The sequence below is a fragment of the Macaca mulatta genome, chromosome 8 (genome assembly GCF_049350105.2).
Source record: "Macaca mulatta isolate MMU2019108-1 chromosome 8, T2T-MMU8v2.0, whole genome shotgun sequence".
NCBI lineage: Eukaryota > Metazoa > Chordata > Mammalia > Primates > Cercopithecidae > Macaca > Macaca mulatta.
The window spans coordinates 119,182,590-119,254,678 of record NC_133413.1 but is presented as its reverse complement, the minus strand read 5'-3'; the positions used below and the strand labels follow the sequence as shown (position 1 = coordinate 119,254,678).

Genomic DNA, 72,089 nt, shown 5'->3' with positions numbered 1-72,089 from the left:
AACAAAGCAGAACTGAAGGAGACAGAGACATGAAAAACCCTTCAAAAAATCAGTGAATTGGTTTTTTGAAAAGATTAACAAAATAGATAGACCCCCTAGCCAGACTAATAAGGAAGGAAAGAGAGAAGAATCAAATAGACACAATAAAAAATGATAAATTGGAGCTCACCACTGATCCCACAGAAATACAAACCACCATCAGAGAATACTATAAACACCTCTATGCAAATAAACTAGATAATCTAGAAGAAATGGATAAATTCCTGGACACACACATCCTCCCAAGACTAAACCAGGAAGAGTCCAATCCCTGAATAGATGAGTTCTGAAATTGAGGCAGGAATTAATAGACTACCAACCAAAAAAAAGCCCAGGATTAGAAGGATTCACAGCCTAATTCTACCAGAGGTATAAAGAGGGGCTGGTGCCATTCCTTCTGAAACTATTCCAAACAATAGAAAAAAGGGACTCCTGCCTGACTCATTTTATGAAGCCAGCATCATCCTGACACCAAAACCTGACAGAGCCCCAACAAAAAAAAGAAAACTTCAGGCCAATATTCCTGGTGAACATTGATGTGAAAATCCTCAAAAAAATATTGGCAAACCGAATCCAGCAGCACATTAAAAAGCTTATCCACCATGACAAAATCAGCTTCATCCCTGGGATGCAAGACTGCTTCAACATACACAAATCAATAAATATAATCCATCACATAAAGAGAACCAATGACAAAAACCGCATGATTATCTCAATAGATGCAGAAAAGGACTTAGATAAAATTCAACATACCTTCATGCTAAAAACACTCAACAAACTAGGTATTGATGGAACACATCTCAAAATAATAAGAGCTATTTATGACAAACCCACAGCCAATATCATACTGAATGGGCAAAAGCTGGAAGCATTCCCTTTGAAAACCAGCACAAGACAAGGATGCCCTCTCTCACCACTCCTATTCAACATAGTATTGGAAGTTCTGGCCAGGGCAATCAGGTGACAGAAAGAAATAAAGCATATTCGAATAGGAAGAGAGGAAGTCAAATTATCTCTGTTTGCAGATGATATGATTGTATATTTAGAAAACCCCATCGTCTCAGGCCCAAATCTTCTTAAGCTGATAAGCAATTTCATCAAAGTCTCAGGATACGAAATTGCTAAAAAGAGAATAAAATACCTAGGAACACAACTTGCAAGGGATGTGAAGGACCTCTTCAAGGAGAACTACAAACCACTGCTCAAGGAAATAAGACAGGACACAAACAAATGGAAAAACATTCCATGCTCATGAATAGAAAGAATCAATATCGTGAAAATGGCCATACTGCCCAAAGTAATTTATAGATTCAATGCTATTCCAATCAAGCTACCTTTGACTGTCTTCACAGAATTAGAAAAAACTACTTTAAATTTCACATGGAACCAAAAAGGCCATATAGCTAAGACAATCCTAAGCAAAAAGAACAAAGCTGGAGGCATCACACTACTTGACTTCAAGCTATACTACAAGGCTACAATAACCAAAACAGCATGGTACTGGTACCAAAACAGATATACAGACCACTGGAACAAAACAGAGACCTCAGAAATAACACCACACATCTACAACCATCTGATATTTGACAAACCTGACAAAAACAAGCAATGAGGAATGGATTCCCTATTTAATAAATAGTGTTGGGAAAACTGGCTAGCCATATGCAAAAAAACTGAAATTGGATCCCTTCCTTATACCTTATACAAAAATTAATGCAAGATAGATTAAAGATTTAGATGTTAAGACCTAAAACCATAAAAACCCTAGAAGAAAACCTAGGCAATACCATTCAGGACATAGGCATAGGCAAAGACTTCATGACTAAAACACAAAAAACAATTGCAACAAAAGCCAAAATTGACAAATGGGATCTAATTAAACTAAAGAGCTTCTGCACAGCTAAAGAATCTATCATCAGAGTGAACAGGCAACCTACAGAATGGGAGAAAAATTTTGCAATGTATCCATCTGACAAAGTGCTAATATCCAGAATCTACAAAGAACTTAAACAGACGTACAAGAAAAAAAAAAAAACCATCAAAAAGTGGGCAAAGGATATGAACAGACACTTTTCGAAAGAAGACATTTATGCAGCCATCAAACATACGAAAAAAAAGCTCATCATCACTGGTCATTAGAGAAATGCAAATCCAAACCACAATGAGATACCATCTCATGCCAGTTAGAATTGTGATCATTAAAAAGTTAGGAAAAAACAGATATTGGAGAGAATGTGGAAAATCAGGAACAGTTTTACACTGTTGGTGGGAGTGTAAATTAGTTCAACCATTGTGGAAGACAGTGTGGTGATTCCTCAAGGATGTAGAACCAGAAATAGCATTTGACCCTGCAATCCCATTAGTGAGTATATACCCAAAGGATTATAAATCATTCTACTATAAAGACACATGCACACATATGTTTATTGCAGCACTATTCACAATAGCAAAGACTTGGAACCAATCCAAATGCCCATCAATGATAGACTGGATAAGGAAAATGTAACACATATACATAATGGAATACTATGCAGCCATAAAAAAGAATGAGTTCACGTCCTTTGCATGGACATGGATGAAGCTGGAAACTATCATTCTCAGCAAACTAACACAGGAACAGAAAACCAAACACCGAATGTTCTCACTAATAAGTGGGAACTGAACAATGAGAACATATGGGCACAGGGAGGGGAACATCACACACCAGGGCCTGTTGGCAGGTGGGGGGCAAGGGGAGGGATAGCATTAGGACAAATACCTAACTAAAGTAGATGACGGGTTGATGGGTGCAGCAAACCACCATGGCACACGTATACCTAGGTAACAAACCTGCGCATGTGTCCCAGGACTTAAAGTATCATGAAAAATAAAATAAAAATAAATAAAATTTTCTCTGGACACATGCTTCTCTTCTGACATTATAGGCTCTGAAGAAAGAACCACAGGGGTCATACAAACCTGGGGAGTGTTGCTCAGGCAGTTCCTCCCTACTCAAGGTTGTGCCGTCACTGCATTATTAATCAAAGCTTGTTCAATCAACACTCTCTCCTGCCAACCTGATCAACACAATCTCATACTTATTAACTGTGCTTAAAAGAAAAAGGTTTCTTTGCTTTCTTGGGTCTACCCCTAATTCTCTGCACACAATCAAAGCCATCTTATTTCAATCATGTTTCGATCAACAGCTATGCCTTTGATAGATGTTTCCTTAATATATTCTAATTCATTTTATGTCTTATTTTTCCTCTGCACAGCATTGGTTTTTTTTCATCTGCACAGCATTTCTTTGAGAAACTACCATCTCCTTTTCTCAGGGTTAAAAATGACCCAGGCTTGGTCCATCAGGTCATCAACTTTCTTTTAGCCAGAGTGATTGGTTTAAACGTGGATATAGGACAAAAGTAGGCCAAATTTTTAAATCCAGCAGACAAGACAAAAATATCATTAACTTTACTTTAGAAGCAATCTAAGAAATTGAGTAAGTATTGCTAGCGCCAAAGAAATACCGTTTTTCCTTTCAATATTTTTAGCAATTATGCATATTTGTTTAATTAAATGCAGAAATCACTATACCTTCTATATATAGCATTTTGTGTTGGATTTTAAATATGTGCCACAATTAAGGACTGTCACCCTGCTCAATAGCACTTCTATATCTTTTCTTTCAGCTATTACCTGTATGTGAGATGTTCCTGACTGTAACCACAGTGTCATGTTCTTTTAAAGAAAAAGATAAAAAAATTAGAGCCAAAGAATGTTTCAGATCTGTTGGAGGTTCATGAGACCTTGCTCTGTTGGTGTTTCAGTCTATGGTTATATATTACTAATGTGAGTATGTGAATATATTACCTGAATATATACCACAGGAATCTTCCACCAAAATATCCATGCATATTCTGGATTTGATTACTTATCATATGGTTTTAGGGGTGTGGTAAAATCTGTTTTGCTCAAATGTATATCTCCTTTGCTAACTGCCTCAGTAGCTAATATTCCAGCAAGAGACGGTCATGGCAGTGGGTTGGAAGGTTCTGTTTTCTGCTGTCTCCTAGGAAACATGCACATACCAGCTGTAGTGAATGAATTCCCTAATCAACCGTCAATACCTTGTTTTGGATTAGTAGCTAAGATTATTTTTCTACAGGTGTAGAAATAAGAGAACATATTTTTTAGGTGAGGTCAAGAGACAGGTATGTTTTGAAAATGAGAGAGGGCCAGTTTTATTTCAAGTCGAATAATGATGTGCTGAGGAATTCAAGACAGAACATCTTTACAGGAAGCTGTGGGGGAGGAGAAGGATTGAAATTGGATTTTGGAGACTTGGCTTTAAATTCTTGATATGACCTGCCATGTACTCAATGTATGACCTTGGAAATGTACTTAACATTACTGAACTTCATTTTCCTAATTGTATCAAGTGTAAATAACTATGTGTTCACCAGAATTATGCTGTGAGGGTGAAGTGGGGACAAATTATGTGAATGTATGTGGCGTGTATAAGCATCTAAGGAATTCCCCCGGGGAAAAAAGAAAACAAAATGGTATGTTAGAAAAAGTAAGGGTTATGGAGCTACCTAAATCAGGGTTTGTATCCATCACCTATGAGCTGTATGACCTTGCATCTGTGCCTCAGTTTCCACATTTGACTAGTGAAAATATAGTCCTTACCGTAAAGAGTTATTTTGGAGGTGAAATACGATGACATGCATAAAACACCTGACACAGTGTCTGCTTGATGCTATGACATCCATTGAAGTTGAATCAATTTGAATTTCACTGGAAAGCTGGAGCCCAAGTGGCTTTTCTAAAAATCTCAATGTATTAAATTTCAAATATGTCTTCCAATAACACTATTATAGTGAAATTGTTAGGAAGCAATCAGCCTTGTGTCTGTGCCTGTGACCCCTGACATTAATCAGCACATGCTTAAATCTACTAAATTCAGTTTAGTTGGTTGCCATGCAACCTGCTTTACACAGGCTATAATCCAAGACAAATGTTCCATTTTGTGTTTTTGCTTCCTTGTTTTTGTTTAATCTTTTGAAATATAATGGTAAGACACACCAGGTTGAAGTCACTTTTTTAAAAAGAATATTCCTTGATTTCTATTTAAAGTAGCTCCAGGTTGACACATCGACTTGTACGTTCATTTGGAATTCCAAGCACATCTGCCCACATAAGCAATATTAGCCATGTTGATTAGGTCTCCAGGACACTCAAAAGGGAAAAAGGTAAAATCAATACAACTCACAAAGTCCCTGAACTGTAGGATTAATAGTACTACTCTGAGGTCTGCATTCTGGAGAGAAAGCACCATGACCCTTGGGGGCAGAATCAGCTAAGAAAAATTGTTAAAACAGTTCAAGTTTAAATTTGGCCCTTTGACATTTTCCACTCAGCACTTCTCAACTACTGCTAATCTTTCTTTTCCCAGGCCTCACATATTGCTTTTTAATAAAACACTCCATATCATTCTATTAAGTTTTCCTCTTCTCCCTGTCTCTCCCAGGAAAGCCGTTATGCTTTACCATGACCATAACTCACCTTTCCTTCACCTCCAAGTCAAACTCTTGTTTCCTCAGTGCCACTCTTCTCAACTAGGGATAAACAAGATGGTTGAATTAATTGGTAGCAAAGTGAATTATCTATGATTTTACCAGCTAACAGTTTTTCACTTCTGCAAAAAACTATTATCCTCCCAAATTGACACCCAGTAGGTGGAATTTCAGGACACATAACAGGTAAAGTTAAAGCAAAAGACAACCTATTGTCTGTGTGTGCATGGCTGCTGCCTGTCATTCGGGTTCAAGGCTGTGGAGGTGGGATTAGGAGGTATGAGTAGGGGATTAAATCTATCTGTTCTCCTAGTCAAGCCTTGAGCCCAAGTGCCAAGTATCTTCAGATGAGGGGGTAGATTCATTTTTCTAATTTGTATAAAGATGTGGCAATGGCTACCAATGATCCCCGGGGCAGGCGAGCTAATTTTGGGCAAAGGACACTGAGGAGAGGCCAGCTCTACATAAAAGATCACAGCTTGGGCATGCCATTTTTGCTTTATCCAGCTAATTTCAGTCTATGGTTACTGATTTATAAAATTGTTAAATGTTTGTATTCATTTTCTCTTCTAGAACGGATTTTTGGCAGAATAGCAGTAGGAGGCAACATATTGAGGATCATACATGGGTCTATTGTAGGTCAGAGTCTATCAATGCTGAGAACGTGGTTTTTTGGTTTGTTTGGTTGGTTTTTCTTTTCTTTTTGGTGACTGGGGAGCATTCTCATGGAACATCCATTTTCTGCTGGTTGTTGATGCCTGAAGATACTTCCCAAACTCCTTGGACAGGTTTACATGGCTATTTAGAAATTTCCCTGCATTTATCTCTTCTGACTTGTCTTCCTCTGTGTCTGTCACTCTCTTCCTCTTTTCTCTAGCCATAGTGAGCTTCTTTCAGTTTCCCCCAAAAGCCAGGCTTTCTCTTACCTCTAGAGCCTAGACTTTTGCATGCTCCTCTCTTTATTGCACTCCTTTTCCCACATTACTGCATATGGCTAATTCCTCTTTAATTCTTGAATTAAATATCGCTCTTTCCAGGCTCTTCATTTTTTAACTCCACTCAGCAAAGACTAGGTTAGACCACCTGCAAGGAATCCTATACCTTTTCTACTTTTTATTTTAATTACTTGTTTTCCTTGAAACACTGGAAGCTCTTTGCAGGAGAGGCCCTGTCTGTCTTACTCAAGGCTGTATCTCCAGCACCATGCACATTGGAAGTGCTCAATGAATGTCTGCTGAATGATTATTCTTGTCATACATATTGTACCTTTAGATCTACAGGTCTGTGGAGGAACAAAATCACCATCTGGATTTGAGGCAGTGTACCTTGTAAAGATTAGAAATGCTCTGACCTGGTTGTATTAGTGAAAGGAATGCTGTGCATGCCTCAAATAATTCAGTCAGTAAGTCCTGTATCTCCAAAATCATCTAATATAAAAAATATGTGAAAGAGGAAGAGATGAATAAAGGCTAACTTGGAAGTAGCAATTAACTTGAGTAGGAAAAGGGAAATGTGTTAGCCGGGCATGGTGGCGCATGCCTATAATCCCAGCTACTCAGGAGGCTGAGGCAGGAGAATCACTTGAGCCTGGAAGGTGGAGGTTGCAGTGAGCCGAGATCACACCACTGCACTCCAGCCTGGGCAACAGAGCGAGACTCTGTCTCAAAGAAAAAAAGAAAAGAAAAGAAAGAAGTGTATAAGTCACTTAAGAGGTTTTGGAGGTATTGAGGTTGGTTGGGAGAACATACTCCCACAGTGCTGGTGTTTTCGGTCTGGATCCAACACGGGAATGAACTGTTGCCATGATTCTACTCTTATCTCTCTTTCACTTTTTTCTTTTGCTCCTCTGCTTACAAATACTTGGAGATAGCAAAATGGCATCTACCTAAAAGGCAGAAAGCCAGCTGTACCATTCAAAGAAAGTATGAATGCATTTATCCTAATATGAAGTCAGCAATTCAAATGAATATATTTATAAAATAAAAGGATTATGCATATATCTAAATGTCTAATCTGTCTACCTTTTAATCCATATTCTTCTCTCCACCAAACACACAGGCCAGGATCACAGCATTAAACTTTGTGCCTTTGTAATTTCACTCAGGGAGGAAAAGTTATTCTATTTAATTCACTTGTTTCCTTACCCCAAGAAGAGAGAAAATTGCTAATATAGCTAGTTTGGATTGTAAAGAATGGACTGTCCCCCAAGGTTCAGCAAGAAACTTTGACCTTTCACTTACAACTGAAGACTCAGCTTTAGGAAAGGGCTGGAAATTTGTCAGGCAGCACAAGACAGCTGGTATACATTCTAGCATGGGCTGTTCCTCCAACCTGTCCTCAGACCATGATTATGTGCCTCTCCAGCAGTTGAGTCCCACTGGTGTTTTGTATAGAGCAGTTACAGGGTAATTCTGTGTCTACCTGTGGATGCTTTCACACCAGCACTCATTTTCCTAGGGCTGGAAGGCAGAGGAGGATTTTCTCTCAATCTTTAGGCAACTCCTGACAGAAGAAATAGAATGAAAACAAACCACTACCTGTTTTGTGTGGAGACACCAGTTTCAAAGCAGAGCTATTTTAAAACAAAGAAACAGATGGAGGATTTAAAAGAAAATGAATCTTGCGTTTGCTGTTTGGGAAAGCACTTACTGGGTAATTGCTAGGCTCTGAGTGATTTGAGGTGGAAAATGGGATGCAGATTTAATGAGATCCAGCCTAGGGCACCATTTGTGGAAGCCCAGAATGGCAATAGCAGAGAGTTATTTCATGCTTTCTGATGGCTCCTCCTTGGTCTCTGTGGAATGATAAGAATTTTCTAAGTACAGTGTTGTGGGATGTCTCTCCATTCCATAAAAATGTTTTCTGGTGACATCAATTTGTGCAGGTACACAGGCAAATCAATGGTAGCAGCCTGCTGTCCTTCCAGGACTAGAGGCCAGCCTGTTCCATCCCAAAGAGGTTGACTAATACGGCTTTAACAATCTCCACACTTGATGATAGACAGTTTTCTTTCTGGCTATAGGCTCCGACCTCCCTGTTCTTAGAGCATTGACTTAAGAAAACTAGCAATTGTAAATTCTTTCTCCACCCCTTTGAAATATATGTAAATCTTTTCCCAGTCTCTTGTAAATTTTACAACCCAGGCATGTCTTTCTCCAAGAGCTGAGAACCATCTCTTTGAAATGTAAATACTGAAGGAGAGAGCAATCCTAATTCCTTGTCTCTATGGCAGAGTAAGGGCCTAACTTCAGTGGGTGCCAATTAGCAAACACAGGTGGCCTAACTGCAGAGAGAAACTTTCACAAACCCAGGAATAACCAGCCATGCTGGACACATCCCACTGATCAGCCTCTCCCTACTGTTCTTCAGTACTTTTCCACTAGTTCACCCCAAGGCTTAAAAAATACTCCCACCATTTGTCTCCACATAATTGAATTCAGCCTTTTACGTTTGTTGCAATAGTCTTCAAAAGAATCTTCCTGGTCTGCTTAACTTTGGTGCAATTTTACTTTGATAAGGCCTAATGCAAAAAGCGATGGTAAAGACCTTGAGAGTTGTTTATCAAACTAGGGACATTCAATTACTAGGGTTGCCATAACAAAACACCATAGACTGAGTGGCTGAAACCACAGAATATATTTTCTCACAGTTCTGGAGCCTCAAAGCCCAGGATCAAGATGGTGGAATGTTTGTTTTTTCCTGAGGCCTCTCTCCTTGTCTTTAGGTGGCTGTGTTTTCACTGCATCCTTACATCGTCTTTCCTCTGTGTGCATGCCTGGTGACTCTCTGTGTGTCCAAGTTTCCTCCTTGTATAAGGAGATGATTCCACTTTGATTAAGGCCAGCCTTAATGACCTCCTTTTTACTTAATCACCCTTTTAAATATCCTGTCTCCAAATACAGTCACATTCGGACTGGAAGTTCAGGCTTCAACATACGTATTGTTCGCAGGTGTAATTCAGCTCATTAACACTGACTTTCTATTTGTGTCACTGCTGTCTCTACCATGCCTTTCTTAGAGGAAACTTTACTTTCCAAAGCTTCCAATCCAACCATTTTCTGAAAACTTTGCATTTCTAAAGAACAATGCATATCTTACTCATTTCTTACCCTCAGTACCAAAAATAGTAGTAGGTGAATACTCAATGCTTGAAGAATTAGTTGGACATATGGATAAGGTTTGGGGGAAGGGGGAGGATGGGGTTACTTAGCAGGGATTATGGTTTTGAAAGATTAAGATATTCATTACACAAGTTTAACTTTTGCTCCATTACAACAACACATCATCTTGAGGTGCAAATCAGTATATATCTTTTTTTTTAATCACTAATTGTGATGGAACTTACATAGTTATATTAATTTTTCATTGCAAGTGTTAAACAAATACCATTTAATATAGATAACAATTTTGGTTATTCTATTTTTGCATTTCTCTTTTAATAGGCCAGCATTCACACACACACACACGCAAATCAAACTTTAAAATACTCTGTCTAATGCCACTCAAACAACTCTTTCAAAGTGTTTCAGAATTCTAGAGGCTTCAAGATGGCTGACTAGAGGCATGAGACACTCCCTCCCCCACAAAGAAGAACCAAAATAGTGAGTAGATGATCCACAGTTCAAATAGAGCATCCGAGACAGAATGCTGGAATTGAGCAAAGTACTGACAGGAAACAACACCTGAGACACAGAAGGAGTGAGAAGCAGGCAAATAGCCCAGCCAGGATCAGCCAGGAGCCTGGAGAGGCTCCCCTGTTCCAGGAAAGGGAAAGTGAGAAATCCCCAGTAGTTCACATTCCCACCGTGGACTCCTGGAATCCTAGCCATGGGATAGTCCTTTGACCCTGGCAACCCTGAGACTAATAGAAGGAGCTGCCTGTAGGTACCATGCAATAGCATTGCTGCAGAAAGGGAGCTGACACTGTATCCCACACACCCTGGAGACCCAAGCAGCAGCAACATGACACCATTTTGAGAGTGTACCCTCCAACAGACTGCATCCTGGCCCCGGGCTCAATCCACATCCTGGGAACCCCACTGACATCCCTCCATGTCCACCAAGAAGGCTGTGTGTCATGACACTGGTTGGACCTACCCAGCAGAGCAGTGGCATGACCCCCAACACAATGTCCTGCACCCAGGGCAAAGGGCAGTTCAGCACACTGAGGATGCTGCCCCCAGGACAAAGGGAGGCAAAGAGCACTCCCCAGAGCTGGAAACCTACCTGCCTGCCAATGACGACTGCCAATGACAACAACCCCACCCTTAGCAGTAGGAGGCCACAGTGCACCTGCATGCTCCCTGATACCCACCGCCACCACCACCACCACCACCACCACCACCACTACCACCACCACTGCTACCAGGGGTCAAAGAGCACACTCTTCAGAGCCTGAGAGCCGCCTGTCTGGGGCATCCACCACAAACCACTGCCTCCCCTGCCACACTCCTCCAGCAGCAGGACCCCCTTGCACATGCATGCACCCTGAAGAAAGGTTCTTCCTTTCTTTGTTGTAGCCACCCCCTGAGCAATAAATGTGATACATCACATCAGTTCAATGAAGGACAAAAACCCTGTGATCATCTCAACAGACATAGAAAAGAATTTGATAAAATCAGCATCTCTTCATGATAAAAACTCTCAATGAACTAGGCATAGAAGAAAAGTATCTCCACATAATAAAGGCCAAATGTGACAAACACACAGCTAACGTTATAATAAATGAGGAAAAGCTGAAAAGCCTTTCTTCCAAGAAATGGAACTTGATAAGAACGCCTACTTTCATGACTCTTCTGCTACGTAGAACTAGAACTGCTAGCCAGAGCAATCAGGCAAGGGAAGGAAATAAAATGCATCCAAATTGGAAAAGAGGACGTCAACTTGTCTCTCTTTGAAGATGACATAATTTTATATTTAGAAAAACCTACAGCCTCAATCAAAAAACTCTTAGATCTGATAAATGTAGTAAAGTTGTAGGATACAAAATTAATACACAGAAATCAGGACTGTTTTTATATACTAATAGCAAACTTGCTGAGAAAGAAATCAAGAAAGCAATCCCATTTACAATAATTGCAAAAAAAAAAAAAAAAAAAGAAAGAAAAAAACCCACCTAGAAACAAAGAGCTGAAAAAACTCTACAAGGAAAACTAGAAACACTGGTGAAAGAAATTGAAGAGGACAAAAACAAATGAAAAGATATCCCATGCTCATAAATGAAAGAACTAATATTATTAAAATGACCATACTACCCAATCTACAGATTCAATCCCATCAAAATACTAATGACATTTTTCCCAGAAATGGAAAAAATACATCTAAAATTTGTATGTAACAAACAAAGAGCCTTACTAGACAAAACAATCAAGAGCAAAAAGAACAAAGCTGGAGGTATCATACTATCTGATTTTAAAATATATTACAAGGCTATAGTAACCAACACAGCATGATATTGTTATAGAAACACACACATAGACTGATGGAACGGAATAGAAAATCCAGAAATAAAACCCCATGTTTATAGCCACCTTATCTTCCACAAAGCTGTCAAGAACATACAATGGGCAGAGAATACTATCTTCAATAAACAGTGCTGGGAAAACTGGATAACCGTATGCAGAAGAATGAAACTGCACCGCTCTCTCTCACCATATACAACATCAACTCATGATGAATTAAAGACTTTAACATAAGACCTGAAACTATGTAACTATCAAGGGAAAAAACAGGGAAAACCCTCTAAAACATTGGTCTAGGAAAAGACTATGGCTAAGACCCCGAAAGCACAGTCTACAAAAACAATAAATAGACAAAAGGGACAATATTAAACCAAAAATCTTCTGCACAGTAAAGGAAACAATAATTAATCAACAGTGCGAAGAGACAGCCTATGAAATAGGAGAAAGTATTTGCAAACTATTCACGCCATGAGGGACTAATATCCAGAATATACAAATAACCCAACAGAAAAAAAATAACAATCTCATTTAAAAATAAGGAAAGGATATAAATAGACATTTATCAAAAGAAGACACACAAATTGCCAACAGGTATATTTAAAAAGTTCAATATCACTAATCCTCAGAGAAATGCAAATCAAAACCACAACAAGATATTATCTTACAGAAGTTAGAATGGCTATTGCTAAAAAGAAAAAGAAAAAAAAAAAACAGATGCTGGAAAAGATGCATAAAAAGGGAACTCATTACTGTTTGTAGGAATGTAAATTATTACAGCCATTATGCAAGACAGTATGGAGATGTCTCAGAAAACTAAAAACTACCATACAATCCAGCAATTCCACTACTGGGTATTTATCCAAAGGAAATTCATTATATCAAAGGAGACCTGCACCCCTGACTTTTATTGCAGCACTATTCACTATAACAAGGAAAAGGAATCAACCTAAGTGTCCATCAACAGATAAACAGATTTAAAATGTGGCATATATACACAATGAAATACTATTCAGTCATAATAAAGCATGGAATCTTGTTATTTGCAGCAACAAGGTTAGAACTGGAGGTCATCATGGTAAGTGAAATAAGCCAGATACAGAAAGACAAATATCACATGTTCTCACCATATGTGGGAGATTTTTTTAAAAGTTCATCTCCTAGAAGTGGAGAGTAGAATGATAGTTAACAGAAGCTGGGAAGGGTGTAGGGGAGGCAGAGGGGGTGAAGAGAGGTTGTTTAATGGATACAGTTAAATGGAAGGAATATATTCTAATGTTTGATAACAGACTAGGGTGACTATAGTTAACAACAATGTATTGTGTGTTTCAAAGTAGCTAGAAGAGAGGATTAGATACACTCTCAACACATAGAAATGATAAATGCCCCAGGTGATGGATACTCTAAGTACTCTGACTTGATCTACACATTTGTTCATGTAACAAATATCACTTGTACTTCATAACTATCTGAAAATAGTATGTATCAATACAAAATACAAAAAAGAAAGTGTTTCAAAAGACAGAAACGTAAAGCTGAGAGATTTATTTTAGAAGTCTATATAAAACCCACTGTATTACCTCAGATCAAGTTGTACTTTATATTAGAAAAACCCAGAAATTGTAAAATCTGAATAACATTATACATTATACATATATATAATACACATATAACATCATACATACATTATAACGAAGTATTTTCTTGTGTGAGATGTTCAATGTGCTTCGACAAATTCATTTGATTACTAATTTAAAATATTGATAAAAAGATTGTAAGCCAATATTTCTCATTAATAACCTACTGCCTGTTATAAATGTATTTGTGTTCTCTGAAATCAAATTTTAAAAACAAGCAGAGGCTTTTATGAATTGACACTGAAACCTCTTTTCGGAATGAGAAAGTTGTCCTTGAGGAACCTGAGGTTAAAAGCCAAGTTTTCTATTGCCAAGCTATTGGGTTCATGAATAAGGAAGGAAATGTGTATTTAGCTATTTGCATGGAACTTTTGTTATCTCAGTAAATTACTGAAAAATATGTATAAAGAGATAACTGCTTTCCTGTTTGACTTTATATTTACTATGTGCAATTTAAGTATGTATTATTGTGGTTTTTGTTTTCTAACTTTCCCTAAGATACATTTTTAGTCTTAATGAAAGTAATTTTATAGATTTATTTTTCCTAAACCCTACAACTTTGTCCACACATACTCAATACCTATCTAAGTTCCCTGACTGCAGTATTTACTGTACTGACTCTGCATATTCATAGCATTCAAGTCCCCAGGCCTCTACTCTTAACCTCTTAAGTGGTTTTTCTAGGGTGCTTCATTACTTCCAAAGCACTCTCAAATTCTAAACAGTCATAGGGTTTTCCTTCCCTTATTCTTTTTAGTTTTTCATCTCACCCTTTCCTCCTTCTCCACACTCCACTTTTGGTGGAAATTGTTCACTTAAATATCCCCCAACACTCCCAGTATGATAAACAGTTCACAGTTGCCTAGTGTATTAGTCTGTTCTCACGTTGCTAATAAAGACATATCTGAGACTGGGTAATTCATAAAGGAAAGAGATTTAATTGACTCACTGTTCAGCATGGCTGGGGAGTCCTCAGGAAACTTAAAATCATGGCGGAAGGGGAAGCAAATATGTCCTCTTCACATGGCAGCAGGAAGGATAAGTGCCAAGCAAAAAAGGGGAAAAGCCCCTTATAAAACCATCAGAGTTCATGGGAACTCATTCACTATCATAAGAACAGCAGCATGGGGGTAACTGCCCCCATGATTCAGTTACCTCCCACTGGGTTCCTCCCATGACATGTGGGGATTATGGGCGCTACAATTTAAGATGAAATTTTAGTGGGCACACAGACAAACCATATCACCTACTATCTACTATGTGCCAGGAACTGAGTGCAGTGCATGGATAATTCATTTTCTTTTCACAACAATCCTATGAGGTCATTGCTATTGATCATTATCCACATTTTAAAGAAGCACAGAGAGGTTAAGTTACTTTCTCAAGAACACACTAATTAGTGGTAAAGCCAGGATTTGAGTCCAGGTAGACAGGCTTCAGAATCTGTGACTAGTATACAAATAATGGATTATTCAATACAATATGAGTGGAAGTGATGTATAATAACTCCACAGAAACATCTAGCAAATCTCCATGCTTTTTCTTTCCCTTGGTCTGTTCTCTGAATTAAGACTATCCAGGAGAAGAATGCATAGTTCCAAGACTTGTATTAAATTGTGACATGAGTGAGATTTTGGGGCTGGGAGATGCTGAAAATAAAAAAAAAAAAAATACCTTTAGCATCCCAGTTTAAGGGTAGAACAGCTTGTTTAATATTCATTCATGTAAAGACGCTGGATTTAAAATCATATGGTGGCAAATGATAATAGGAAAATTTGGATGCCAGGCGACACCCATTTACCAAAAAAAAAAAAAAAAAAAGTTTAAAGACGTTTTTACTCACATTTTAATTGTGTCAAAATAACAGATCAGATTCTTGAAATAGACTTTCCTTAAGGTCAATTCAGGCAAGTGCACTGAGCACTGGCAGCCTCCCTCTTTCAAAGACACAAAGGAAGTTTCAAGAGGTGATTCAGAGTGAGAACTGGAGCTGTGGTAAGTTGAATTGTCTGCAATGCTGAATAACTTATAACCATAAACCCAGTGAAATGCAAATAAGAAAGAGCAAACGCAGGGAGATTACGATGGAAGTGTTATTACCATGTGATGTATGGATTTAGCTTCTAACAAAGTCCTTCAGCACTTCCATAGCTATACAAATAATATTTTATAAATTTATTTTAAAAATTTCTTAGACATATAGAGACCTTTGTAGCTTTACATAAATGCCTATATATGATTGTTGCATATATTATCATTTTTTGCTGTTTATTTGGTTTTTTCTCAGGACCAGCATTTCTTTTTACTTCTTCATCCCTATTATTTCTGCTATCCTACCCAAAGTCTTATCCTTCCATTTTTATTTGTGCTTTAAAAATAATATGCAAATATATACATATATGTGGGTGTATTTATATGAACATAAAAATAAATGTACACATAAAATATAAACAAATTATGCATAGTCAAATATATGCACATATATTTACAACTATAAATATACATACACATTTGTATGTACATATATATCTTGTGCTGTCAGTTAACTTCTTCCTTCTGTGTTCTCCACACCTTAGTTTGTAGAAATGAAAGGGGGACTTCAAAACTCTGTATCCTGGCGTAATATGTGTCTTAGTCAACTTGAGCTGCTATATTAAAATATTGTATACTGGGTGACTTATAAACAATTGGAATTTACTTCTCACAGTTCTGGAAGCTGGAGGTCCAGGATCAAGTGCTGGAAGATTTGGTGACTGGTGAGGGCTGCTTTTTGGTTCATAGACAATGGTCTTCTGGCCATGTCCTAACATGCAAGAAAGGGTGAGGGAATGCTGTGGAGAATCTTTTATGAGGGAATCAATTCCATTCATGAGCTCTCAGCCCCCATGACCCAATCATACCCTGTATTAGACCGTTCTTGCATTGCTATAAAGAAATACCTGAGACTGGGTAATTTATAAAGAAAAGAGGTTTAATTGGCTCACAATCTGCAAGCTGTACAGGAAGCATAGCAGCTTCTGCTTCTGGGGAGCCCTCTGGTAGTTTCCAATCATGGCAGAAGGCAAAGGCAGAGTGAGGCACTTCACATGGCCAGGACAGGAGGAAGAGAGAGGTGGAGAAGTGCTACATGCTTTTAAATAACCAGACTTCACGAGAACTCACCATCACGATGACAGCACCAAAGAGGATGACATTAAACCACAAGAAACCACTCCTATGGTCCAATCAATTGCCTCCCACCAGACCGCACCTCCAACATTAGGGATTATAATTGAAAATGAGATTTGGGTGGGGACACAGATCCAAACCATATCATTTCCCAAAAGTCTAATATCTTTATACATTATCTTGGAGGTTAAGATTTTAGCATATGAGTTTTGGTGAGGCACACATGTTCAGGTCATTGCCATATACCCACTTCCTCACTTTAACACCCACCTTCAAAGTCTGCCTCTTAGGTCGTCGAGGCTAATCCCATCAACCTCTTTATCCCTGTTTAATTGGTAACCACCAGTAGCTCAAGGACCCCAGGTTTATCCTTCCTGACTTTGCTTCATATGACTTCATATATCCTCTGCAATTCTGTCTCCTCTCAATTCCTCTATGCTCTCTGAGGCTTAAGGTCTATCACTGTTCTCATTTTGAGTCTTCCCTTACCTGTGTATTAGTTTTCTGTGATTGTTGTAACAAATTACTACAAACTTGGTGACCTAAAACAACAGAAATTTATTCTCTAACACTTCTGGAGTCCACAAGACCAAATAAGTATCACTAGGCTGAAATCAAGGTGTCAGCAGGACTATGTCCCCTCTGGAGGCTCTAAGGAAAAACTTAGAAGTGAATTCTTCCCCAGTCGAGCCTTCAGAGTAGGTAAAAGCACCAGCTAAAACCCTGAATACAGTCAGTGAGAGACCCCCAAAGCCAGACCAGATGACCCAGTGATGCCTCATCCAGATTCTCGACCCACAGAAACTGTGAAATAATGTTGTTTCTTGCCTCTAAATTTTAAGGTAGTTTGTTATATAGCAAAGAGTAACTAATAAAAGAATAGAGCAGAGTATTTTTAAGACCAGCAAGTGTCTTATATCATACCTGTCCACATCCCAATGGCCAGAATTCAGTTTCATGGCCCCAACCAAACTACATGGAAAGTTGACAATGTAGTCTTTCTATGTGCTTAGGAAGAGAAAAATAGTATGGTACACACATGTATTGTCATGCTGCAATCTCTTTATTCTCTGTATTGCAGCATTTTTTTCTAGATTTATGTATTTGCATATTTCTATTTATTGTGTCTTCTGCTATGAAATACTTTCTAAAAATTTTTCACAAGTGCATATCTATATCTTATGTTTTCTAGCTTCTGGGTTTCCAGAATTGATTTAGAAAGTCTCCATTAACATTTGATCTGATATAAAGTCCATTCTGTTTTCTTATAGGATTTCTATTTTTCTTATTTTTGGGTAAGTTTTAAACTCATAGGTAATTTATTTTCAAATGTGAAGTAGAATTGTATTTTCTTTCACATGGTTAATGATGATAGATGACATCATTTGTTAATTTTCTCCCCCCCCCCCCCCCAGTTGAACTACCAACTTAGTCACATAGACCTACTAAGTTATCATAGAGACTAGGATTTATTTCTAGATCCTCTTTTCTGACCTATTAATCTAGTGTCTATTACTGTGCCAATATGATATTGAGTCTATTACAGTGCTTTCTACTGTTTTCTGATGTTTGTAAGGCAGGACTTCAACCCTATTTCATTCCTTTTTTGACTATTTTGGCAATTTTTTTCAATGTAAAATTTAACATCATTTCATCCAAAATCCTATACATACCCTAAATACCAAACAAAGAAATCATTTGAGTAGTCTGCCATAAATTAAATTTTAGAGTAATACTAATTTGGAGATAATATTTGTGTACCTACATTATTTATATTTATTTTTCCTTCTCAAAAATGATATATTTTAAAATATGTTTAAAAATATAACACATTCAATTTGTATGTATATGAACTGAACTAACTTGAAAACCACTGCAGTATTCATCAGTTTTTAGCCCTTTTGCATTGTTTTCTGTTATGCTTTTTCTGCTATATATACAGATATTTATCTTTTTCCTATCTGTTTCTTAATTTGTTCCAGGGAAATAACACACCTTCCCTTGTGTCTTAATTTGCTCATCTCTGATTTGCAGAAATAAAGCCTTGTACAGTGAGTACTTGTAGCACATTGAGAGGCATAGAGTGTTGTGGTCATGGCAGGGTAGAATATTGGTTAAGACCACCTGGATTCAAATATCATTTCTACAACTTTCTGGCTTTGTAATTTGGGGAAAATTATTTAATTCTCTCATACCTCAATTAAGTTTAAAATGGGGATAATAGTTTTTGTAGGGTTGTTGTAAAGATTAAATTAATTAATTCATGAAATAATTTAGAATAATGCCCAGCAGAGACCATGATTCTATAGGTGTTATCTGTTTTCTTAATGGTAGCAGGAGCAAGACATATTTGTTGAAATTCACTCTTCATTCTTTATATCTGCTTCAGAAACAATTATCTTCTATTAAAGGAGAATAATTAAGGTAACAAATTGTTATTTAGATTTAACTAAGTGAAAGATGTGTGTTATATCTAAAGGAATTTATAAATGTGAGATAGTTTGGTAATTTGCTTTTATTATAAAAAATGTTGAATTTGTTTACTCTTGCTTTTCAGTGATTCTGATAAATAGCCCATACAAATGTACTTCTGTTCCTCAGTAAAATTTTAGTGATTTCCTCAAGGAAAAAAATTCAACAACAGCAAATCAACAAAGGGTATATTTTCATTTTCTTTTACTTTTTAAGAAAATTAGTTATTTGGCTTCTTGTTAATTTTTCAATACTATCACTCAAGAATAGGCACGTAGGTCTTGCCTTAAACTGTTTTACTAAATCTACTATTTTGTATCAGCATTATTAGATGAAATGTTAATTAGCCTCAGGTGCCTGAACTATACCAAGAACTGTGCACCAATATTTATCCCAGAGGTACAACACTCAAGCACAAATGAAGGTTAGATGTGGCTGCAGAAAGAGAAATTCCCCCCTCCCCATTATTCTTATGTTTGCTTTCATAGTTCATTATATTAGTGTTTATGTGAAATAAGGGGAATTTTCTCTGATTTCTCTAATTTGTTTTAGAACCAACCCATCAAATCATGCCATTCATTCATCCATTTCTTCCAGTTTTCATGCATTTATTCAACAAGTGTTTACTGAGTATCTGGTAGGTTCTAGCCATTACTCTAAGAACTAGAGAAAGAGCGTAAAGAAAACAAACAAACGGGAAAACAACATCATCAAAAAACAGTTTCTGCCATTGAGAAGTTCTGGAGGGAAATTCACACACTTAGTAAGTAAATAAATCCATAACATAATGCCCAGGAATCACAAATACTCTGCCCGTGCAGAGAAGGTCATGCTGAGGGGCTATCATTTGGGCAGGAGTTTGTAGGAAGCTAGGGAAGTAGTGCCAGGGAGCCCTGGAGTAAGTGATACAGTCAGAGGCCACCAATATCAAAGTCTCTGAATATAAGTGCACTCGATGTGTTTGAAAAGCAGGAAGAGGCCGGGCGCGGTGGCTCAAGCCTGTAATCCTAGCACTTTGGGAGGCCGAGACGGGCGGATCACGAGGTCAGGAGATCGAGACCATCCTGGCTAACACGGTGAAACCCCATCTCTACTAAAAAATACAAAAAACTAGCTGGGCGAGGTGGCGGGCGCCTGTAGTCCCAGCTACTCGGGAGGCTGAGGCAGGAGAATGGCGTAAACCCGGGAGGCCGAGCTTGCAGTGAGCCGAGATCCGGCTACTGCACTCCAGCCTGGGCGACAGAGCGAGACTCTGTCTCAAAAAAAAAAAAAAAAAAAAGAAAAGAAAAGCAGGAAGAAGGCCAATGAAGCTGAGTGCATGAGCACAGGGAAGAGCTCTGGGAGATAAGGTCAGAATGGGGCCTTGTAGATCAGGATAAGAACTCTGGACTTTATAATACAAAGAAAGGAAGTCACTGGATGGTCAGCACAGGGAGGGGGTGTTTTTATTTGCATTTTAAGTGGGTATTATCTTTATCCTTTTCTTTGCCAAAATCATTATCTCTCCAATCTCCACATTTGTCATGCTTTTACCAAAACCTGAGTAAGTTGGAAACTGGCTCCACTAACGAGTGGGGAATGGTCATGCCATTATAGCTCCATCTATGGGGTGGAATTGGCTGGGTGCCTCTGTAGCCAGTTCTAATGCCCCATAAAAAGACCATCTGAATCTTGTTCTCTCTATGAAAATAAAAATTAGAACCTCTGGCCTTAACTTGAGTGAGGATGTAGTTCACAATTGTGAGTCTTTATTCATTTTTGTTTGTCCTTCACTCATTCAACAAGTATACATTGACTATCTACATTCACTACTATGTGCCATCACTATGCTAAGCACCAAAGATACAACCATAAAGGAGATAGAAGCTTCTATCCTCACAGATATTCTAGTCCATTGACCTACATGTGATTCTAGGGCATGCTTTTCCTGGACCCAAGTAGCTAAAACTACTCCAGTTTCAGAAAATACTGCTCCACACCAAGGGGCTTGATCAGCTTGGCCACCAAACTCTCAAATAGCCATGCATTTGCCAGGTTAATATATTTATAACAATGAGGTGGCTGGATTTATAGTCACTGTTAAATATATACTCTGTGGCATGTTCTTAGTAGTAGTACCGTCTTCAAACAAAAGACAATTTCAATTAATTTTATGCTTCTAAGTGAAGGTACTTTGCCTCTGGCATGCTGGCCATTCCCTTATTATGTCTTTAATAATCTAAGACTTTAAGAAGGATCTATTGAATTAAAATGAAGCATTCACAGACACATAGACAATCATGCCTTGTGAACTGGAATATATGTAACAAGATTAAAAATTCATTCTTTTCTAAGAAGAGAGCCAACAGAGAAATAATTCAACATTTGGGATGAGAAATCAATTATCTTCTCCCTCCCCGAGGAAACTAAGTATTTTAAGAGTTTATGAAAAAAAACAAAAATATGTTTTTATAGCTTCATATAGGCGAAAACAGATTAGAAATATGACCAAATTATATTTTTCAGTATGTGAACTTGTTAATAAACCGAGAAGCATTTGCTGAGAACCTGTGCACGGAGAACTGAGACTACCCTGATTCTGAGGATACCTGGATGTTTGACTTTGACTCTTGACCAAGAAAAGTGAAATGAGACTTATGATGTGCTATTTAAAGTCCAAAACTTCCCTGAGGACAGCTAAGACTGGTTTGTTTACTGTTCATTTTTAGCTGTTTCAACCAGTTAGACAGTTGAGATTCGCTTTGTGACCAGGGGAACATAAAAGACCCTGCTGGGAACTTGACTCCACCTGAATTAAGATTCATCATACAAAACTTGGCAGTTCAATCCAGAGATGAAGCACGTTACTACATGAAAAAGAACCCTAACAAACTAGCATCTTGATGTTTTATGGATTTCCAATGCTGACTGATGTTCTTTTCTCTTACTGGATGTAGCATTTGCCTTTAAATAAAAGCCTTATGTAAATATGTTTTGAGGATTCATAGGAATCCTTTTAGAAATCTGAGCTTGTGATGTCTTTGTACTATATATTCAGCACTGTGCTAGATACGTCTTTTGGAGAATACAAGAATATCAAGGAACTTAGAGTCCAGAAGGGAGGATAACAGTAAATAACATGTAGAGAAACTACAAACAATATGGATATAGGAACTAAAAAGAAATTATTTAGACAGTGAGGGGAAAAGAGCCCTTGGTAAGGCTTCTCCTTTAATAAAAAGCAGCCCCCAAATCATTTCTTTTCTAACAAAGAGTAGCATGTAAAATTGAGCTGCAGACATAGATAAGCTACCTAAAAAGCTTGCATAGCTAAATGCTGGCAGCGGTGCCAATAGGAAAAGACTGCCTGTGGGCCAGACATGTTCAGCCTGGGGCCTCCATCCTCCCCTTTCTTTGTCAACCACAGTGTATAGTAAGGAACAAACAACATGCTGGCGGCCAGGTAGAGAACTCATCTGCATAATAAAAGATTATAGTGGGATAGCCAGCTTCTTCGTGGGCTATGCAAACATCACACTGAAAGGTGACAACATGCTAGCAGCCCTAGCTCTCGGCACCTCCTCGGCTTCGGCGCCCACTCTGGCCGTGCTTGAGGAGCCCTGCAGCCCGCCAGGGCACTGTGGGAGCCTCTCTCTGGGTTGCCCAAGGCCAGAGCCGGCTCCCTGCTTGCTGGGAAGCGTGGAGGCAGAGGCGTGGGCAGAAACTGGGGCTGCGGGCAGGCTCGCAGTCCAGCACAAGTTCCGGAGGTTGTGGGCGCGGGCTCAGAGGGGCCGCACTTGGAGCAGCCTGCAGGGGCCACTAGCCCAGGGCAGTGAGGGGCTTAGTACCTGGGCCAGCAGCTGCGGAGGTTGCACCAGGTCCCGCAGCACTGCAGGCCCGCATGCACCACTCTCAAATTCTCGACGGGCCTCAGCCGCCTCCCTGTGGGACAGGGCTTGGGACCTGCAGCCTGCCATGTCCCAGCCGCCCCCTATGCGGTGGGCCCTAGCCTCACCAACAAGCGCTGCCCCATGCTCCCCGGCACTCAGTCCCATCAACCATGGAGGGGCTGAGGAGTATGGGGACATGGCGGGGGACTGGCCAGCACCTTGGCCTACAGCCCCCGTGTGGAATACACTAGGTGAAACCAGCTGAGCTCCTGAGTCTAGCAGGGACTTGGAGATTAGGTCTAGCTAAGGGATTGTAAAAGCACCAATCAGCACTCTGTATCTAGCTCACGGTTTGTAAATACACCAATTGGTACTCTATATCTAGCTAACCTAGTGGGGACTTGGAGAACTTTTCTGTGTAGCACTGTGTGTCTAGCTCAGGGATTGTAAACACACCAATCAGCACTCTGTCAAAACAGACCAATCAGCTCTCTGTAAAATGGGCCAATCAGCTCTCTGTAAAATGGACCAATCAGCAGGATGTGGGTGGGGTCAGATAAGGAAATAAAGGCAGGCTACCCGAGTCAGCAGGGGCAACTCACTCAGGTTCCGCCTTCGGCACTGTGGAATTCTTATTCTTTTGATCTTTACAATAAATCTTGCTGCCGCTCACTCTTTGGGTCCATGGTGCCTTTAAGAGCTGTAACACTCACCGCGAAGTTCTGCAGCTTCACTCCTGAAGCCAGCCAGACCACAAACCCACCAGGAAGAATGAACAACTCCAGACACGCTAGTTTTAAGAGCTGTAACATTCACCACGAAGGTCTGCAGCTTCACTCCTGACAGCGAGACCAGGAACCCACCAGAAAGAAGCAGCTCCAGAAACATCTGAACGTCTTAAGGAACTCCGGACACGCCATCTTTAAGAACGGTAACACTCACCGGGAGAGTTCGCAGCTTCATTCTTGAAGTCAGTGAGACCAAGAACCCACCAATTCTGGACACAACACGTGGTCTGACCAATCCCACGGGCCCTATGTAAATCAAACACTGCTTCCTCAAGCTGCTCTATAAAAACCTGTGTATTTCACTATGAAACCAGAAGGCCCATTTGGAAGCCTCTTTCTATCTTCAAGAGAGAGTGAGCTACTCTTTTTCTTTTGCCTATTAAAACCTCCACTCTTAAACTCACTTCTTGTATGTTTGCATCCTTGATCTCCCTGGCGTGAGATCACGAACCTCAGGTATTTACCTCAGACAGTGATGCCACTTCAATGTAAAAAGAAGACAACAGTTAATTAAGGTTGTAGGCACTATAACTGTAACTGTAGTTAAAAGATGAGGGGAGCCCTAATCAAGGCAGATATGAGACACAGCCATTGAACAAAAAAAAACATGTAAATAAGACATTCTAAGGAAGATAATTTTAGTAAGAAGTGCTATAGTGAAAATAAAATTGGGTGGTGTGTAGAATGTGACTAGAATACTAGGTAAGATTAGAAAGTCAAGATGTGCCTCCAAAGACGTGTGTCTCCAGAAAAGGGTGAGAATTATCTTTCTATGGAGATACCTGCGCACTCACTAAGAATTTTCATCTCTGTGCAGGGAAAGGACAGAGTTAGCTGACAATTTGGCACAAATTGTCTCATATTCTTAATTGGAAATATGGCTGAAAAAATAGGCAGATGCCTAACCAAATCTTGGCATAGATTATTTGGAGCCAAATTATCATATTTGTTTTTACAAACTCCCCAAATTGTTTGAATTAAAGGAAAGATACATCCCATCCCCAACAAAAACATAGCCTAGGGGAAACATCAAAAATATGGTAAAGATTTGTGGCTTAGCACAATAACTAGAATGGTCTGTCATACCCAAGTCTGAACATTTCTTCAAATTAAGCAAGTTATAGGTCTGAATGTAAGGTTTTAGTTGTATGTTGACTGGCTGTATGAATATTTATTTATGCAAAAGATAAGTCAAAAGGACAGGATACCAACCCTTACCTAGAAATGGGTTAATAAACAATATTACAATAACAATAATTTAAAATAATTTTTGAACATCATATATGTATCAGAAATGGTGCCGATGAGTTAACATATGGAATCTAATGAAATAAGAATGTATTAAATCTTCAGCCGGGCGTGATGGCTCACGCCTGTAATCCCAGCACTTTGGAAGGTCAAGGCAGGTGGATAACTTGAGGTCAGGAGTTCGAGACCAGCCTGACCAGTATGGTGAAACCCTGACTCTACTAAAAATACAAAAAATTAGCCGGTTTTGGTGGCAAGCACCTATAACCCCAGCTACTTGGGAGGCTGAGGCTGGAGAATTGCTTGAACCCACGAGGCGGAGGTTGCAATGAGCCAACATAGCGCCACTGTACTCCAGCCTGAGTGATAGAGGGAGACACCATCTCAAAAGAAAAAAAAAAGAATATATAAAAGAGTCTCAGCATAATTCCACATCCAAAAAATGTAAATCTTACTCTCTCTTACCCTTCTATGTGCACACACACACAAATCCTTACTAGTATTTTCTTAAAGACTGTAAGGAGTGTATTATGTAGCACATACAAAGCAACACTTCCAAAAATCCTTTACAGTTATCTCTTCTTTTGAAAAATGCACCTCTGCAGATAGTAATTGCACATACATCCTTTCTCTACTTTTTTCACTCCTAGGTCTTTTTATTTCCTCTAAGATTCTTCTAGGAGAATTCACGTCTTTGTAAAATGCAAAAATTTTGAATGTGGCTTGATGAAACTACGCATGTACACATCCTTGTCACCATCACCTACAAAGAAATTTTTCAAAACCTCAGAAAGTTCACTGAGGCCTTTTAGTGAATATTCGCTTAAGAGGAAACCACTCTGACTTCTATTATCATAGATTAGCTTCACTGCTTTATGAAGAATATATAGTGCTTTTTCTCTGTTTTCTTTCACTAAGCATAATGTCCCTGAAATTTACTAATGTTGTTTTGTGTATCAGTAGCTCTTTTTTTTTTTTTCATTTATACCATTAAAAAGATATACCACACATTGCCTATCCATTTGCTAGCTGGACACTTGGGTTGTTTCTAACTGAAGGCTATCACAAATAGAATACTCTGAACATGCTTATACAAGCTGTGTGTGTGTTTGTGTGTGTACGTGCACATGTGTAGACATGTGCACTTGTTTCTTTTGGGGATTTACATAGGACCGGAATTATTGGGTTATGTGTACTCACACCAGCAATGTTTTTATTGTCCATATCCTCAGCAACTCTTCTTGGTAAATCTTTTAATTTTAGTCATTTCGGTAAGTTTGTAGTGGTAGCTCACTGTAATTTATTTGATAAGGCTTTTCACCTGTCTGTGTTTCAATTTGTGTAGATTCTGTGTGCTATTTTCATATTCACTGATCTTCTCTTCTTTAGTGTCTAATCTGTTGGTAAGCCATCCAGTGAATTTTTCATTTTAGTTATTTTGTTTTTCAGTTCTAGACTTCACATTTTATTTGTTTATTTCTATCAACATTTTCTATTTGCTTTCTTATTATGTTCATGCTTTTCTTTATAGCCTTAAACATATTTATTTGCTTATTTATTTCTTTTTAATTTATTTATTTATTTGAGACAGGGTCTCACTCTGTCACCAGGTTGGAGTGCAGTGGCACAATCTGGGCTCACTGCAACCTCCGCCTCCTGGGTTCAAGCAATTCTTCTGCCTCAGTCTCCCGAGTAACTGGGACTACAGGCGCTCGCCACCATGCTCAGATAATTTTTGTATTTTTAGTAGAGACGGGATTTCACCAAATGTTGGCCAGGATGATCTCGATCTCTCGACCTCATAATCCACCTGCCTCAGCCTCCCAAAGTGCTGGGATAACAGGCGTGAGCCACTGCACCCAGCCTTAAACATATTTATAACAGCTCTTTTAAAGTTATCATTTGCTAATTTGATCACCTCTCTCAGCCATTATGCATATAACTGACTGATTTTTTTCATGTTATTAGCCACATTTTCTTGCCTCTTTGCATTTTTAGTAATTTTTTATTGTATGTTAGACATTATAGTTTCTAATTTGTTGAGTGGAGTTTTAAAAATTTTCTTTAGTAGAATATTACTTTTCTCTGCAGGCATTAATTTGCTTAACTGAGTCTAGAATAGCCTTTATTCAAGACTAAATAAGCTCCACTCCTCAGGCCTGGGTTTTTCTAGGTTTTTTATTTAAAATGATGGTATTCAATCAGGGTTTCCAACTCTAACTGTAATTCTAATATCTCACAGCCCTGTATGAGTTTCAGTTGTTGTTTGACTTAACAGTTCTTCAGTGGTAATTCTTTCCCTGGTTGTTTCATTTTCTCAGTGTTGTACATACCCTGTTCATGATCAGCCAGACTAAGGGGACTCCTCTGTACCACATCCTCAAAACCACTCTCTATGTCTCATAACCTGCCTTGTAAATCTTAGCCTATGCAGCAGCCCAAAACTTTAAATGCTGTCTCCATAGCTCTAAGAGATTCTCGTTCTCTATCAGGAATTCCTTTCTGGGTCTCATTCCAGAAATTGCATTGAAAAGGAAAGTGAGGGCAATTGTAAGGGTAGCCTTGTTGGTTTCTCTTCTCTAAGGGATTACAGCACTTTTCTATCTGTCATCTAATGTCCAAAAGCCGTTTTTTATACATTTTGTCCAGTTTTAAAGTTGTTTGTGGCAGTTTGGTAGTCTAATACTAGTTACTCCAGTATGTGCAAAAGCAGGAGTCTCTCTATGCTCAGTACCTTTTCATGTGCTTATTGGCTACATATGTATCATTTCATTGAAGTCCTTGTTCAAGCATCTTTATTCTTTTTCATCTTTTTCTTATTGTAGGAGTTCTCTATAGAGTCTGGATATTTAAAATTCTTTTTTGATTAGAAATATTGTACATATTGTCTCTGTGTCCATGGTTTTCTTTTCAACTTTCTTAGCTGGAAGTCAACTTATACTGTGAGAAGAAAATCAGGCTGGATAATTAGGAATCTAAGGAGTTGTCTCAAAAAAGAGTAATCATCTCCTGCCCAGTTTCTAGACCTTGAGCAGTTTTTTTTTGTTTGTTTCAGAATGTCTTGACTGAAAAGAGGTTGGGTTTCTAAAAAGAAGGAACTACAGCAAGTACACTTGATAAAGATCAACCCAGTTCTTCCTCCAGAGGGACTTATGGCCGTTTACTCAGTAACTATACACCAGGGAAAGGAAAACTACCAAACATTTTGAGGGCTGTTAAACACACATTGACACCAGAAGACCCAAAGCATCATCATCTTCCCTTCCAACCCTCTGGTTATAGTGGAAGCATAAGGGCCATGTAATAAATGCGATCCTTCTAAGGTAGATTTTACATCAGTCCACTGGGACCACACATGTACCTTGTGATCATTTCTAAAATTTTCTAATATAGTCAGGTTTGTATGGCACAAGTGGAAGGATTTTTGTACCTCAACGTGAGCCTGCTGTTGAACACTTTCCTAGGGGCTCCACTCAAAACTAGCAGCCCTCCATGAGGAGCATGGGTCTATGCTACAAAACATCACTTATCAACTACATAGAGGATATCATGCTAAGTCATTAGGTTAAGCAGACCCAGCAACAATTTACTGTTAAACAGAAGTGTTACATCAGGATTGAACATGACTATGATGGGGGAGTAAAAACAGGCTGCAGGAGCAGGTAGCCCCAGACTCCCATATTATCCAACACGGTTGTACCGGTACCCCTCTTTTAGTTCACACCTAAGGTCATGTATGACCAGCTAATGGAGGAGGGAAAGTTTGAGTCCTTCACAGATGAATTAGGTTGGCATTTGGATGCAGGCATAAAACAGACAGTGACAGTATTAAAGGCTTAATTAAGGCAGCCTTGAGAGACAGTTGAGATGATAATCCTTCTAATGGATACTGCACAGGTTATCCACTTTGTTGGACAGATAATTTACTCACTTTTAGGAGATCTACAGATAGTGAATCATGAAAAGTGGAGAATGGCATAGCTGATTGATCATGAAAATGGAAGAAGAAAGATTAGAGTACTAAACACAAGAAGGTCTAGGGGAGACTCATATGGATAGGCATACGGGAATGGACACAAAATGATTTAACGGTTTTTATCACAGGGAGTAACTATCATGAAAGATGCACTTAACAACCAAGTAAACAAAATGACTTAAGCAGGGCTCCAACTAGCGTTAGGGCAAGTGAAGCACTTAGGGTGTAAAAATTTAAGGAGGCCCTCACTCTTAGGTGCTGACCCTGCATGTGCACAACCCTGGAGTGAGTACTTCCTTAAATTTTTTGTCCTAGGCACCTTGCTTGTCTCACTCTAGTCAGTGGATGTCAGTCAGGCTGTGTCACTGACTACAGAAATGGATTAGCCGTGTTGGCTATCAATCAGCTGAACAATACGGATCTCACTTATCAAGGCCCATCTGGTTGCTACTGCTGTATTTCTAACCTGCTGGCGACAGAGATAAACCATATCATATGGCATTATCCCTCAAGTAGTCCAATTGACTACTTGGTGGCAAGGGGACTATGTTGAACTCTTTCCACTTTGGAAGGGCCAGTAATTTATTCAAGCAAAGATAGCTATACACTCTCTTTATAGGTTTACCTATTTAACCCACAGAGCCTCAACCAACACTACTCTCTGGAGGTGTATGGCATGTCTGATTTCACCATCACAGGATCTCATCAGAATAGGGACTCATTTCAGAGAAAAGGATATATCGAAATAGGCCCATGACCATGGAATTCACTGGTCATATTACATACCATGGCATCAGAAACTGCCATCTGATAAGAGTTTTGGAAACAGTATTTTACAAGCATAGCTAAAATGTCGGCTCAGAGGTGATAATTCTATGAGGGTGGAGCACCATCCTACAGGTCACTATATATAGCTTGAATCAAAGACCTTTATATGGAACTATGTCTTTAACTAAAAAAAAAAAAAAAAGATTGGTCCATAAATCTAGGGGTAGAAGCAGGAGTAGCCTTCCTTACTCCCAGTGAACATCTTGGAGAATTTGTGCCTTCTGACGCCAGAATTTTGGGCTCTTTAAGCCTATATGTCCTGGTTCCTTAAGGGAGAATGCTTCTTCCAGATAATAAAGATAAGCTATGATTAACGTCCGAGAATTTCAGGCTCCTTTGGACCCAGGGGTCATGAAACAAGAAGAAAAGTCACCATGTTGGTGAGGATAATTGATTCTGATCAACAGGAGGAAGGGCTGCTGTTAAACAATGGTGGAATGTTATTAACACCTCGATGACCTGTTTGGGCACTGCTTGGACCCCCTTTGCCCAATTTTGATAGAAAATTCACAATTCTCAGGCAATCTCAGCCTGTAAAGAAGCATTGTGACCAGCCAGGATCAACAGAGGTGCTATCTGAGGGTGAGGGGAATTTGGAGTGAATAAGAAAAGGAAGACAAAGAGACTTAGATCAGCTTCAATTGATTATAGTTCATCATTAACTTTCCACTTCTAGGTTTCCCTTAGGAAGCAAGGCCCACCAGAGTCTTGAAGGAGTTGCTCCCTAAACAGATATGAAGAAGTGGATCAGCATGGTACTAGGGGTGGACTGCAGTAGACATGGTGATGTAGCTTCTGGGTCTCCCTTCAAGGAAGGACTGGTTGATTCAGTTACTAAAAGGGCTGCTGGCAGACAGTTTACACCTGTCAGTCCCTCAGGGATGGCCTCAGCTGCAGAGAGCTGCCTGGGCAAGGTCACGCTCTTTTGGGAATGACTAATCAAGCAGAAGTTGAAAGGTTCAGACCTGTTGGCCCAAGGCAGAATAAGTCTGATGGGGCTGGGAGAGGTTTTCTTTGGGACAGCTTGACTTATCCATCTGTTCAATCCTGCTTCTTTTTCTCTTCCACAGGAGTTGATTTCAAGAATATTCTTTAGTAAACATATTAATCGTTGAAATTGCCTGAGTCTGCTTCCATGAACAGTTATCAACCGCTGTAAGTGGAAAATCAGTTAATTCCAATAACTGGTTATCTTTTTTCATTCATTTCATGGAATCAAAGTAAAACTTTTGAGAGTTTACTCCATTAAGTTGTGAATGCTAGTGTAAATTCAGTTAAGAAATTCACCATTAAAGATAACGTTATTTGTTTCAATGGAGAAATATAAATATAAATGTTGGTGGATCACAGTATCATTGCAAAAATGATATTATTACTCTATTATAATAAAAAAATGCATGACACAGAAATATACTTGGAATTTGTTGCAGTGTATTCTTAATTCAGAAGTTGGCAAATATGTCTTGTAAAGGGTCAGATAGAAAATGTTTCAGGCTTTGCCGGGCATATGGTCTTCGTTGCAACTACTGTCTAGTGCAATAGCAGCCACAGACAATCCACAAAGAGAAGAGCATGGCTGTGTTCCAATAAAACTATTTACTAAAACAGGCAACATTTCAGATTTAGCCAGAGGACTATAGTTTGCCAAGCCTGCCCTAATTCTTCAGCATCCAAATGAGCTGTATTGAAATTGCAGTTAAAAAGAAGAAACATACCCAATACAAGCAGTATTATAATAGCACCATTTACAGTAGTCTCCTTTTGTACTCGATATCACATTTCATAAGTGTTTGAATCTCTGAATAACTACTTTGCAAATTAACTGAAGTGTTCTACAGTGATATTGAACTTATTTTCAAATGACTCGTCTAAACTTTGCATTGTGTTCAAAATTAGAAAATTTAAATCAATATGTTCACAAATGGACTGCCAAAAATTCCAGTGTTTGAAGCTTTTAGCATTTTGTAATCACTGAAAACAAAACTTGCAAACAGGGAGACATTGAAATTTATTCTTCCATAGCAAGAGAGGACCTGAATAAATTAATTTTTTGAGCTCAATTATTTTTTGAAATTCAAAACCTATACTTTCAAGCATCACAACTTATGGAAATAATCTTTTGATAGGGCTTCTATTTTAATTGGATATATGTATATTTTGCATAAAGAGAATGAAATTGAGGTCTGTGATTTTACATCATATAAGTTTTGTGAAATGTTCAAAAGTATTGTAAATAGTGACAAATTACTTGACAGGTTGTATCCTGTACGAACATTTATTGAATAAAGATACTCTAAATAAAGGCAAAAAGATAGTATCTATGGAAATATTTTGGCTAAAGTATTACACACTAAAAATATAGAACTGATCATTTTCCCTATTAAGCAGAATGTTTCTGAGCTTAGTTGGTAGCAGAGCACTAAGAGAGGAAGTTTATTATTTTTTTCTCAATCAAAACTTCATATTTTACAGAGATGAGCCAATTGAAGGCATCAGAATATCAAATTTATTAATCCTGAAATGCAAATTTGAAGAAGATTGAAGGCAATTAAAAATAAGACAATTCTATAATAGGGATAAAAATATAATCTTCAGAAGAATAACAGAAACAATATTAAAAGTGGATACAGCTAAGAAACTGATTAAAGTGAATGAGCATCTATGCAAAATAGTTATTCTGCTTGTATTCTATTAGTCAGATAATCAACTACAAGTTTTTTAAAATTTTGTATTATCTTATATAGTATTTTATTTTAGAAAGAATTTTATTTTTGAAAATTGGTTTATTATTCTTACTAGCCTACAACATAGTTGTATTTAAACCCATTTGCCAGTCTATATATATTTAAAATTGTATAATTTTATTGATCTTAGTGTCCTGTTTTATTCTCAAAACTGTCCTGTATTTGGAATATAATTTGTGTGTTTGTGACAGTGATCAGCAAATCCAAAAGCTCTTCTTTAGAACTCAGACACTTTGAATGGCAAAGAATGGGAGAATTTTAATAATTTCCATTCAGTATCTCTTATTGTGCCACCCAGATAATCTCATCTAACTTTCATAATAACTGTACTCTAAATATTATTTACTCTATTAAAATACAACAAAAACAGCCAGGATGGTGGCTCATACCTGTAATCCCAGCGCTTTGGGAGGCCAAGGTGGGTGGATCATTTGAGGTGAGGAGTTTGAGACTAGCCTGGACAACATGGTGAAACCCTGTCCCTACTGAAAATACAAAAATTAGCCAGGCATGGTCATGGGTGTCCGTAATTCCAGCTACTAGGAAGGCTGAGGCAGGAGACTCGCTTGAGCCTGGGAGGAGGAGGTTGCGGTGAGCCGAGATCACGCCACTGTACTCCAGAGACAGAGTGAGGCCCTGTCTCAAAAACCAAAATAATAAAAATAATAAAATAAAATACAACAAAAATGAAGGTTAGAAAAGTCAAGTAAATTGCTGAAGATCACACAACTATTAATTTGCAAAGACAGAGTTAAACCTTTGGTTTGCCTATCTCTAAAGCCTTAGCTTTTAATTATTATGCCATATTTTACAAGACAGATTCTTAATCTTATTATTAATGTTTGTTATTATCTGATTATAAACTTGGAATACAAAAAATATATTTTTTAAAAGTCTGTAGTATCAGGCGGGGCGTGGTTGCTCACGCCTGTAATCCCAGCACTTTGGGAGGCCAAAGCGGGCGGATCACCTGAGGTCAGGAGTTCGAGACCAGTCTGACCTACATGGAGAAACTTTGACTCTACTACAAATATAAAATTAGCCGGGTGTGGTGGTGCATGACTGTAATCCCAGCTACTTGGGAGGCTGAGTCAGGAGAATCGCTTGAACCCGGGAGGCAGAGATTGCGTTGAGCCAAGATTGCAACGCTGCACTCCAGCCTGGGCAACAAGAGCAAAACTCCATCTCAAAAAAAAAAGTTTGTAGGATTAGCACAAATAAATAACTTTGGTAGTATTTGGGAGGTATTTCCTCAATTATTTTTCTAACATATAAATGCATGTATTTAAGTGATTGAGATCATACAATATATTATATTCCTTTAGCCTGAGAGAAACAACATATATAATGTGATAAATAGTTGAAACTAAATTTCCAAATAGTCTTGGGATGTTGTCTTTATAGCAACTTTGTCTTATTTCATAAGTGCCAAATATTTTTTCCTTAAAGGCCTCAGAAAATTGGTCCTATAAAAGAAACAACTTATAATACGTGGCCAACTTTTATACAGAATATTCAAATCATGTTCACCTCCTTTGGTAGTGATCTTTAATAAAACTTTAAGTTTCTAGGATCTAGTTGGAGAATGGAGGTCATGGTTTGCTTGACTTTGTGTTTGAGACAGGCTTTGTGTACTTCAAAAAGATCTGTGAAATGGAAATGCATTTTGCAAAATGAAAAGTCCTCCATGGATACTATAAGTAATGTTGAAATTCTTTTTTTTTTTTTTTTTTTTTTTTTGAACAGAACAATAAATACCTTTGTTACACGGGTGAAGACAAAACGAGGATTTATTTGCCTTTCCGGGCTTTGATTTTCCTAAGATAGAACTCCAACTCTTTGCCCTCTAGTACATAACCATCTGCTCGGCCACCCTGTCCCGGCCTGGAAGCAATGCACTCAAGAAGCTTGCCCTGCTGGAACTCCTCCAGGAGACTGCTGATTTTGGCATTCTTTTTCCTTTCATCATATTTCTTCTGAATTTTTTTAGATCATTTTTTGTTTAAAATCTCTTCTTCCTCAGGAGTCAGCTTGGCTCCCTTCTTGCGGCCCAGGGGCAGCGCGTAATGGGACTCGTACCACTGTCGGTACGGTGTGCTGTCGATAAGCACCATGCAATTCTTCACCAGAGTCTTGGTACGGACCAGCTCATTATTAGATGCATTGTAGACAACATCGATGATCCTTGTTTTACGAGTACAACACTCTAAGCCCCGGGAGAAATTCCCAACATCCAGCCTCAGGGCACGGTATTTCTTGTTACCTCCCCGCACACAGACTGTGTGGATGCGGTGGGGGCCAATCTTGGTGTTGGCAGCCGGGCGCCCCAACTCATACTTCCACTTCTTGTGGTAGGGCTTTCTCTTGCCCCCGGTTTTGCGGCGCTTGTGCCAGTTGTCCCGAGAAATGCCCATCGCTCGGCGCTGGCTGGAAAGAGCAATGTTGACATTCTTGATCAATGGCATGTGTTGCTCAAAATCTCTCAGAGGAGATTTTGAATGGAACAAATTGTAAGATACTCTCTTTACAGTGTTACTTAGGATCAAAAAAAATGGTAACAATGTGAAGATTTTTTTTTTCTGGAACAAGAAGTACTTCTCAAATGGAATCCAACTCTAGACATTTATCAAGATGACTGCTCCTCCCACGTGTAATAAAGAATCCCTAAGCACTCATCATGATGAGCAGTATTTATAGTCATGTTTACATTTTATTGTGAGTTATAGGAAAAAATATTCTTTTGGTCTGTAATGGTTATTCGCTCAGTTTGGCACTTAGCTCTGGTCTGTATTTACAGATAAAATTTTGAGATAGGAAAATTAATTTGTTGTTACATAATGTCAATTCTATTCTTTTCCAAATCTCCCTAGTTTTTCAATGATTCAATCTTGGAAAATTTTACATCAAGATTGTGTTTATTATTTGTGTTAATGTTCTCATTTTACAAGTACTAAATTAAGAATTTTTTAAAAACAAAAATAAAGAGACTTTTTGACTTCAGACATAGCTCCTTGTTTTGTCACTGAAGGAGGCAATCAGACTGACCTGGGTCCCAATTGTAACTTAGCTTTTTTATTTGCTTGAGCCTCAGGTTCCTATTTACATGTTGGAGACAACTACTTCTTAGTGGTACTTTGAGGATTCAATAAGGTAACAGGAAAAGACTTAGCCAGTGGGCTGGCACATAATACATGAAAACACAAGGAACGTTATTTGGGCTGGAGGGTAGTGGAGAATGGAGGGATGTTGGTCTCGTAGACAGGAGAATAAGTATTTGAGATCTACTACATGGCATGGTGACTGTAGTTAATAATAATATATTGTATGCTGAAAAATTGCCAAGGGAGTACATTTTAAATGTAGTCACCACAAAAAAATGATAAGTATGTAAGGTGATGTCTATGTCACTTAGTTTGATTTAATTATCCCAAAATGTGTACATGTATAAAAACACCTTGTACCCTATAAATATATGCAATTATTTTCATTCAAAAAATTTGAAAACCAAAGTTGTTTTTATTATCTTTCTGAAAAGTGCAAAATGAAAGAAAAAGAAAAGAAATACAAAAACTAAGGCCTACAAGCTTAGAGAAGCTGCATATTCAGAATGAATTAATCCTATAATATATACATAGAATTCTCAAAGCATAATGTGTGTTGAGACACACTCAAAGAACTCCTGCTAAAGTGTTGCTATGATCAGAGACAGGAAAAATAATGAGACTCTTTGGATGTCTACAGGAAGGATTGTGAGATAGGACTCATAACTCAGATGAACTAGAGGAAGTAAAGCCTTTGGGAGATAGGCCAGGTATCAACCCCAATCAGCAGCCTCATCCACTAAGTGTCAGGTTCTATGCCAACTCTATGGACATAAGTGCAAGTTAAATAAGCCCTGCCTTCAGGGAAGCACAATTAACCACAAGGGTTATTTGTGCACAAGCTACTCTGCTATAAAGAGGGTTGCTTACTAACACAGCCAGGGAGGACTGGGGAAGGATTCCAGCTGCCTGAGCTGAGCCAAGAAGGGAAAATTGGAGTTAGCAAGGCAAGGACGGTCATTCCAGGCAGTGGAAACAGAATGAGCAAAGGCAAGAGAAAAGGTAGTGTTTCGGGTAACTAAAATTATGCTATGTGTTTGGAGCTTAAAGATCATGTGAAAAGTGGGCAGAGGTGGAGCCAGGGTGGAAACAGGGTCATGAAGGGTTCTGTCTGCCAGGCTGTGGTTCTAGCCACACATAAATGCTTGCAGTTCCCGAATGTAGCACTATCTTAGTTTGGGCTGCTATAACCAAATACCATAGACTGGGTGGCTTAAACAACAAATATTTATTTCTCACAATTCTGCAGGCTGGAATTTTGACATCATGGTGGTAGCATGGTCAGGTTGTCAGTGAGGGTCCTCCTGTTGGTTCACAGATGGTTGCCTGTATTCTAACATGGGCTAGGGAGAGAAAGCATGCTGTCTCGTGTGTCTTTTATTATAAGAACACTAATCCCATCATGGAGGTTCCACCCTTATGATCTAATTAACTCACAAAAATCCCATCTTTACACACCATCACATTGGAGATTTGGTTTCTACATATGAATTTTGAAGGGACATAAACATTTAGTCCATAGCCACCAATCTCCCTGTTAACTCTAAAACTGGCCTTTTTCTCATTACTGTAATACGTCTGGCCCATTCCTTCTTCAAGGTCTTTGCACATGTTGTTCCCTCTGCTTAGCCCCTCTTCTCCAATATTTTGTTGTGATGGCTCCTTACAACTCAGGTCTCAAGGCAAATGTAACCTTCTGAAGAAAAGCCTTTATTGACTCTGTCTCTCAATAGTTTTCCCCTAGCAACTTATCATAATTTGAATTTGTATCATACACTTTCTTGTTTGTGTTTGAATTAATCTCCTTCCCCCCAGTAGAAAGAAAGCTGCATGAAAGTGGGGCCTTTTCTGTGTTGTTCACGCCTGTAATTCTGTGCCCAGAACAGAGCATGACACACATTGATACCCAATCAATAAATCACAGACTTTTCCTTCTGTTGGAAAGTCCCATCATTTCTGCAAGCCAATTCCAACCTTCAAGAGGTGTCTAGGAATCTCCTTTACATTCATCTCTCCTACTTCCTCATTGCTCCCAGAATGAGGTAATATTTTCTCTTTTCTTTTTTTTTTTTTTTTTTGACAGAGTTTCACTCTTGTTGCCCAGGATGGAGTGCAGTGGCACAATCTCAGTTCACTGCAACCTCCACCCCCTGGGTTCAAGCGGTTCTCTTGCCTCAGCCTCCTGAGTAGCTGGGATTGAAGGCATGAACCACCCGCCTGGCTAGTTTTGTATTTTTAGTAGAGACAGGGTTTCTCCATGTTGGTCAGGCTAGTCTTGAACTCCCGACCTCAGGTGATCCACCCACCTCAGCCTCCCAAAGTGCTCAGATTACAGGTGTGAGCCACTGCGCCCGACTGAGGTGATTTTTTAAAAATGTCCTCTGAGAGAGTACCTTGTACACATTTCTATTTTTTCTATTTCAGCCTTATTATACTGTACTTTATACTGCACTATATATATATTATATATATTATACACCATATATAATACACCATATATATATACACACACACCATATATATACACACACACATATACACACACACACATATATATATATATATAAAACATACTGCACTATTATACTATGTCTGTCTCTCTTCTATTTTATTTTGAACTCCCTGGAAGCAACAGCTGTGTCAGCTAGTCCTTTTATTACCAAATACCCATCATAGGGTCTGATAACAGTAGATGCTCAGAGAGTTGTTGAGTGTTGGTGAATAAATGAAGGAGGATTGAAGAGGATTGAGACTAGAGGTAGAGAGGGCAGATAGGAGTCTCTGACATCCACTGCTAGGAATCTCACCTTTGAAAGTATACTCACACATCCACAAGGATGACAGTGGGGCATAATAAAAACAGGAAACAAGCTACATTCTCATCAAAAGGGAAGGTTAAATCATATAATCTACATCTTTATAATGGAATACTAAGTAGCCATTAAAAATATCACATATATACACATACTTAAATAGAAATCTCTCCAAATCTTTTATTAAGTGAAAAGGATTAAGTGAGAGACTATGATGTAAAGCATGCAATATGGTTTAACTCTGTGTCCCCACCCAAATCTCATCTTATAGCTCCCATAATTCCCACATGTTGTGGCAGGGACCAGCTGGGAGATTATTGAATCATGGGGGCAGGTCTTTCCCGTGCTGTACTTGTGATAGTGAACGAGATATGATGGTTTTAAAAACAGGAGTTTAACTGCATGAGCTTTCTCTTTGCCTGCTGCCATCCATGAAAGATGTGACTTGCTCCGCTTTGCCTTCCACCATGATTGTGAGGTCTCCCCAGCCAAGTGGAACTGTAAGTCCAATAAATCTCTTTCTTTTATAAATTGCCCAGTCTTGGGTATGTCTTTATCAGCAGTATGAAAACAAACTAATACAGCATGTTCCCATATGTGTAAAGAAATTCTCAAACCTTATGTCTTATCATCCATATATACATGTATGCAGATATAAAGGAATAAGAACTAAAGGGATATACACTGAATGCTTAACAGTGGATATATATGTGGAAGGAGAGAATTAGGATGTGCTATGGAAAGAGAAAATTCACCATTTGTACTTTTATGTTATTTGGATTTTTTACAAGGAGAAAGTATTTGTTTATTAATTATGTAATTAAACATTATTTTAGTAGTCTATGTCACTAATATGGGCAGGAAGTTATTGGGATCTGATCAATGACCATTGCAAAAAGAATTTTGAGATTTGTAGGACTTAGTGAAAAATTGTAGAAAATGAGGGAGAAGGAAAAGTCTAGGGTGACCAAGATTTTAACCTTAGATACTTCAGTGGATGGTGATATTTACTGTGTCAGACAACAAGGCAGAAAAGACAAGATTTAGATGGGAAGAAGATATGTTTAGTTTAGGTATGTTGAGTTTGAGGTGTTTATGGAATTTCCAAATGGACACATTTACTAGTTGGTTGTACATATGGGTCTGGAGTACTGGATAGAGACTGAGAATTAAAAATGAAGATTTGGGACAATTAACACAGATTAGATATTGAAGTTGGAGAGCAGGTGTTTGTCTATCAGCAGGCATAAAGCAGGGAGGTCAATAAGGCCCTCGAATTGATATGTAAAATTTGTGAATACGTCCCCTACCCCCAGTCCTCACACTTCTCTAAAAGAGTTCATCATTTCAACAGATTTTTGAAAGAGGCTAATGATTCAAAAAGATTGAGAGGAATATGGTAGAGAATGGAAAATGGTTGATGATAAACCTTGAGGACGATCAATGAAGGAAACTAATTTTTTTTAAAGAAGTGAGAGAACAAAAAGAAATCATGATGGATACTTAGAATTTTCAAGGAGATAAACAGAGACATAAGAATATTAAGAAAGTTAAGAAAATTAGGGTGGAGAAAAATCAAGAAAAATGAACTGTTCGAAAGTATGAAATTCTTCAGAAAGTTCCACTAAATGCAATCCTCCTACTAAGTAGAGAAAATAAGTAACTTAAGGCTATATACCGACAAATTAATAATTATCTTATTCGTCAAGGAATACAGAAGCAAAGAGAATGATGTAAGATGTCTGCTTATTTGCAAAATATCCTATCTTGCTTTGAAATTTTGTTTTTTCTTTTTCTTTTTTTTGAGATATGAAACTCTGAAAATTACCCAGGTATTAATAGAATAATGGTCTATGATCCTGAGCCAAAAATCAGAGAGCCCTCAGATGGGAAATGTTTATTGGAGGCTGTTACATACTAATTTATGCAGTGAGAGCATATAAACATTTCATAGAGAGAGATTAAGGAACTTGTCTTTGTACTGTGTATGTATATACAATATACATATTACTAACCACAGTCTCCACAAAGCTAGCACGTGGCAGAACCTGAGTAATAGCCTAAGTGTGTATTCTGAACACCAGAATACATTTCTTCTTCATTGGGGGAGCTACTATATATTGTGTTACTAACCCAGTACCTATCTGGTTAAATCAGATCTCCTTCCAAGGCTTTTCTGAGAAAAGTAATATTTCAAATAGCATGATGTTGGGACATACAAGTCTCTGCAATGTTTTCTCCTAGATGCCTAAACCAACAGTCTTTGGAGGGCTTGGAGAAGGCAGTGAGCCAGGGTGTGGTGCAGAAAACCAGTGCCTACACACAGTGGGCCTTCAGTTTGCTTCTTGGGAGCCTGATGGACTCAGAAAAGCTTTCTTCTAACTTAGTTTGCATTACCTTGGAGATTAGTTATGAGAGTTGATCCAAAAATGGCAATGAAAATTTCATTACTCATCTCAGGTATCCATTTAGATTTTACTTTGTTTCATTGTATATTTCATTTCTGCATTTCCCCATCTTCTTGCAGTCTTCTGTAGGCTCCTGCTGCTGTGTACATTCTTTCCAGGGTTCCAGGGTTAGTCATTGTGGTTTGCATACATTGAGTTGTCTGTAGTACCTTTAATGTCCTGAGTTATACTGTGGTGTAGAAACTACAGCTGTTAACAGGATAAATGATTTGTGAGTCCAGGATTTCTGCAAGAGAGAAACATAAAATAAATCCCTTTCATGGACTAATACTAAAGGGAAAAATAGAAGAGAGAGAGAAAGAGAGCTTTTGTTATCAATTTGTTCAGTTTCTTGACTACCTCTGAGTCAATATCACGAGAGGTGGTGCTCAATTCTATTCTAGCACAGGGTAGAAAACTTTTATGTCCAAGTTAAGAGCCAAAAAGGGAACTAAATAGGTTTTTCTCTATGCTAGCTTCAGACAGCATCCCTGGAGATGTTACTGTGACTGAATCAGGATGTTCAGACAGCCTGGCAAAGCATATTTTCCCTTTTATTTAAAATAAAAATTGAAATTAATAAACCTAATACTGTTTCATGTCTTCTCATATTTTGGAATCTCTACTGGAAACCACATAAACTTTAGTAGTAAAAGCAAGATTTGGCACATATTATTAACATGTTCGTTTTTAGACAATCTCTTGTGAAACCAAGTGTTTCATACAACTTCTAGTTCACCAATTTTGGTTTTATTTTTTTCTAGTTCACCAATTTTTTTTCTTTCTTGTCATACAGTGATCAGTAAAAAAAGAAGCAGCAGAAGAGATAATGAAGGGAAGTAATGGACCCAAATTACCTACACTTTCAACCCTTAGCAGTGCCTCATGATTAAACAAGATAATGTTGTGTTGTCAGGGCTTTGAACAAATTGTGGAATGTCTCATATTATTATAATTCATAATGCCAATCACAAAAGATAGTATTATTATGATTTTTTGTTCTCTTTTCCATATTTCATATGTAAAGTTTCTTTTTTTAATAAAAGGCAATTTTGATTCAGTGGAAAGATAACTCATCTGAGAGTACAGAGAATTTAGTTTCAATTTTGTTACGGATTTTATGCATTTGTGTGACAGTGACATTTCTATTTGAATGTATTTCATAGCAATGGAGTGTTTCTTAACTCTCAAAAAGAAACTAAGAAATCACTATTAAAAAACTTATAAATGAGTTTATTCTATAGAAATAATCTTCTTCAAGTAAGAAATACTGGTAAAATTCAGTGAAAATTCTTCTTAAGATATTTTTCAATTATAATGAAACTTCACAAATTACTAGGGTCCTGGCCAGTGCTCAGTTTTAGATATTTTAAGTATAAATTATTTAGAAAATTGAGGCATTTATAGTAATGAAAAGACAATTACTATCATCAAATCTTATTAGGTCTTCATACTTTATCATGCATGATTTAAATCAGTATTTTAGGTAATATTAGAGATAAAATAGAACCTCCTTTAAAGGAGGGTTTAATATTTAAATCACTGTCTCCTCTCCCAAAATAACTGTTTTCTGGAAATTGATGTTAGAAATCTTACATATGCTTTTGTACCATTCCTACATAATTATGTGTCTATAAATATTATGCAATATTATTTTTCATGCCATTTTATATATATGTTATCAGACTGTATATATCATTCTGAAACTAGTCACCATTCAACATTATTTTAATTTGATTTATCCGTAGTACATAGACTTACATTCATGTATTTTAATTTCTTTGTGGTATTCCAGTGTATAAAATATAGAAAAAATGTTTATACATGCTTTAATGAATATTTAGATTGCTGCCTAAATTTTCAGCATTATGAACAATGCTGCAGTGATTAATCTTGTGTATATCATCATGTGCATAAACGTGAGAATTTCTCTAGGATATATATCTAGAAGTGAAATTTGTGAGTTGAAAACTATGTACATATTTAAATTTGCTAGATATTGTCAAATCATTCTCCAAAAGGTCTATACCAGTACCAAATCTCAGTATTTTTATATGATGTCACAGATATCTTGCTTCATGTTTGTGATACTATTTGCATTAACAGACTTTACTTATTTGCCAATCTGGGGTTAAGGACGTACAAGTGGGAAGCCCAGAACCGGTATTCTATTTTTTATTTCATTTCCATTTCTTTGATTACTAATGAAGTAAAGCATCTTTGAATATGATGATTGGAGTTTGATGTTTCTCTACTGTAAATTGTTTTGGTCATAATGTTTGCCCATATTTCTATTGAATGGATTTGAGTTGCAAATATCATTTTTCAGTTTGTGGTTTGTCTTTTATCTTTGTTTATGATCTTTTGTGGAACAGAAAGTTTAATGTAAATGTAACAACTTTTTGATTATCGATTTTGCTCTTTGTGTCTTATTTTGTCACCATCTCCTTCCTGAAATCATAAGTATATTTTCAATATGTTCTTCAAAAAGTTTTAAAGATCTAGCATTAGGGCTGGGCACAGTGGCTCACTCCTGTAATCCCAGCACTTTGAGAGGCTAAGGCAGGTGGATCATGAGGTCAAGAGTTCAAGACCATCCTGGCCAACATGGTGAAACCCTGTCTCTAATAAAAACACAAAAATCAGCTGGGTGTGTTGGCACGCACCTGTAGTCTCAGATGCTCGGGAGACTGAGGCAGGAGAATCACTTGAACTCGGGAGGCAGAGGTTGCAGTGAGCCAAGATCGTGCCACTGTACTCCAGCCTGGTGACAGAGTGAGATTCTGTCTAAAAAAAAAAAAAAAGATCTAGGTCTTTCATGTATCTGGAATTTAATTTTATTTTTCATATCAATAACCAATATTATAACCATAGTTGGCATTACTAATCAATAAAAGCTACATCACCCATAGTGTTTCGATTAATACTATCATTCATCATAGTATTTGTGGTTAACATTATGATTAATGTGTCTTTTTCTTTTTGATTAGTAATACCAACTGTCATGACATTTTCATATGTTTATGGGTACATTTCTGTGTTTCCTATTCTGTTCAATTGCTTCATTTGCTTATTCTTTCACCCATACAAGTCTATATGATGGAAGACTTATAAGTCTAGCTTTACTAGACTTAAAATCTGAGGACCTGCCAGTGCCATTTACTTATCTTGGCAATATATTCTTTTATATAAATCTTATGATCAGCTTGTCTATTTAATCCAAAGAAAAACTTTTAGGATTTTACAATAAAATACATTGAATTTATAGATCAATTTGGAGAGAAATTGTATCTTTAAAATTTTGTATCATTATATTCATGAATATTTATTCCATTCTTGTTACTTAGGTCTTCTCTTACTGTTTTGGTTATTTATTCTTTTTTATTGCAGAATTGTATTCATTATATAAATATCTTATAATTTATTTGCTCATTTTCCTGCTAATGGGCTTTGGGTTCTTTCCAGCTTTTGGCTATCATAATAAATCTGCTGTGAACATTTTTACATGACTTTAAGTGGACATAAGCACCTGCTTTTGTTGGACACATACTCAAGGGTATAATTGCTTAGTCAAAGAGTACACATATGATTAGCTTTAGCAGATATTGCAAAATTGTAGATGTGCATATTCAGACATTTAATAGCAATATAAAAGTCTGCCAGATGGTCTAAAACCTCAGCAACTTCGAAATTGTATTTTTAATTTTAGCTATTCTGTTGGCGAGTATGTCTTTGTATACTTTTTGTGGCTTTAAACTTGTCTTTGATGACTAATGATGTTGAGCACCTCTGCATATATATAGCACTGATTTTATTCTCTTTCGTGAAGTATTTGGTTAAGTCTTTTGTCTTTTTTAAAAAAAAACTGTACATTTTTCCTTTTCATATAGTATAGTATGCATTATTTATATATCTTGGATACAAGCTTCTTCACAAATATATGTATTGTAAATCTCTGCTCCCAATCAGTAGCTTTCCTCTGTAGTACATAAGTAGTGTAATTCAATGAACAACAAAACATTTATTTCATAGTGATTTTTTGTCCCAATTTAAAAATATTTGCTTATCCCAAGATCATGAAGATATTCCCCTTTTTATTTCAAGAAGACTGATGATTCTACTTTTTACATCATGATCTATTTTGATTGTATTGATCTATAATCTAAGGTGTTGGGAGGGGTCAAATTTCATATTTTAGAATTCAGTTGACTCAGCTCCATATTTTGAAAAGACTACCTTTCCCCTTTGATTGGTAACAGAAACTTTGTTGTAAATCAGTTACTAAACACATGGAAGATTTGTTTCAGGACTCTATGCCATTCTGTTGATCTCTTTCTCTATTCTTGTATTGGTTAGACTGAATTCATCCTTCATCCTTCAATCAACCACATTAAATTAATTACTTTTGGTTTAAAGATAATCACACTATAAGTAGAGTAAATCTATCAAATTTTCTCCTTCTTTGAGATTGTGTTGGTTACTTTAATTCCTCACATTTTCTTATACATTTTAGAATGTTAATTTATACATACACAACAATTTGGATTATGATCAAAGTAGCATTGACTCTATAGGTCAGTTTGGAACAAACAGACACCTTTAAATATGTAGAATACTCCACTACATGAACATAGGATACCACCTCATTTATTTTTGTCTTTTTTATATTTGTCACAGAAATATTTTATAATTTCTAATGCAGAGGTCCTTTATTAGATTTATTCTTAGATATTGAATATTATTTGATACTGTTTTAACTGAAAATTTAAAGTTTTAATTTTCCACTTGTTTAAATATATTAAAAATGATTATTTAATACTGACTTTGCATCCAGTAATTTTGATAAATAATGACAGAATATTCTGGTAAATAATTTCTTCTTCTCCAATCTTAACATGATTTCTTTATTTTTCTTGCTTTGACTAAAACCATTAGTGAAACGCTGTTTTGATGGAAAAAACCAAACTTTGTAAAATAATTGGAGAGATTCTGAGCCAAAAGTGAGGACCAAAAATTATATATATCTCTCTCTAATAAATACATAAACACACACACAAGTGTGTGTGTGTGTGAGTGTGTGTGTGTGTATTTTTTTAAAGACAGTGTCTCTTGCTCTGTTATCAAGGCTGGAGTGTTGTGGTGTGATCATGGCTCACTGCAGCCTTAAACACCCAGGCTGAAGCAATCATCCTCCTCAGTCTCCCAAGTATCTGATACTTTGGCATGCACCACCATACTTGGATAGTGTTTATATTTTTCATAAATATGGAATCTCACTATGTTGCCCAGGCTGGTCTCAAACTCCTGGGCTCAAGTAATCCTTCTGCCTTGGCCTCTCAAAGTGCTGGAATTGTAAGTATGAACCACCTTGCCTGGCCCTATATGCTAATATTTTGTTTTTATTTATGTTCATGAGAATTAGTGGCCTATAATTTCTCATTCTTATAATGTCTTATTAGATTTGGTATTAGCGTTATTCTAAGTTGGGAAGATTAACAAAATAAGTTGGGAACTATTTCTGTTTTCTTATTCTTTGAAAGGATTTGTATAAAACTAATACTATTTCACCAGGGACAGTTTTTCTTGTAGGAAGGTTTTTAATTACAGATTTAATTTCTTTAGCAACCAATGTTGCCTATCAGATTTTTAGTTCTTCTTTTGTCAGTTTGGATATTTGACATTTCTCTAGAAATTTGTTCATTTCATCTCAGTTGTCAAAGATACCAACTTTTCATAATACCTTCTTATTCTAATATTCATGATTTGAAAAGAGTAATGTTCCTGGGGTATTAATTATTTTTATAAATGTTAAAATAACTAACTTTTATTTTATTGATTGTCTCTATTCTATGTTTGTTTTCAACTTCATTCATTTCTACTTTTACTTTTTTAGATTTTCTTCCTTTACTTTCTTTGGGAATAATTTTCTCTTCTTTTTCTAGCTTCTTGAGTTGGGTGTTTAAATAACTGATTCTCTACTTCTCTCCTAATACATGCATTTAAAGCTATAAAATTCCTCTAGACACTACTTTTGCTACATCATACAGAGGTTTGTAAGTTATAATTTTAGTACAAAATATTTTTAATGATAATTCCATACAAAATAATTTTCATGGTGATTTCCTGTGTTACTCATGAGTTCTTTAGAAGCATGTGTCTTAATTTACATACACTTAAAAATTTCCATTTTTCTATCTGTTTTTGACTTCTAATTTAATTCTCCATGGACAAAAACCTTCATTGTATTTGAAATTTGTTTCTTTAAAGTCTTCTTTGTCTTATGTTAATATATATGTGCCATCTTTCTTTTGGTTAGTATTTGTATAATATATATTTTTCAGTTCTTTTATGTTCCATTTTTTCTTTAATCTTATTTTTAAATTATGTCTCATAAATCACGTATATATTTTTTCTTTGTAAAATCTAGTTTCACAATCTTATTTTCTAATTGGAGTATTTGCACTCTTCACATTTAAGGTAAGTACTTATATGCTTAAATGTGTCAGGCTCTTTGTGTCCTATTTGTCACATCTGTCATTTTTTACTGTATTAGTTTTCTATTGTTGTATAACAAATTTCCATAAACTTAGCATCTTAAGACAATGCCCTTTTATTATCTCACAGTCTTGGGAAGCAAAAAGTTTAGGAATATGTTAGTTGAGTCTTCTGCACAAGGTTTCACCAGGCTGAAATTAAGGTATTAGCTGGGGCTGTAATCTCATGTGGGGCTCAAGGACTAGTAGATCTAGATATTACATGAGCTGTACCTAGTATGGAATCTAACAAAATGAGATTATTATCTTTGGAAAGCGGGGGTAACAACGGGGCTGGGAAAGGAGCTATACCTTGGAGATTAACAACTCTGGGTTCAAATTCTAACTGTGGTGTGTCAGTTTTAATTTTATCACCTACATAAAAGAGAACATTTTACTTATTTTACAGGATTAAGAGATTAAATGAAATATCTGCAAGAGACTGCCATCTAGCTATATCTCCTAAGCATCTGTATGTATTATTAAGCATGAAAACTCAAACATATTTCTGAGACACGGGAATTATGAAAAAATATTAATGTTTTGAAAAGATGTTGAGGTGATAGGAAAAAAAAGAGTCATGTCCAGTAGCTTCGCTTAATAATAAGGGTGCAGTAGTGTGGTTAATAAAATTGAAAAGATCAGGAAAAAGTCACAGAAACTGCTTTAGTTATTTCATTTATTTATTCATCCAATATTTGCATATGTGTGAGAGCCTACTCTGAGATGGGCATCTTTCTAACTGCTGAGAATACAGTGGTGAACTAACCAGGCAAGGACCTCACCCTTTATATGGTACGGCATTTCCTGAAATGTATTGACTGAGATGTTATGATTCCTACAAATTAATAAATGAATAAAGGATTTCAAAGTCAAATAAATTTGTGAAGTTTTATGTTATACGAAGGACAACAAATTCTTTTGCTGTAGTAGTTCTCAGAGCCTTGAATATGCAAATGAAAATTTTGAATCTATAAGAATTAGATATAATATGTAGCATTTCCAAATTTATTTTACTTTAGAGCTTCTGTATAGAGGAACATATACTAATATCTTGCAGGAGACAGTTGGAGAAATGCTCAATGAAGCTTTAAGTCAGATTGAATAAATGGATTTATAAAGCAATATCAAAGGCTTGTCAGTATTTGGATTGCATTCATTGGTAATGGATCTAATCAGGAAAATTATATGGTGTTATTTGGCACAATTCCACAGTTTAACAAAAGGCCTAGAGAAAATGGGCAGCTGATTTGTCTAGGTCTAGAAATTGATGAACTGATCATAATAAAATATGGAGGTGTAACAAAATTCTAGAGGCTTGTGAAATAAAGATAAATCAGTGAACCATGTATTCCAGCCTGGATAAGGAGGAAAGCAAAGCCTCAATAATTTGAAGAATAATGAGATATGGAAATATTAGAAGTGTAATCCATATTGCTTAGAACTAAGAAAATGTGGAAGAAAATTATAGTCAGAGAGACACATTTCAAGTTTCAAGATATCAGATGTGAAAAACTGATGAAAGTGATAACATTGTTTAGGACATAACTGTGGATTCATTGCTAAAGTGGAATGAAGATAAAGTAAAAGCATTATGAGTCCATAGTATATAATGGGTTGTCCATTTGAAGAATGAAGTTACTTAAGCATCTAGAAAATTATCAAGTTGAAAAGAGATCTGTGGTCCTGGCATAAATAACGTATGCATACTGGGGAGGCACTTGGAAATTGGTGGAATTATGACTTTTAAAAGTTAAGTCCAAGTGTGGTGGCTCACACCTGTAATCCTAGCATTTTGGGACACCAGGGTGGGCGGATCACTTGACGTCAGGAGTTCAAGATGAGCCTGGCTGATCAGCCTGGCCAACATGGTGAAACCCCATCTCTACTAAAAATACAAAAATTAGCCAAGTGTGGTAGTGGGCGCCTATAATCCCAGCTACTTGGGAGGCTGAGGAAGGAGAATCGCTTGAACTCAGGATCTGAGCCTAGATATCACCATTGCACTTTAGCCTGGGCAAAAGAGCAAGACTCTGTCTCAAAAACAAACAAACAAAGTTAATATGTGGTCTTCGAAGTAGGCATGGTGGAACCAATGTGAAAATCGAATGGCTTTGAATGAGAGAGTAGGGCGCAAGGATATTGCCAACCTTTCCTTAAAGTCAACAAATTTAATGCAAATAGGAGTGCCTTTACATGGAGGTTCCATGGGTAGTACAATATAGGAGAGAACGGGTCTCGAGTTCAGACAAACACAGGTTAGATTCCTGACGCTGCTGCTTACTATGTTACAATCTTACTTAAATATGTAATTTCTGTATGAATTGTGCATTCTTTCACAGACTCAATATTCCCATCTTATATCCTTGAAGGCTCTTCTGAGGAACCACAAAATTGTACAAATCTTAGCACACTGTCTGTTCTTCACACAGGACTAGGCTTTATACTGTGAAAATGAGAGCCATATTCTAGAAAAATATTTAAACTTGTGTGAAGGTTGTGAGCCAATGATAATAGAGGCAAAATTCTGAGATATAGGTTTAATTGTCATGGAAAAGATGGGAAAAGACTCTGGATGGAGTTAATTCTTTTCAAATTTATACTGAATATTTGTGGGAACTTTGGTCTAAAGTGTAATGATGCATCTTAAAAATACTTGACCAAGGTAGAGATTGCCAAACTTCATGATAATAATAAAAATGAACAAAATAATAGCTACTATATATTAAGATCCAGTTAACTCTATGAAACAGATTTTACCACCCTACTTTATGCATATGAGAAAAACGAGAAGTGAAATGACCTGCACAAAAGCATGGAATTTGTAAATTGCAAAGCCAGTATGCCCCCTCATATCAGATAGACATACAAACATGTATAGGTTTATATGGATAGATATACACATATTTACATGTGTTTAAATACGTATAATATGTTTAGTGTGTATACACACACACACACACACACAGAGAGAGAGAGAGAGAGAGAGAGAGAGAACATTAGAATAGACCCACCAAAAGAACTATCTCTTTTTAAGTACTATTTAAGAATGTACCAAACACAAAAACTTACTGCATTTGATATTTTGGCATACATATTTTGTGATGAGGGAAACACAACAGATAAAAAATATTCTATAAAGCCAGTTACTGTAATCAATAGCACAAATGTTCAAAAACCAAAGATCTAAAAATTTAAAATAAATATGTTAAACAATTTAATGTGAATCTGGATTCCATAAGACACAGGAATCTGATTTTCAGGTTACAAAACCTTCTAGTGTATAACCATGGGATTCAATGGTCAGGGCAAACACATCATGAGAAAGGATGGTTTTACTTTAGAAGAATAGAGTAAGGAATCAAACATGAAGCTTGTCACAACTAAAACAAACCAAAGTGGACATGGGGCAAACTAAACCTCTTTTGCTCAGAGCTATATGTCCAGTGCCTCGTCAGTGCCTGGCACCCAGTAAGTTTGTTGAATGAAGTGAATGAATGCCTGGGAAGAAAGAGCAGAAGCACAAGAACTAGTTGTTGATGACAATAAAGAAGTCATAGGAACACTTTTACACTGTTGGTGGGATTGTAAACTAGTTCAACCATTATGGAAAACAGTATGGCGATTCCTCAAGGATCTAGAACTAGATGTACCATATGACCCAGCCATCCCATTACTGGGTATATACCCAAAGGATTATAAATCGTGCTGCTATAAAGACACATGCACACGTATGTTTATTGCGGCACTATTCACAATAGCAAAGACTTGGAATCAACCCAAATGTCCATCAGTGACAGACTGGATTAAGAAAATGTGGCACATATACACCATGGAATACTATGCAGCCATCAAAAAGGATGAGTTTGTGTCCTTTGTAGGGACATGGATGCAGCTGGAAACCATCATTCTTAGCAAACTATCACAAGAACAGAAAACCAAACACCGCATGTTCTCACTCATAGGTGGGAACTGAACAATGAGATCACTTGGACTCGGGAAGGGGAACATCACACACCGGAGCCTATCATGGGGAGGGGGGAGGGGGGAGGGATTGCATTGGGAGTTATACCTGATGTAAATGACGAGTTGATGGGTGCTGACGAGTTGATGGGTGCAGCACAGCAACATGGCACAAGTATACATATGTAACAAACCTGCACGTTATGCACATGTACCCTAGAACTTAAAGTATAATAGTAAAAAATAATTTAAAAAAAAAAGAAGTCATTACATAGAACTTGGGTGCTGAGACACTTGTATCTATTTTAGACTGCCTATACTTCATTTCTTTCTTTGTTGAGTAAATCATTGCAGAAGAGCTTGACCATAAATCAACAGCACTATTCTCTCTTTATTGACAGATATTTACGAAGTGAGTGAAGGGGAAAAATAACTTTAGTTTAGAGTTGGAAAGTCAACTGCTACCTAAAATCCATTTTGAGGGAAGGGACATTACTCTTAAGTCTTGGTGTAACAAAGAATAAATGTAGCATAAAGCTACTCCTTGACTCACCAAAATCTGGGATGTATCAATAAATGACTTGTCTAGAAATTTTGAACTGACAAGACCACTGAATTATTATTATAGGTTTCTGAAATTCCAACAAACTTAGGTCATGACCTTAAACAGTCTGGAAAGAAGCATCTTTTAAGACTGAATGACTCACAAACCTCAGACTGTCTGCTTCTCCCCAATTCCATCATATTAACTAAATCGCTGAATGATCATGGTATTTACAGATTTTCATTAATTTTGACACAACTAAAATATCTCCATGGTGTAGACCAAAAAACCCGCAATCATCTCTCTGTAACAGCAACATGCGTAAACAGACTAGAAGGCTGGCTTTTGATCAAGCACACTGTTAATAAATGGTGGGTCATGGGGCATAAAATGTGTAATCACACCAGATTAGATCTTAAATTTTACAGCCTCACAGAAAGTACTTCCTACCAGTCCAATGGTCGGGACTAAATGTGTTTGTCACACAAGGATGAAGGGCAAAATTGAACTGTATTTCTGAATCATCAGTCCTGAAGGCTGTTAAACTAAGTCTCATATTACATTACCTTATATGACCTAGAAATGCAATCTGATTCAGCAACATTTATGAAGTACCTAAGCTGAGTCCTCAACACAAGCCAAACTAATAATACATTGCAATTATAACCATAAATAAAGTATCAAGGAGTGACTTATTTCAATTTTTAAAAACTGAAAGATTTCCTTGCTGTAAGTCCCTGACATTGTCTTCTAAGTTGCAAAACTGAAAAATACCACCAAGAAGTCACTGTGTACAGTCTCCTGCCTTTGTGAACATAATATATTATTATTACTTATTTGAGATGAAGAAACAAAAGCCAAAAAAGCATAAGTAGTTTTCTGAAGATTATGTGAATAGTAAACAACAAAATACAAGGGTAGAAGTTAGGTCCTCTTATTTCTTGGTGCGAAATTTCTTCCTAGATTCCATGCTGTTTCCCATAGAATTATACATGGGAGAGTGAAATAGAGTCCAAATGACCTGAAATGTAACTGTATAAGTACTCATTTATACATTTCTGCACAAGTCTGACTGTCCAAGTTCTGCTTAACTATGACCAGTTGAAGATTTTCATATGTGAAAGGTCAGACAGCAAAAATCATACAGCTTAAATTATTTTTGTTTGTGAATATTGTGCTTCAGTCAGTTAAGAACTAGAAAGAGAAGTAAGAACAATGGTAAAGATTGTTCTAAAGTTAGCCATAAGTAGGTGGAGAGAAGGATATAGTTAGTTTGTTGTCCATCGCAAGTTTTGTTTTATTGAGGTTATTATGAAGTACAGATAAATTTAACAAAATGAATGCATAGTCTGGATATTCCAAACTACAAAACATTGCTGAGTGAAATTAAAGGATACTTACATAAATGAGAAGATATAACATACATTTTCCCCAAATTAATCTATAGATTAAATTCAATTCTAATCAAAATCGCATGAGTCCCTTTTTAGTTCAAAAATGGCAAGCTGATTCTAAAGTTCATTTGGAAATGCAAAGGAATCTACACAGCCAAGATAATTTTGAAAAAGAAAAACAAAATTAGAGGACTTATACTACAAAGCAACAGTAATTAAAATGGAGCTGTTGGTAGAAGAAAGCACTTATAGATCAAAGAAAGAGAATAGAAAGTCTAGATATAAACCCAACATATATAGTCAATTCATTTTTTATAAAACTGTTTAGCTATTTTAACTGAGAAAGTATAGATTCTTCAACAAATGATGCTAGAACATGTGGATATTCATATGGAAAAAAATTAACCTCACACATTCATGAAGATTAATGAATCACAGACTATATTTTTAAAACCTTTGCAAGCCATTAATAAGAAGACAGCAGACAATCCACAAATGTACAAAAGCCTTAAAGCTCCTAGAGAAAAGTTATCTGATAAATTAGATTTCCCTTCATCTTCACAACAAGACCAATATTTCTAACTTGTTCCTCATTGTATTTCTAGCACTTAGCAGAGGGTATGAAGTGCAACAGTAGACTCAACAGATAAGAAGTGGATGGATGCATGTATGCATAAATGAATATGTTATTGGAGTTATCTAACATTGTAGCAATATGCAATATCACAGGAATCAATATCATCTTGTTAAATCACATTTTCTCACACATTTTTGTTATAAACATATATTTTTAAATTTTCAGTTTTGAGATTGATTTGTTCCCAAGTTCCATAATTAAATTGATACTAAATTTATTTGACCTGTGGATGCTTTCCAAATCATTTCCATTGTCTGATTGAAACAGAAATTTTCTTTCTAATTAATAATAGAAATGTCATTGTTGAGTTTTTTTATATTTATTCCATGTGTTTAAAAGATTATGGAGAGTTTGGGAAAAGATAAAAAGGTCATGACCAAGTTTATATCCAACCTCTTTTTCTCAAAACTGCATATCCTAATCCATGTGAAGTAAGCTTCATGTACCAGATTTGGACCTCTGAATTTAGAATGAATTAATCTGTTCCCCAGGAATTTGTAAAGTTTTCTGAGAGATTCATAAGACCTGAGGGCAATTTGATGTACAATAGATTGGAAAGAAGAGAAAGTCAGTTTCTGTACTGATAATACAGTATGAAAAAGATTGGGAGAAAGCCACAATGAGAAGAGATGATGGGATCTTCTAGTAGTTCTAGTCTTTTCATGAGGCTGAGCAAGATTTTTGCCCTTGCATTCTATTAGATTACTTTGTACTTCTCTAATATGCACCCCCTTCCACAACTTTTTACACACACACACACACACACACACACACACACATACACTCCTCATAATGCACTGCAGGATAATCCCTAAGAATGTCTAAGTACCTTTTAACATGATCCTCCCAGAATTCTGGGGAACTAATCTCATTCTAGTTTCATAGTAATAAACATATGAATGCACTTCTCTGAAGCTGTTATTGCATGATGGAATTGAGAGTGATGGATGAGGAGCCTGTTCCAGCCTCAGTAGTCTGTATGATCCATTGGCATTCAGTCTACATGGTATTACCTTAAGCTTGACTAGCTGCATGAGGCCCTGAAATGGTGATCTCTAGTGTGTTTCTAGATCAGGCTGCATCCTGGGCCTCTCCAATTATACATGTAAGGATGGGCTTGCAGAAAATTAGTTCAGAGTCTGGTTGGCCCTCAGTCATATATTATCATCCACAAACTATTAGGAGACATTGGGTCTACAATCATATTTCTTCACTATTTTCCACTTTTTTGGATCCTTATTGCAAATTATGTCTGTATCATTTAGATGAAAAAAAATCATGCTTAATTTTTTCATCTCTGGGGTATTTTCTGGAAACCTAGGCCAAATTTTCACATTTGTCACCACACTAAGCACACTTACACATAAAGAGAACTTTGCTTTTCCAACTCTCAAGGTAGGCAGTTTATGAGGCACCCACTGAACCTCACCATGAATTTATTATATGTTTGGGATCTGGATTTAACAAGTAAGTTTCACTAAATGCCTTCCTTGATCCCCCAAAGCAGAATGAAACACTTCATTTTTCCCTCTTCTATGCCATCCTATATGTGCTTCTCTTTTGTAATTATGTGTTGATTTTACTTATGTCTTTTCTTCTCAACTGTGAGATTCTTAGGAGCAAGTGATCTGATCTCATTAATATTTGTATCTCTGTGCCCTAACCTAGTCTCAGCCATGTACATTGACATTCAACAAATGTTTGTTTCATAAATAATTGAATGAATGGATGGATGAATGAATGCTTGACTCTCTACACAAATTCAAAGACTAAAATCATGAGACCTGTACATGTCCAATTTCTGTAAGAAGAGTCTCTAAATACTGTTTTTACTACTAAAATCAAATCATTGTCATAGGCAAGGACCAAGCAATACTGCTTTTAACAAAGGGATAAACAATGTAAACCTTCCTCTAGTGTAAACTTGTGAGAAACCATTTAGTGAATTATGAATATATAAATGTATATGTGCACATTTGCTGTGGAAGGGATATTGAATTCTCATCATGGACTTCTTGGGAAGCCTGACAGAGAGAGTAATTTTTCCTCTGACACTGAGGTAAGGTTTGTATGTGAGAGAAGGATGAATGAAAGAGGATGGGAGGGAAGGAAAGAGGGAGAGAAAGAGACATTATGTATATGTATTTTTTCCCTGTGCATGAAATCCTGATAAATCAATAATTACTAAAATCAGAGTCTGTTGTTAAATCATAGCAAAACAAACAAACAAAAAAAAACAAAAAAAACACCATTTTGTCTATCTGCTACAAACTAATAGGAAAAAACAATCTGCAATTTATTATTCTGAGAGGCAAAAGTTATCTTCAAAACATCCCTCTTACTAATCATTGGAGGTAATTAAATTCTCATAATGATGCTCCACTACTTGTATTGTTCTAGCTAAAGATGAATAATAAAATAAATACAATTGACAATGTAGGACAATAGGGTTGGCTGTTCAGTTTAACAAGCACCAGGCTAATGAATCCAAGGGCATGGATGTTGCCCCCTTGCAAGCCTAGTAGCATTGTTTTTTGTATGACTGAAGTTGCTCTTCCCTGTGCTATAGTCAGACTGTATCTGCATATGTTGAAATCATTTATTTCCTTTTAGCACCAATCTCTTATGTCCTTCTTATCTCCTTTCTGCCCTTCTTTTTTTTGTCTCTCCATTTTCTCTAACCTACATCTATTATAAACTAAGTACATTTTTATGCCAAAGGCTTACAACAAGAAATAAGACAGTGTATTGTTTGTTTTCAATATCCTGAGTCTAGCTAAGGAGAAATGCAATAAACACTTGTTAACAATGTAATTTGATAGATGCCTTTAAAGTGGTGTGTACAGAGGAGGAAATGCCAAATTAAATACAAAGGGGACTAAGAAGGCATCACAAAGGGAATTCTCCTTAATATTTGTCTTGATAAGAGGACCTCGAAGGAGTAAACATTCCTCTAAATATTTTATAACTGTATTCTTAGTATATGTTATAGGACCTCTAATATATATATATATATATATACACACACACACACACACACCTGTTTTTTATATATATATATAAAATATATATATATATTATATATATATATATATAAACCTATATAGAATATGTGTGTGTATATATATACCATTTGGTATATATATATGCCAAATGATTAAATGAATTAATTTTCTGCTTAGAGAATATAATAAAGTGTATTCCAAGGACATGGAACAACTTGTCTAAAGGCAAAGTAGTAAAAGAATTTGGCAAGTGCATAATGGGCCAAAAATGACAAGAAAAAATGAAAACATTTGATGCTTCATTTTAGGATTACAAAAGGAATTTTAGGAAAGGATTATATATAATTTTCTATGGTATTTTTAAAAAGTGAAAGTTATGATTTATACAATTTGTATGATCAAAATATTTTACTCTCTTTTTTATCTTAGCTGTATGCCAATGTTGTATTCTACATTTTCCTTCAGTTTTATGGCAAAAATATTTTCTAGGTTGCTACAAAGTCTTCATATGCTTACTTTTCATATGGATGCCTAATATTACCTTGAGTTTACTGATCACTTAGCCATTGTTCTTGTTTTTTCAATATTATAATTAAATCCTGTAACAAATCCTATAACAGCATCTTTCAATTTCTGGGTCAGGTGAGGAGAAGCAGCAGGATGTCTATAATTTAGTGTGGGCTGCATTTATACAGGGCCAAGGAAGTCAGGTCTGGTTTGCACTTTTCCAATTTCTCTGAGGGTCACTTCATGCTATGAGAAGTTCTGCAAAAGAAGATTTAAGCACCTTCAATCAACTCCCCAACCCAAATCACATTTCGATCAAGATTTCTCCAACCGGGGGCAATACTGTCTACCATAGTAACCATTAAAGTTAGCAACCTAAAGAATTGAGTGGCCCACTCCAAGGGAGAGCTAGTGGACCTGTTCCCTCCCTCAATGCTTAAGAAAGATGCTGAAGGGTAGGGCTCTGAGAGATGCACTGGAGAGCCCTGCCCAGGGCAGCCCTACACTGTATACTTTCCTCAGCTCAGCATTCTGAGGAAGAACAGCTGGAGTAGCAAGTGTGATGGGAAGCCCCAGAGACACTTAGAGTCGTAGAGAAAAGATGATGATCCTGGAGCAAGAAAAGGGCAATGGTGAGCAAAACTCTGGTGAGCGCATGAGAGGTTCTAGAAAACTCCCATTCAATTAGGAAGTACTGGAGGCTGATCAGCAGAGATTCAGCCAAATCAGATGCAGAGCAAAAGACAAGAGAATAGAGGAAACCCAGAGCACTGACAGGGTAGCAGCATAGGGCAGGGTTTGGCAGGAAGAAGAGAGGGTTAACACGAAGGCTTAGTGGAATCGTAAGGGTTCTAGTACAAATTGGTTTCTCTAGTCCCTAAAGGTTTCAAAAAAGGTTATTTTTTTGTCTTAGTGATGTAATGTAAAAAGTATAAAAAATTATTATAATTAAAGTTTAATACAATCATAGTCTCAGAACATCTGGGTTGGGATTCATCTCTAATAATGTTTTGATTGTTGACCAAAGTTTGAGCTGGGCAATGAAGACTGTAGGTAGACGAGAGAATTAGGTGCTATTCTCCATTTGGAAATAATCCTACTGCTTCCCAATAATTTACTTGGCATTTCTTTGCCATCTCTTTTTGTTTGTTTTCGGGATGGAGGTTGCTTCCTCCAGACATCTTTATTCTGATATACACACATGGACATTTCTATCATATTTTCCTATCATACCCCATACATATAATAGCACTTATCACACTGTATTAGATTTTCCTGTTTGTCTTGTACAATCTTTTTGGAGGTGTGTTAGTTTCCTAGAGCTGTCATAACAAAGTATCACCAACTGGCTGGCTTAAAACAATGGAAATGTATTCCTTCAATTCTGAAGACTAGAAGTCTGAAATCAAGATATCAGCAAGGCTATACCCCATTCTGAAAACTATAGGGGAGAAGCCTTTGTTGCCTCTCCCATTATAGCTCCTAATGTTGGTTTACAGATGCATCACCTCAGTCTCAGCCTCTGTCGTCACCTGGTCATCTTCTCCCTGTATATCTTTCTCTGATGAAGATGCCAATCATATTGCATTAAGGGCCCACCCTACTCCAGTATAAGCCCATCCTACTCCAGTATAGGGAGCAGCCCACCCTACTACAGTAAGGGCCCACCCTACTCCAGTGTAAGGGCCCAGTCTACTCCAGCATAATCTTAAATAACTTTATGTCTGCAATGATTGTATTTCCAAATAAGTTCACGTTCTGAGATACCAGGGGTTAGGACTTCAATATCTTTGCAGAGGAGGGGTCCACAATTCAATCCATAACAGCCAGCAAGGATTATGTCTATTTCATCACTTTTACTATTGTATCTTTAGGAATTATCTCATTGCTGAGCTCACAGAACATGTTCAATAAAATTTTGATGATAAGTGAATGTGTGAATACAGAAATTAGGTTGTACCAAGAAATCCCTATTCTGTTTCAGTATAAAAGAAATTTACGTAGGAGGGTAGCAGATTAAGCTACAGGAACTTCAAGGCCCTTCCAACTTCACAGTTCTATGATTCCTTTGTCTCAACACTGATTTGGTTCCAGATATTTAGAAAAGACCTGTGAACAACAACTGCTTACTGATTACATCTCTTTAAACCCCAAATGGACAAAATTAAGTGTCATAAGGAATATTTAAGTACATGGAATTGTATGCCTATTGTTTGGAATTTTAGAGGATTTCAAAGGTCTTCATCCTTATACTTAATTTTAGGCTCTCTGCTTTTGGGTTACTTGGGAGAGGGGCAAAGAGTCGGTTTGAATTGTATGACTGACATCTTCTGGCTACTGCGGATATTACAGAAAGACTGAAACTCCACAGAAGGTAGTAAGTGGAATCACTCTGGTTTTAACATTGAAAAGGAAAAGAAAGGTAACCTTATATGTGGAAGTAACAGACAGCTATTCATAGATAGACCAATTCATTTTTTTAAGAAAGAGTGACTATATAGCCTAAGAAATATGTGGAGTTCACCAGAATTGATTTTTGCCTTCAAGAAGAAAGTGAAGGAGATGAAAACATAAATGCAGAGAGCATTCAGGAACAGAGCATGAAGAAACAGATTGATCAGAAATATTCTTGATGAAAGACTAATACTTTAACTTTCTTATAAAGAATATGGGTATGTGGGAAAGCTATGAAAGAGGTTCTTGAATACTTTGGCAACTTGACTATTGTTTTCCTGTGACCCAGACAGATGTCTGGTAGGACTTTCTATCTGTACTTCTGCCATGTATGATTGGCTCTCCTGGCTCAGTTCTAGGGACACTGTCAGAATAATTATTCATTCCTTCATGAAAAATGTGCTGTGCATGTCCTTTCTAAACTTCAAACGTGTTCTCTAGTGTATTTTTCTCCATCTCTCCAACCTGTTTCCTTCCTTCCTTCCTTCCGCCCTCTCTCTCTTTCTGTCTCTTTCTCTCTTTCTCTCTCTCTTTCTCTCTTTCTTTCTTTTCTTTCTTTCTTTCTTTCTTTCTTTCTTTCTTTCTTTCTTTCTTTCTTTCTTTCTTTCTTTCTTTCTTTCTTTCTTTCTTTCTTTCTTTCTTTCTTTCTTTCTTTCTTTCTTTCTTTCTTTCTTTCTTTCTTTCTTTCTTTTTCTTCTTTCTTTTTTGACACAGTCTTGCTCTGTCGCCCAAGTTGGAGTGCAGTGGCATGATCTCGGCTCACTGCAACCTCCACCTCCCAGATTCAAGCAATTCTCCTGCCTCAGCCTCCCAAGTAGCTGGGACTACAAGTGCCTGCCACCACGCCTGACTAATTTTTTGTATTTTTAGTAGAGACAGGGTTTCACCATGTTAGCCAGGATGGTCTCGATCTCCTGACCTCATGATCCGCCCACCTCGGCCTCCCAAAGTGCTGGGATTACAGGCGTGACCCTCTGCGCCTGGCCCCTCCGACCTGTTTCATTTTTCTTTCCTTGATGATGTAGTGCCCCTACTACTTACCTGCTGGCCACATTGTTCCTGGCTACTCTCAATCCTGAAAAGAGGACATGTGGCTGTGTTAAAGAATTTGGTTTTTATCCTATCAGTAATTGGGTACTATTGAAAGATATCAAACAATGAGGTAACAAGATCAACTTTGCATTTTACAAAGCTCAGTCTGGCTGCAGTGTGGACAGAGACCTGGCTTGGTCCCCTATGCAATTGACAGGAGGGAGATGCCTTCACTAAATTACCTCCATGTTTGCTGTACTCAGTAGAAACTCAATTACTGTTTAACTGTTAACAATGTAGCATAAGAAAATGAAGCAATCTGTTTTCACATATTCCTGAGAAGGAAAAGGTTATGTGGTGTTATTTGTGCAAACAATATTGAATCTTAGATATGGAGGAAATGAAACAGAATAGGTCATCCATATGCCCATAGCCTCGGAGTAAAGTAAAATGTTGCCAATATAATACAATAGCCAGGTAAAGTCACACCACACAATACATATGAATGAAAAAAATATTTGTGTTTGTTGATACTTTCCTGATAATTTATTTATGCATATGTAGTGCAAATAATTTTAGAAATTATTTGAAAGAAAATGTGGATATCCAAAGACACTTGAACTTGATAATTTTATGCCTCATTCTCTTAATCTCTGACGTTGGTTTCCTGTTGCAGGTGACATTACCACATATACGAATCTTTAAATAAAATAGAAACAGTGGGACTTCCTTCATAGCTCTTCAACTATGATTGAGTTTGATTATGCACAGTTACCTTAGCAGAAACATGAGCTTCTTAAAAAGCAGGCCCCATGGCATGTAACTCTTCCTTTCACCGTTTCTGCATAATTCTTTGCACATTTAAGTGAAAGCATTAGTGCTGAATGAATAAATGGTGAATTAACAAATGGATGAAGGATGTTGCCAAATGATTGAAGCTGCAATTTTATTTTCTTGGTGTACATTTTTAAAATGTGTACTGGGATACTGATACAGATATTCAACAAATATAGCACGGGTCTTTTTAGTCATCTGTCCATAAGAAGTGTCAGTACCTGTTGTCTTTATAATATCTTTCATAGAAGGTTATAGGAGGTAAAAATATACAACCCACTTTGAACAAAAGTATATTTTGTACTGAAAGCTTTAGTGCAAAAGAGATGTGTAGAAATTGAGTTTGCTGGGTATTGCTAACCACTATGTAATTCCTAACTGGTGTTTCTGAAAATTTTTTGAAAATTTGATTTTATTTGTCAGAAATCTCGCTGAATTTAAATTTAATAGGGAGGAACCCTTGGTGTATAACTGAAAGGCCAATAAAAACCAACAGGATTGCAGACCTGTCTTATTATAAGTAGCTATGACACCTAAGAAAGGTTTTTAAAGTTAATAGAAACATTAAATTTCTTGTTGAAAGTATCAGTGTGGAAAAATTTATATTTTATAATTACTATAATAAAATAAAGCTTCTCTTTATCCTCCAATGTGTTTGAAAAAAAGAAAAGCACCTTGGAGTTTGGATCATTAAGGTAACCTATATTGTTGTGTTGTTCCTGAGTTTTGTTTTGTTTTATTTTTTTACTTTTCCTGCCTTGTGATTTGAAATTTTTCATTTTTTATTACAGTTATACTGATTCTTCAACTAAAACATTCTTGGGACTTGTAATATGAAGCATCATAAACAAGGTCATGCACCACTAATGAAAGATTATTTGCTTATTACTCAGAATGCCTTGGGCTGTCATTCTGCATGCAATCCACTTAATAAGTAACTCAATAGCAGAAAAGTTCAAGAGAAGGTGCAGGCCTGTCCAGCTAACAGAAGAAGAGCCAGCTGCCTACACGACTACATTCCACATGGACATATTTCAGATTCTCCCCATACAGACTGCATGGCTTGGGTCTACCTGGAACTACACTCCACATGGACATATTTCAGATTCTCCTCATACAGACTGCATGGCTTGGGTCTACCTGGAAGGAATGAGGTCTCCCCTTCATTCCTGGGTTCCTTGGAAACATGAAGCTACACTCACCACCAACCATCTACTCCTATGTTAAATACAAAATGGAGAATAAATTGTCTATTTTGAAGGGAAGAGAAAGCTATCATCTTTTACAAGTGCCAGAGGTAGTTTCGCTTAGTGCTTCCAAGTCCTTTGTAGACTGAGCACTGAAGTGAAGAGGATATGGACAGCAGATGCCTAAGAAGAGAAGATGAGAGGAAACAGAAGCCCACTGGTGAGGTCTCTATAATGCCTCGGTATCTCATGGCATGATCCATAGGCTTCCCTGGGCTCTGAGTCATCTCTAAAGTTAAAATTAGTTCTTGTATGCTGGCACCAATATTACATGTGTTGCATACATAGTCTCTGAATCATACATTAACCCTAAGAAATAGGTGTCACCATTCCCTTCTAACAGATAAAACTGAGGCTCTGTAAAAATAGGTTAGTCACCAAACAATGTTTTGGTTTGATCCTAAAGTCTATGATTTTCTCTATACAAAGAGGGATCTGTGGAGCTCTGGGATGTTTGTTGTCTCCCACTAGACTGTCTGCTCACCCAGGAAGGGTACCTCGTTTTTTTGCTTATGGTTGCATTCCAGGCCTTGGAAAACTGCCTAGGTGTTCATAAAATATACATATTATATATATATTATGTAATAGACATATATAATATACATAATGGCATATTTACCATTTGAAAGATGATAACAAGATAGCAAGCATACATCAGAAGAAAAAAAAATCTCTAGATCGATTTGAAAATAAATAAATAAATAAATGGTCTAGGAATTTGTGCTGGGTGTGGCCTGAAATGACTGTATCAATGAGGCTTCCTGGCCATTTGGTTTCAGGTTGATTTTGGCCAGTGGGAGGCACTGGTAGATCAATAGGCTTGGAAGAGCGAGCCATCAGGGTAATTATTCCATGAGCTTTCCTCATTGGAGTCATCTTGGCTATATCCCTCCACCTTAGGTCACAGCTCCTACCAGGGAATCCACTACAAAGTTCTAAATTTCAGTAACTGCTTCTTGCTTCTTCAGTCTGGGGGTGGCAATAGCTCCTTAATGTTGCCATTAGTTGTTGTTGTTGTTGTTTTAATGTTTTAACTCTACTCACATCTTTAGAGGTAGTTATTTTATCAAACTCTCCTTCAATTTTTTATTTGAGTGTGGCATCTATTTTATGCTGGAAATCTGAATTATTCAGTAGATGTTCATTTATCTACTTAAATATTGATCAAATCCCAACTCTATGTGTGTTGTATGTGCTTTTATGGGAGAATGGCTCTCAGGACAATACAAATGTTGAAAACTGATATATCTTTTCTATTCAGATAATATTGTTTCCTCTTCACCAACATTTTACCATCCAAGTGACCTAATATTGGTAGTTTTAAATTTTGTTCTGTCTCTCCCTCTTTATTTATTTATTTCTCCTTTCCTCCTTCCTTTTTTCCTTTCTTTCCTTTCTTTTCCTTCTTCTTTTTGCATTCTACCCAGCTATGGATACTTCTACATGCTGTGTAATGCTGGAGGGAAGACACATCTGGCAGCCAGATGTGGAGGTTACCAATGAGGAGCCTGGCAAGGAGGTTTCACCATGAGAGAAGGGCCTGAATGGCCGACTTTGTGGGTTGCTGGAGATGGTAGACTCAAGGAAGTCTATTCAAGGTAAATATTGATTACTACTGCCAGGCTCACTACATACTGCAGCTTTCCTCAGGTGGGCATCAGTTTTAGGTTTTTACTAACAGGTTGAGTGAGGGTTCTCAGAGGTCCTATGCCTGGGAGGAAACCTGACAGAATCTTGCACCAGCTCTTATTGTTGGCTTTCATTGTCATTGTGATGAGCCCTGCTGAACAGGGATGTTGAGTGCCCAAGGGAAGCTTACCTGCAATCACTCATTGCCTGCCTGTACACCCACATGCAACCTCAGAAACTCATGGTGACTTATACACAAAAGGATTAAAGGCAGGACCCAGGAGTTGGGGTGACCAGGAGTGCAGGGAGTTCCAGCCCACCTACAAGAGAGGAAGCATCTTTGTGCAAGTTTCCCTTTAGAAGACTAAGGAGCTGCTCCTTACTCAGTCCTCTATATTAGAGTCTTTTTATGTCAAAATTTCTGGCTTGCATATCTTAAAGTTTCATGTTTTTGTGTTATGTTTTCTAGTGCAACTTGTGTAAGAATGTTGTCTTCTATAATGCAAGCCTGCTTGTATTCATATTTCACATTCCTTGAGGACATTGCCATATATTTTTTCTAAAGTATGGTCTGATCTTGTTACACAGTCCTCAGAAATATTCTAATATTTTATAACAAATGCAACCAGAGATTTTTTAGTTTGGGGTTCAAGGTGCTTTATAATATTTTCCCTATATCTCTGTTTTTTGTAGTTTCTTCTCTATAACCTGTGTTTCAGGTAAAGAAAAAAAATCCTGAACATTTCTTGAAATTTTTCCTCCTTTATTATTTCTCCTGTTCGATTCTCCACCTCAGTAGCAAAGGTACTTCTGCATCAACCATCCCTACACTCTTTCTCTATTCCCCAAGAAAAACATCGAATGTGTTCTCTCCCTACTTTGAAAATGCAATTATCCCTCTCATAGTACTGGCTGACTTTTGCCTTGTAGTATGTTTATTGTAAATTTTAAACTTCCCATCCACTAGTTTGTAAGTTTCTTTGAAAGTTATTTTACACAAGAGAAGCCATATAGATAAAGTTACTAATATGTGGGTTTGGGAGGGCAAAGTGATCCAAGTCAGCACCTTGAGTTACAATATTTGAGAATTTTGTGAGGAGTATGAGTCCAGGATTATTAGGCATCAAATAAATATCTTCCTCTTCCTCCTGCTGGCTTCTCCAGCTCTAGGCAAACTTGGAATTTTCCTAGTGTACCATTAGTTTCATTAAATCAATCTTTCAGTTTTTGTCTAAATATTTCTTGATAGGAAAAGAATTTCTAATGCAGCCTTAACTTGCTGAGGCAGATACGTACCACTAGCCAACATACTTTATTACTTTTACCATTTATGTTCTTTTTTTCCCTTTTTCAATGAAATATGTAGCAGGCTGAAAGGACATTACTTAAATTTTGAAGTAGTTTGCCTCAGTAATATGACATAAAGGCATTTTTTTCTCTATATGCTTACGTATTTTCAGCTTCTTTTTTATTTAGTTTTACAATAAGCCTTTATATATGTCTAACCATAAATGTGAAGTTAAAAATAAACATCCTGAGATGTTTTGGTTGAGGTGCCTTTTATTTTCCTTTCTACAACTTTGCTTGCATGCCAAGTGCATACCTCTTAAGATCAAGGTAACAAATCAAAAGGAAAAGTGGACTTCAGCCAAAGCACCTAGCAGGCTGTCAGAAAGCACTGTAGGTAGTTGCTTCTGATTAAAATCAAACCGAACTTCCTTGAAAACTCAGGTTTCCAAAGTCACTCAAAAGTTATAGCAAAACAATTCATATTGACAGCAGTTGCTAGGGACCTGGAGAAATCTACTCATATAGTAAAGGTACCTGGAAGTTTTGGGAGTGAGTTTGTAAATTCTGGGTTTCTGTTGGGATGTTAGATGTGGTGGGGGAATTCATAAAGAAGCTCTAGATTTCTACTCACAACTCCTAGTAAGCACAAGAAAAAAACTAGGCTTAATAATAACAAAGGATGTCACTTCCTTAATAAACCTCTGGAGACCAAACTTGTATAGTAACGTTTTTCTCCTTGTTATACAACAAAATTTTGAGACTCTGAAATCAACAGTTGAGATTGTAGCACATGTATAAGGAATTACTGTTGAACTTTCCTCACCTTGTGCAAAGTGCATGAAGAACACTTCATACACACATAACTGTGTGTGGCAGGCGGGGTGGGAGGGGATTACAGAAAGTCAAATGGGTAAAACTCATTCAGGAGAAGGGAGCAGAAAGTATGGGAGAAGATGTGTAGCCAAGATTTGGTCATGGAGGAAATTATTTCTCCATTCTATGTCTGGTAGAAGCAAGACCTTCAATAACCCCCATAGCCTAAGGATAAAGTGGGGGTGTACTAGGGCACAGATCTAATGACCTGTCATACAAGCAGATACAACAGTGCTGTCAGGGCTCACTGGGATAGGTCAGATGGTCAGGGCAATCAGCAGTGAGAAGAAAGACTGTAGGCTGTGGGGTCAGAAATATGAGTTAAGAATTCAGCTCTTCTGCTTACTAGCTGTGTGCCCTTGGGGGAAATTGTTGAACTTCCATGAAATGGTTTTCTTATATCTGAAATGGAGAAAATGATATCTTTGTTTTTGTGCGAAGTAAATGGGACAGGGCATATATATAACATGACAGATGAAGACACATAATTAGTTTGACTAGAGTCAGATGAAGTTCATCTAAGTTTGTTTATCTTTGCTTCTCCAGTACCTGCCATTTAGAATGTGCCCAGAACTGCCAAATAAATAATAGAATAAAGCAAGGGGAATCCCTGAGTCTTCATGGAGTAAGAGCGACACCTTCTTAAGGGGAACAAGGGGCAAGGTGACTTGAAGACAACATTGTCATGATAAATAAGGGGAAATGTGGAAGGTCAATGGGGAGATGCAGAAGGCCAGAAAAGGGAAGAATGGCACACTCAATTTTTCTAAGCTGGGAAAGGAAACGGTTAGAGTGCTGAATGTGTGTGTGTATGTGTGTGTGTGTGTGTGTGTGTGTGCGTGCACGCGCACATGTGCACAATGCATCTTGGTTAATGAAATGTACACAAGAGAAGTGTCAACATATTGAAATGTACTCTTCCTTTTGCTTTACATCTATCTCCAAAGTGTGCATTATTAGAGTTGCATTTAAAAAGCCAGTGCATTTAAAAAGCCAGGATTATCTCCTAGAATTGCATAGCAAGACAAACCAAGTAGAGTGGGTTTCTGGAGACCTTTTTGCAAATAAGATAGGTTTTTGTGTGATTTTTAAACTCTTGGTATTAACTATTTTTTAATTCTTTTGTATTATGATGTTTTAAAATCAACTTTTGAAGGGTTTTTTGCTTTCTATATGAAATACATTATTAAACTGATTTAGTTGTCCTATATTCTTGGAAAGAATTTCTGGTTGCAAAAGGGTGGCATTTTTGTAGGAGCAGACGTTGAAACTGCTGATAAATTAGAATCAAATAATAAGGGAAGAATCCAATTCATTTTGGAACCAAAAAGTGAATGAAACAGTTTTGTAAATTGATTTGTGTTAACTAAATGCTCTCTTTAAAAAATAAAATTCTGGAACGATGACATTTGCTCTGTGTACAATGTGTGTCATCTTTTTGAGATAACGGGTTATCTTTGTGAGATTTAGTTTGTAAGCCTTCTTAGAAGGAAAAATATTTTAAGTAAAAAAGAAGTATTTTTTAAGCTATTATGCTTAGTGTATAATTTAACTTAAATGATAAATGCATAAATGCACTTAATGATATCTTTAAACAAGTGTGCAATTACAATATAATTATTCTTCCCATGTGCAAAGATTGAATAAACTGTATTTCAATGTTAAATAACTTAAGAAGTATGACTACAGTGGGAGGTCATTATGTTAAATTTGAATAATAAGCAAATCATAAAATTCTGTTAATCAACCAAGTACAGAATTCAATTAAATATACATCTATATGTATAGTTAATGGAAATTTATTTTTAGCTTGAGAAATGAAATAGGCATAGTACAGCCCCTGAATTCCTACTTTGCTTAAAGAAATCCTCAGATGAAAAATATTATCCAAGTTGAAGAAAAATGTCAAAAACAAAAAGAAACCCCAAAAGAGGCAAATTCTAAGAACTTCAATCAATAGGAATGGGTACCTAGGCCAAAATAAATAAATAAATAAAAATTCACTCAATACCAGACCTGAGCTAACACTGTGCTGGGTGTTTTGTATATGTTGCGACATTTAATCATCACAACAATCCACTGATGTAAGTATTGTCATATTTATTTACAGACCAGTTCAGACAGCTGGCATACAATGCTGCTGGAATTCAAATTTTGAAATGTCCCACTCTGAAGCTCATACTAGAACTATTGGATGAAGAAATGCATGAGGTGACTAAAATTATGTAATGAATATCTTGAGGAGGTCAAAAGTTTTTCAAGTCACTACAGCAAAAGATGTTTTCTGCCATGAAATAATGTCTTATAGTCCTGTAACTATTCTAGTTAAATGTATAATTATGTTTGTGTGTGTTAATTAATTAGTTAGCATTTATGATCCATGTTTACAGAGTGCACGCTCTGTGTAGACACTATATTAGAAGTAAGAGATATTGCAATGAATGCTCAGAGAAACTAAGTTCTGACAGAGGAAGTAAACAACAGGATAACAGCCTTTGATAAATATTAGGTGGAACAATATGAAACTGCCATGTTGGTTCAATATCAAAATTTCATCTGATTTGACCTAATTATCTAAATATTAAAGTATGTTTTTCACGTGTGTCTATAGAAACTCAGGACATCTATTTCTGTTGTTTGAATGTTCTTATACATGTGTTTTTTATGGGATTAGATATGCACTGAGTCTCTGCAGAGAGTAGGCAGTTTATGGAAGAATATACAGTAAATCTGATCAATTTCTTAAGAATTACTTAACCTTTACTTTAGCTTTCTGACAAACTCTCAGAAGACATCTGGCAATATCTGAAGACAGTTTTGGTTGTAATACTGGTAGATGTTGAGTAGAGATCAGGTATGCTACTAAAATCCTGCAATGCGCAGGACATTCCCCCAATAGGAAAGAGTTATCCAGCTCAAAATGTTAACAGTAACATGCTTGGGAGATCCTGCACTGAACCCAAGAAGGGGCCAGGCAAAGTTAATTGGAAAAAAAAAAACAAAAAAAAAAAACAGTAATATAATTGTATATCCTAAATCTTGAAGTTGAGCTTTCTTCAAACACCCATTGCATATGTCTGTTGAGGTGATCAAATCTTATGGTGAAAAATATGGACAGGAGTAAAAGTTAGAATGAAGCTTAAGAAAAGCCCTCATCAACATTTAAGTTAACTAAAATAGGACAATAAACTTGACACACTAAATAAATTTGTTATCAATGATCTCTCATAAGTCTCAGATGAGTAATAATGGGTACTATAGAAGTTCTATAATTTCTACTCATCCTTCCTTGCTCGCTGGAAAACTTAGAGGATCACCCTCCCCTGAAATTTCTGGCAGATACTTATAAATTTATTCTTTTTGTAAACAATATGTGCACTATTTTATTTTCTATATCTAGTATTCTGGGTTTTTTTTTAATTTTTAATTTTTTAGAGACAAGCTCTCTCTAGGCCTCGACTTCCTGGGCTCCAGCAACCCTCCCATCTCAGCCTCCTAAAACATTGGGATTACAGGCGTGAGCCATTGCTCCCAGCTTATATTTTTATTGTTGTGTTTGGGGGGCTTTGAATATATAATAAACTAATCAGAGTTATTGCAAACTGTTATCATTAATTCCCACCAGTCCTCATTTTATTTTACTTTAATGTTGATCATCTTCTTTTATCCAGACCTCGTTCTTTTTTTCCCACTAGCTATACCAATGCTTAAACATCTGGATCAAAAGAATAATATGCAATATCATTTTGTATGTTTAATTTGAAGACACTGAATTATGCTTCTCATTCTGCTTCTGCCTTTTTAGACTGAACATCATGTATTAGACATCTAGCCTTGTAATATGTCCATAAGTTACCCATTGTTTTGAGTCCTGCACGCATTTTTGACAGTTTATCTATCCATCACTCAACTGATGGCCACATTTCTACTCTGGAAATAATGCTGGGTGCAAATTTTTGCCCACACGTCTTTCCGTCTGTTTAAACTATTCTTTGGAATATATTGCAAATAATTTAATAGCAGAGAAATAGCATATACACACATTCTTTGTTTCATTGAATGTTACCAAGTGCCTTGCAAAATAGCTACATTATTTACACTTTCAGCAGTACAGGAAGGTTCTTGTTTTCTTTGACATTTCTGTAATTGCTCACTTTCACACAATCTACATAGCCATTTTACACCTTTTTTCTCTCCTCAAACCTCAGACAACCACTTCTTGTCCTAACTCTCAGCTCATCAGCAAATATTTCCATAGCTAAATTTAATTACCTCTCTACCAGTCCTCCTGTGAATATGGAGTTCTTGCTCTTATCAAAGTTAACATCGCCACAAATGACTTCTGAAGACTGCATTCCTTAAATTATCTCTACTGTCACACACCATCAGTTCCTTCTTCTTTACCCGTTCACTCCTGTCAGCATACAAACTTGCTAAAATGTCATCCATCCTGTGAAAAAGCAAAAACCTACCCCACTCCAATGATCCTCCAACAATCAACTTTTTTCTCGACGCCTTTTTATAGCAAAATTCTTGGAATTATTTGTAGTTGCTATCTATACTTCTTTTCCTACCTAATACCATCATCCCCTTTACATCTATTTTCTAGAAATACTGACCTATTTATTGTTACTGCTGTTGTTGTTGTTAATTTATATTCTTTATATTACCTGTTCCTTCTCATGGAATGCTTTTAGCATGGCTGGCTCTTTATATTAAAAGTTAAGGTTAGGTAATATTTTAGGAAACAGCCCTTCTGTAATATCTAATTCCACTACCCAGTAACTATTACATCTTGTGCTATTTTAATTCTCTTTCTAGACTGGATCACTGCAGATCTTTTTATGTTCGCAAATTGTTTGAGATATTTTGTCTCTCTAATTAGAGTGTAATCTCTGTGACTTTAAGGATCTTACCTGTCTTATTCTACTGTAACCTCTGGAACCTTGAATGGTGCTTGCTATTTGTGTCATTTATTGAATGAAATAGTGAAAGTCTTTTTGT

General features: G+C 36.9%; 1 pseudogene; it reads right to left on the bottom strand.

The window, feature by feature from the left end:
- Positions 1-34,494: 34,494 nt before the first annotated feature.
- On the bottom strand, positions 34,495-35,219 carry LOC698383 (small ribosomal subunit protein eS8 pseudogene; annotated as a pseudogene).
- Positions 35,220-72,089: the final 36,870 nt, after the last annotated feature.